Source organism: Leopardus geoffroyi, chromosome C2, assembly GCF_018350155.1.
Source record: "Leopardus geoffroyi isolate Oge1 chromosome C2, O.geoffroyi_Oge1_pat1.0, whole genome shotgun sequence".
Taxonomy (NCBI): Eukaryota; Metazoa; Chordata; class Mammalia; order Carnivora; family Felidae; genus Leopardus; species Leopardus geoffroyi.
This window is the reverse complement of record NC_059333.1, coordinates 2,963,554-3,031,779: the sequence shown is the minus strand read 5'-3', so window position 1 is coordinate 3,031,779 and position 68,226 is coordinate 2,963,554. Positions and strand designations below refer to the sequence as shown.

The 68,226-nt window shown below is 60.6% G+C and overlaps 1 protein-coding gene and 4 long non-coding RNA genes across 13 annotated transcripts in view; 3 read left to right on the top strand and 2 right to left on the bottom strand.

The window, feature by feature from the left end:
• Positions 1-10,362, top strand: part of LOC123610512 — a 22,837-nt gene extending 12,475 nt beyond the window's left edge. For 2 of the 4 annotated variants that reach the window (XR_006718166.1, XR_006718168.1), the window contains exons 2-4: positions 4,553-4,673; positions 5,268-5,336; positions 5,684-10,362. This is a non-coding gene — a long non-coding RNA (uncharacterized LOC123610512). Of the gene's footprint in view, positions 1-1,342; positions 2,586-4,552; positions 4,674-5,267; positions 5,337-5,683 lie in introns of those variants that run through there. The other 2 variants (XR_006718169.1, XR_006718167.1) reach the window with 2 other exon arrangements.
• An 8,698-nt stretch (positions 10,363-19,060) lies between these two features.
• On the top strand, positions 19,061-21,249 carry LOC123610513. Its single transcript, XR_006718170.1, has 2 exons — positions 19,061-19,176; positions 20,893-21,249. It is a non-coding gene; the product is annotated as an uncharacterized LOC123610513 (long non-coding RNA).
• A 9,557-nt stretch (positions 21,250-30,806) lies between these two features.
• On the bottom strand, positions 30,807-32,122 carry LOC123575984. The gene is made up of 2 exons (XM_045437036.1): positions 31,711-32,122; positions 30,807-31,525 (listed from the first exon to the last, which is right to left on the bottom strand). The coding sequence occupies exons 1-2, from the start codon at positions 31,743-31,745 to the stop codon at positions 30,916-30,918; spliced, it is 645 nt and encodes a 214-aa protein (XP_045292992.1). The 5' UTR covers positions 31,746-32,122; the 3' UTR covers positions 30,807-30,915.
• Positions 32,123-33,350: 1,228 nt separating this feature from the next.
• On the bottom strand, positions 33,351-40,824 carry LOC123610511. Of its 4 annotated transcripts, none has more exons than XR_006718164.1 (4): positions 38,410-39,845; positions 36,769-38,244; positions 34,160-34,964; positions 33,351-33,972 (listed from the first exon to the last, which is right to left on the bottom strand). It is a non-coding gene; the product is annotated as an uncharacterized LOC123610511 (long non-coding RNA). The 4 variants fall into 4 exon arrangements; XR_006718165.1 differs by lacking the exon at positions 33,351-33,972 and adding an exon at positions 40,578-40,824 and having other exon boundaries at positions 34,147-34,964; positions 38,410-39,532; XR_006718163.1 differs by lacking the exon at positions 33,351-33,972 and having other exon boundaries at positions 34,147-34,964; positions 36,769-36,954; positions 37,348-38,244; positions 38,410-39,871.
• Positions 40,825-47,759: 6,935 nt separating this feature from the next.
• LOC123610510 lies at positions 47,760-54,004 on the top strand. 3 transcript variants are annotated; one of them, XR_006718160.1, is made up of 5 exons: positions 47,760-48,165; positions 49,138-49,230; positions 49,611-49,745; positions 49,852-50,187; positions 53,304-54,004. It is a non-coding gene; the product is annotated as an uncharacterized LOC123610510 (long non-coding RNA). The 3 variants fall into 3 exon arrangements; XR_006718159.1 differs by lacking the exon at positions 49,852-50,187 and having other exon boundaries at positions 47,768-48,165; XR_006718161.1 differs by lacking the exons at positions 47,760-48,165; positions 49,852-50,187 and adding an exon at positions 48,324-48,536.
• The last annotated feature ends 14,222 nt before the right edge of the window (positions 54,005-68,226 follow it).

Genomic DNA, 68,226 nt, shown 5'->3' with positions numbered 1-68,226 from the left:
ATTGGCAGGAAGAACCTTCCAGCCGGTGCCTGCTTTGGGGGCGTTCCTCACCCAGTTCTGGTTCCATCTCTGAACGATTGATGAGGTGAGTCACTTATTTGCGTGATGGATTTGGGGATTTGACCACACCCAGACTTCTCATTCCACCAGAAATGCCTGTGCCCCGGCAGCCCACGCCTCCTGGAGCCTTTCCCGCGCAAACACGGGTCGGCCCCGGCCCCGGGGGCTGGCGAGGGCGGTGCATCTCTGGCTGCTTCTGCGGGTTGGTGGAAGTGAATGCCCCTTGACGTTGTCCCTTTTCCCCCTCAGGCCAGCTGCCGAGGCCTGCTCACACCTGCAGCCTCTGCAGACCTACCCCGTGTAGCGGCTGGACTGCGATCTCTGCCCGAGCATGCCTGCCAGCCCGCCAGGGCCACCGGCCCCCCGGGTCCCTCCCCTGAGCCCACCCAGCACCGCTCTGGCAGCTGGGAGCCTCTCCTCACAGACGCACGACAGCCTGCCTGGGTCTTAGTGCCTTTAGCTTGCTGGTCGTGGCCTCGCCCCAAACCTACCATCTCGCAGTGGTGACGGGACCTGCCCGACCTCTGTGGCCCACGCTCAAACCAGGCATTGGAGGAGCTGGGTAACCTGTGTGTGTGTGTGTGTGTGTATGCACGCGCGTGCATATATGTGCTGTGTGCAGTCACATATATGTGCTTGTGTTTCTCTCTTATTGACCCCCAAATGTACATTACTGTATCTGACCTAATTTTGATCATTTTTTTGCAGCAATATTTTGTTGAGACCATTGTTTCCAGCAGTCAATTATAATTTGCACGGGTGTGACATTTCCCGAACCTGGTGTTCCCTGGCTGGTCAGTTTGGGAAACTGGCCAACCTTTGAGGAGTCAAATTATGATTTTGACAGGCTACCTATCATTCCTGACCCTCACACTCCCCCCAAAACAGGGGAGCATTTTATCTGGAGAATTCTTTTCTTTTTTTTTATTAAAAACTTTTTTTTAAATGTTTATTTATTTTTGAGAGAGAGTGAGAGAGACATAGTGCGAGCGGGGGGAGGGGCAGAGAGAGACGGAGACCCAGAATCCGAGCTGTCAGCACAGAGCCTGATGTGGGGCTTGAACCCATGAACTGAGAGATCATGCCCTGAGCCGAAGCTGGATGCTTAACGGACGGAGCCCCTGGAGAATCCTTTTCTTTTTAAATGTTTATGTATTTATTTTGAGGGAGAGAGAACACGTGTCCACGCAGGTGCATGTGTGCATGAGCCAGAGGGGGAGGGGCAGAGAGGGAGAGAGACTCAATCCCAAGCAGGCTCCACACCCAGCACAGGACCCGACACAGGACTCCATCCCACGAACCGGGAGATCGTGACCTGAGCCGAAATCAAGAGGCGGACGCTCAGCCGGCTGAGGCACCCAGGTGCCCCCGGAGCATTCTGAAACTCTTCTTGAGGTTTCTATCAACACTGTTGGGGTGGGGGTCCCAGAAACCAGGCTGGAAGGCCTGGGGCTGCGTGAGCGACGCAGGAGTGAAACACAGAGCAGCCCGTCTGGGGCACTCCTGCACACGCCTTTGGCTCCTGCTTCTGTGTGTTGGGATCAGATGCACGGGGCAGGCCCGGCTCATGGTTTGCAATCGTTAGTCCTTCCCCTGGCTCACCAGGAGTGAGCCCCAGCACTCACAGTCAGTGTCTCACGGGCAGTCTGTTTGGAACAGCGTTGCAGAGATGTGTCAGTTATTCGCGTCATGGGCAAAATCGTTATTGAACAGACGGCAGCAACCCGACCTTCGGCTGGAAAAGCTGACTCAATACCCACCGCTTCAGTGTCTCCCTCTGTAAATGGGGATTCGGAGATTTCCCACCCCAAAGGGCATGTGAGGATCGCACAGACTGAAGTGTGCTAAGCTTTGACACGATAGAGCCAAGAAGGGTCCGTAGGCTGAGTTGTGCCTCCTCCAAATCGTACGGTCAAGCCCTGACCTCCAGCCTCCGAATGTGGCAGTATGGCCTTTACAGAGGTGATAAAGGTACAACGAGGTCATCGGTCGAAGGTACAATCCGACCTGGTTGGTGTTCTTACAAGAATTCGGGACAGACATACACAGAGAGAGACCATGTGAGGACACGGGTAAAGCCAACATCCACCCACCCGAGAGAGAGGTCTCAGGAGGAAGCAGCCCTGCTCACGCCAGGATCTCGGACCTCCAGCCTCTAGCACTGGGAGGCAACGAGTTGCTCTCGTTTAAGACACCCGGCCTGCGCGGCTCCGTTCTGGCAGCCTCGGGGCACTGATACTCAGGTGCTCAGAAAGAATGTGTTGCTACCAGTGGGTTTTCTCAGGGGGCTTTCTGGCGTTTTAAAGTGTGGCACTCCATTTCTTAAGGGCACCTGAGATGCTTAGAACTTTTCCTATGTGTTTTTAAAAATGTATTTTAGGAAAGTAAGTATTAGCACATTTTGCCGCTATTGAGAAATGCAACGGTATCTGTTTTAAAAATACACGTGTGGTTCTGTTCCATGGAGCCCCGGATATCACCGGTCCACACCATCGCCCCAGAGCTGCGGGGTCAGCAGACTCCTGGTGAGTCTCAGTGGTCAGAGATCCAGGGTCAGGGGATGTCCCAGGGTCCTGCTTCCAGTTGCCCCGTGTGTCACTGGTTGGCTTGTTTCGGGGACAGAATTAATCTGGTGCCTCTGTCAGTGGATTTTACTTGGATTTGTGTAGAAGTCAGTTACTAAGTGCTACCATGGATGACATGTTTCGGGGCCTTAACGGCGAGGGCAGACAAAGGGGCGTGTTCTTTCCCACCAGTGTGTGTGGTCAGTGGCTGCTGTCTTTGTGAGTCTGCGATGTCCACATGGCCTGGTCACTTAAGTCCCCTGGCCCAGGAGCCCCTAGAGAAACCGTGTGCCTTTTCCATCAGCTGCTGAGTGGAAAGAGGGGGTGTCCCTGCTCTTGGGAGCAGTGAAGGGGATGCCCTGGCCATGCGGTTGCTTGAGAAGAGTCTGCAAAAGGCATCAGAGTACTCATGAGCCCTGCCACCCTCTGTACAGTGCCCTGGCCTCTGTGTGGGGCCCTGGCCGCTCCGCAGAGCCCTACCCTCCGTCTCCCCGACTCTGCAGAGCCCCGCCCCCCCGTGGAGCCCCGCCCCCTCCGCCAAGCCGTGGCCCCTGTGCTGAGCCCCGCCCCCCGCACGGAGCCCCGCCCCCTCCGCCGAGCCACGCCTTTTGCGCGGAGCCACGCCTCCTCATCAGCCCCGCCCCGCCCACTGCGCAGAGCCTGGCCCTCTGCACGGAGCCCTGCCTCCCTCGGTGGAGTCCCGCCCCCTCCCTGGAGCCCCCTCCCTGCACCTGGCCCCACCCCTTTCGCGGAGCCCCGCCCCCTCCGCCCCAGCAGGAGAGGGGGGTCTCGGGCTGCAGGGCCGGCTACTCCCAGGGCCTTGCCAGTCTCCTGCGGGCACGCAGCGTGGCCACGTGAGGGGTGGGCCCGGACCAAGGAGGGGCCCCGTAGCTAAGAGGGGGAAGAGAAGGGGCAGTGGGAGTAATGGCCTAGCCCACACCTCTACTGGGACTCGGAAGCTGGGGCAGCACTCCCTTTGGCAAATAAAAAGCCAGAGGATGCCGCAAAAGTGTCTGAGAACAACTCTCCTCGCATTGCATTGCTGCTGGCAGGCTTTGCGAAGAATCAGGAAAGATAAGCCACGAACAATGAAGCGATGACGTAAAACAGGGTCATTTGTACAAATTCTGGCAAAGGGCCCGTTGGTGAGGTGCATGTGCCCAGATGAGTGCACGCCGCTGATTCTGGCTAAGCGGAGGACAAGGCCGGTCGCATTAGTAAAAGTCTGAATTATGGAAAGTTAATGTCGGGCTTCCCGGGTGTCTGCTACGCCACCGTGAGCAGCGGCTTTCTTCCGAGCAGCAGGTCCCCGGGTTTGCGTCTGGCGCCTCAGCCGCCATCGAGTACCTGTTCCCAAGGAGCTGTAGAAAACATGTTCTCAGGAATGTTGTCTCTTCTGGTTGTCTGTGCCCCTAGCTTGGCAGATGGGTGTGAAGGGGAGGAGTTACAGGTGTGTGGCCCTTGGAGCCTCACAGGGCATCTCCCCCGTGGGCCCTGTGGCTGCCACCGGCATATGTTCTGTCGTCTAGGCTCTTCCGTGAGGGATCCTCTCTCTGCCGTCCACACGGCCCGTGGCCAGCACTGACCACGAGCCGCCACGTCCTTGCCAAGGGTGCTGCCTGTGGCCTTAGGGCTGTATGGTATGGGCGGTGTGGGTCACCTGTGGGCCCCTCTGGCCTCACCCCTGCTACTGGATGCAGTCCTCACAGAACAAAGCTGTGGGTGTTCTGGGCACTCTGAAGTTGGGCGAAAGCTGTCGGCCTCCCACCCCTTTCTAGGCGCAGAGGGGCCCCCCGAGTGACAGAGACAGTTCTGTGCTGGGCCGACAGGGAGCGGGGCTGGCAGGGACCGGGGATGGACTTCCCAGGCCTGCAAGGACTTCAGCGGAGGCTCATTCGTTCATCCGCTCACTCACTTGTCCCTTCAAGAAACTGTCTCGAGGCCCGCCATGTGCCTGGTACCGGGGCTGTGCCAGGGACTGCCACCGTCTCCGACCTCATGGGACCCAGGTCCCAGCAAGGGAGACCGCCAGCCAGCACACACAGTCAGGTAGGAACGGCGGGCCAGCGGAGGGCGGAGGACGGCGACGGACGAGGGTGGGGTGTGGCACTTCTGGGTCGGGGGACAGGGGACCCAGGGACGGGGGACACTTCTGGGTCTGAGAGAGACAGAGCGATGTGGTGCTCTGGGACTCCCTCTGAGCGGAGGGCCGAACGGGTGTCCAGTGGGACGTGAGCTGGGTCAGCGGGGCTGCAGGCCGGTGAGTGAGGGCGAGGCCAGGTGGCGGGGCAGACCCCATGTGGCCCAGAAGCCTCACGGAGCAGGTCTGGCCTCTGCTGGGGGGGGGGGCGCTCAGCTCCACTGAGCAGACTGGACTCCCGTTTGCAAGCATGAAATGTGGGTGGGGGTCCCGGTGCGTGTGTGGGGAAGGACCCGCGGGGACACGAGGCTCCGCCGGGTCCTGGGGCATCTTCCACCCCTCCCTCCAGCCCCAAGGACACCCTGTGCCTGCTGGTGGCAGCTCTCTCCAGGCAAGAGGAAGAGAGTGTCCCCCCCCACCCCCGCCGGGCTCTCCCTCCCACCTCCTGAGTGGATATTCTTACTCTCCTCCCTCCATCCGCCTGCTCTCGATGACGCACACAGACTCCAGCAGCCGTCATGACTCTCCACTCACATCCGTTGTCATTGTCGCGCTATGGAGCTCCTGCCGAGGTCCTGGGCTCCTCGCGTTATCCCTCCTTTCCCTCCCAGGGAGTCCTGTCCCCTTTCTGGACCACGGCGGCGGTGGGGGTGTGGGTGTGGAGGGGGCAGGAGATGCTGAAAAAGCCCAGCCCCCACCGCCCTTCAGAAGAAAAGAAACTCAGTGTCCATTTGGGCAGGAATCCCGCAGCCCCAGCGGGAGAGCTAGGGGGCTTTGCTGTGCTGGGAGGGTTCTGGTGCTCAGGGGACTGGACACGTCTGCCCTTCCTGCCCCCTCCCCTCACCCAGAGTCCCGCAGCCCGTCCTTGCTAAGAATCCGGGCGTCTCCTCTGGTCCTGACGTGCACAATTTTACCCCAGGTCCCCAGTGACAAGTGCCAGGGTCAACGGCTGTGACTTCTGCTGGGATCCCAGAGCTGGCAGGGAAGGAAGGCAGCTCATCACAAACACGGGTACACAAGCGATGTCTCCCCGACTCCTTTAAGTACAGGGAACGCTGAGGCCCAGGTTTGGTGGCGCCCCCGGTAGGAGTGGGGGGGGAGAGAGGGGGAGGGGCAGGCGAGCCTCCCGCCGTGTCTATAAGGTGGCCGCCTCCTCCGGCTGCCCACCTGGCCCACTACACAGCACATGCAGACCTGTGCCTGAGAGTCACTCCTGGCCCCATGGACGCCCCAGGGCACCTGGTCGGGGTGAGGGAGAAGTCCCAGGGTGGGTTGGTGTCTCACAGAGAGGAGGGAGGGTCACCAGGGTAGGAAGGGTCAGAGAAGGCCCCCCTGGGCAGTGAGTCTTAAAAGGATGTCTGGGGTGGATTCTCATGGCCGACCGGCAGGAAGAGGGAGAACTCGTCGTTTAGGACAGAGCTGCCCCAGCCCCAGGCGAGGGGGGCCTGGGGTCCAGCCCCAGGGTGGTGCGGGCTCGGTCAGGTCTCCATGTGTGAGCGGATGGGTGCTCCAAGCTCTCTACCTGTCAGGGGGTTTTGGAGAGTCTATCGGGGAGGGAAGAACAGGGGTTCCAGTCCTTCCCGGGGCTGCCTCCCAGAGCCATAAATTACGTCCATTATGTGCTGGACGTAAATTATGGTTTATTAGTTTCCTAGGGTGTCTGTGACAAAGTCCCGCAGATTGTGCGGCTTAAAGCACGGAAATTTATTCTCTCGCGGTTCTGGGGGCCAGAAGCTCTAAATCAAGATGTCAGCAGGGTGTGCTTCCTCTGAAAGATCTGGGGGACAATGTGTCCCTTGTCTCTCTCCCAGCTTCTGGCGTGGCTGGCCACCCTTGGAGTTCCTGGGTTTGAGGACGGGTCCCTCTGACCTCAGCCTCTGCCACCCACGGCTGATTGTCCCTGTGTCTCTGCGTGTCCTCTCCTCTTCTTAGGGGGACACCAAGCATTGGATTTAGGGCCCTCCCTATTCCGGTCTGACCTCATCTAAACTAATTATATCTGCAGTGACCCTATTGCCAAATAAGTCACAGCCGCAGGTCCCAGGGGTTAGGACGTGGACGTGTCTTCCCGTGGGGAACGCACGATTTAACCTACAATGGATGGTAAAGTGTCTCCCTCCCTTTAGGAACCACGGGGTGTGGGCTGCGGGATGTGGCCCGTGGTTCAGTCCCCACCGACGGTCGCCCAGGTGTGGCCTGTGCTGGCTGTATTTCACCCGCATTCCAGGGGACTGTCACACCCCGGGAGTCACCAGGGCTGCCCGTGTCGGTGGCTTTCTGAGGACGAGCTGAAGCTGTTGGCATTAAGTGGGGGCTCCGGAAACGTCTGCCCTACAGGCTGCTCTAGCCTCCGAGGGGGACCCGAGAGATAAGTGGGTGGACCCGAGGCTCAGTCGTGGGCAGCCGCGACGAGCAGAGACACTGAGGCTCAGCCCCGGCCGGGGTGTCCGGGGGCCTGTCTGCTCCAGGTGGGGGCTGGGTGGAGGCTCCAGCGAAGCCGCCTGAATGAAGTGGCAGACGCTGGGCCCCGGACCAGCTCCTCTGGAGAAGAATGCCAGCCGAAACTCCTACGGCCGGTGGCCTGGCCTGGTCGAACAGAATTAGGGCTTTTCTTGCAGAAGTGGAGGAGGCAAATCTGGAAGGGGTGTTGGGGGCAGGCACACATGCTCACTGTCACCTCTCCACCGACTGACGGGCAAGTACCATCCGCACGAGCGTGGACAGGGCCAGGCACTGTCTTCTGTCGGGGACACGCTGAGCCCATCGACGATCCACCGAGGGACCCCACCCTGGCCTCCAACCAGGTGGGCACCCGAGGAGAAGCCTGGATGCCGTACGTCCAGCAGCAGTAGCTCGGTCTTCCAGGAGGATCTCTGGGCTCCAAGAGGCCCCGACAGAGCAGGGTCCTGGGTCTCCACCTTCCCGTCTTGCCTGGATGCTCACGAAGCCTGGGCGAGCACCTGAAACGTGCGTACTGTTGTGATCCGTAACAGCGCGGTGGCCGTTGGGCCTGCAGGGGCTGCTGTCACATCCGAGTTGACCTTGAGTCGTGGCTCCATAGGAGACTAACTGTCTGCTGTCCCCTCTCTCAGCCGGGAGTGGAGACGGGTGTTCGCTGAGCCCTGGAGGGGGGGTAGACTGGCATCACCATGTGCCCGGGGGGCCCCCCTGCGCCCTGATGCCCTCCTAAGTGGGCGACTCCCCGGGGCCCACGGGCCAGAGCCACACCCTCCGGAACTGGTTCTCCTGAGTACAGGGCCGGGCGGGACGGAAACTGAACAGGCTGTACCCAGGAATGCAAATGACTCTGCCTGAGAAAAGGGAAGGGCATCCAGCCACGGCCCGGAGCTGGCGGCCCCTGAGCCTCAACACAGCTGGCATGGAAAATCCCCTGCCCCAGACGCGGCCTCGTCTTGTCTCCGTTCTGGAGGGCGGGGGTAGGAGAGGTGACCCCGATGGGGAAGGCCTGGGTCTCACAGGCGCGTGCAGCTGAGCCCCGTGGACCTGTCTGGTCCATCCAGCCGTGGCAAACTGGGGAGCCCTGCCACGGTGAGCCTGTTTCCACCCCCTAAATTTGGAGCCCAGAGTTGGAAAAGTCAGACTGCAGGGAGGGGGGGGGCAATGCCAGCCAAGCCACCAGGGCCCACGTGGGTGCAGGGGGTGGAAATCCTGTCATCCGCAGCCTGTGGCGGCTGGGGGCGGGCAGTGAGGACGGCGGGAGGGAGGGGCTTCTCGAAGGAGAAGCCCTGCTGGGGCACCCCCCAGCCCCAGGACAGGGGAGCCTCTTCCAGAGGAAGCAGCCGGCAGCTGGCCCCGGGGGAGGGGCCTTGCTCAACGCAGGAGGGCAAGGCCTGTGCTGTTTCCGGGCCGGGAGGGGTCGTCAGCCCAACTGAGAGGGACAAGCCCTGGGATGAGCCCCGTGTTGCCCAACTCCTGCCCCCAGGCCTGGAAACCCAGAGGCCCCTGCCCTGTGTGAGTCTCTCGGTGGCCATCAGCCACTGGGTAACTGTGGGAGCGGCCCTGGCAGGAAGCCGCCCTTGGATGGCGCAGCTGCGGCTGGAGCCTGCCAAGCCTGACACCCACCTCCCGGGGGCCGAAACCGGCGTGGGGGCTGGGCCTCTCCCGCGGGGGCTGGTGAGCCAATAGTGCCGATGACGCACCGCGGTGACTGACATAAGGCCCGGGGGCCGCGAGCATCCTTCCATTGGCCAATAAGTATATCTTGACCCGAGGGAGGCAGGCGGCCGCGAAACAGTTAAGTGTTCAGAATTTGCCTCAAAGTCTCCAGCAGTCACCTGAGAGTTCGCTTCTTTAGCAGCGCTCTCCTCCCCGTGTCCCCAGCCCGCCAACAGTCCACACGGGTCCCCTCGCCTCCGGGATGCTCGTCACGTGATCACGCACGTTTGAATCGGATGCGATGGAAATGTTCCAGGTTTTGAAATGCCCACGTACCTTTATTTCCACCGCCGGCGTATTGTTCGCAGTATTGCGATGAGACTGGTAAGATGGGCCTTAGAATTAAGCCCACTGAAGTAGGAAGCCATCAGGGGTGTGACGCCCCAAAGTCCCCACCCATCATCCCTCTTACCTGCCGGGTGAAAGACGGCTCCGGAGAGGAAATACCGCCCTCGAGTTTCCCCATGTCACGTGCTGGATTTTTTCACGCTGCGTCCACGCCGTGGAGTGACCTTACAGCCCCTAGAAATGTTTGCGTCTGCCCCCCCCCCCCCCCACCGCCCCGTCCCTTCTGTCCCCATCTCTGAGCTGCTGTTTCAGGGAGTCAGCTCTGTTCATGACACGAGAAAAAAAGTCAAGCAGGAAACGGAAGGACTGTTGTTTCTGGAGCATGTGAACTCTTCGGACAGCTGTGTGACCACCCTGTCACCGCACGGAGACAGTCCATCTCACTCCCGGGGGCGGGAGAGGACACGGCAGACGAGCGCCGGGACCCTGTGAGCTGTGCGTGGGCCTGTGCTGACCTCCCGCCCGCCCGCCCGGGGGTGAGGGCCCCTCCTGGGAAACGAGGCAGACTTCTTCCTGCTCCCCTGTGGGTCTTTCCAGGGACTGTCCAGGAGTGACGCCCCCGCTAGGGAGGACATTCCCTAGAAGGGCCACGCCTCTTCCCGAAGAGGGTCCTTACACCCCGAGCTGAAAGTACCCCATTTCTCAGAGCTTCTCAGAGTGACCCTGGAGATCCGGGAATTAAACTCATGAGTTTATGAAATAAGAAACAAAGACGAAGCTTCTGGTAAGATTGTGTTGGTGGAAATGTCTGGAAAGAGGAGGTCAGCTTAGCGGCAATGGGCGTAAAACCAGCTTGCTGGGAAATCCCACGCGTAACCACAGGCTTAGAGCTTTAGGGCTCCTCCGAACTTTCTAGGGTTGGACCCCGATGGAGGGCGTGTGCAGGAGGGGGGCCTCGGGCACAGCGCCCCCGACGGGACATGCTCCCGGCAGACCCAGCAGCCAGGGCTTGTGCCTTGGTTTTTTCTTCTCTCCTTAAAATTTTCTTTTTCTAACAATAACTCTTTTGTTTAACAAGTTAAAGACCTTGTTTCATTTATTTGTTTGATTGTGGTAAAACACACATAATGCAAAGTTTCCCATCTTCACCTTTTTTTAAAAATGTGTATTTATTTTGAGAGAGAGAGAAAGAGAGAGAGAATCCCAAGCAGGGTCTACACTGTCAGTGCAGAACCCAGCGCGGGGCTCGAACCCACGAACGGCGAGATTGTGACCTGAGCTGAAATCAAGAGTCAGACACTCACCCGACTGAGCCCGCCAGGCGCCCTATCGTGGTCACTATGGTTAAGGGGGCGTCCATACTGCTGTGCAGCCCCGCTTCCCCCCATTTCCAGGACTCCGCTCATCTTGTAAAGCTGAAACTCTGTCCCCGTTAAACCCCGAGACCTGGTTCCCCCTCCCCCAGCTCCCAGCGGCCTTCATCCCATTTTCTGTCCCCCCCCCCCAACTCCCCCAGCAGGGCAACCACACACTGTCCACCCCTGTGTCTCTGGCACATGCATGACGTCCTCAGGGCTCATCCACACTGCAGCAGGTGTCTGATGTCCTTCCCTTTTAGGGCTGAAAGTTAGTCCGCTGTGTGGACAGACCACATTCTGTTTACCCATTCATCCATGGAGGGGCACGTGTGTTGTTTCCGCCCTTTGGCTATTGTGAACGATGCTGCTATGAGCACGGGTGTTCAGATATCTGTGTGTCTAAACCCCTGCTTTCAATTCTTTTGGGTCTATGCCCAGAGTGGAGTTGCTATAGATCATACTGTAATTCTATGTTGAATTTTTTGAGGAATTTCTATGCCTGATTTTTGGAAGATTTAGAGTTTCAACATTTCCTTAAATTTTTTTTAATGTTCATTTATTTTTGAGAGAGAGTGAGAGCGTGTGCGAGAGAGAATGGGGGAGGGCCAGAGAGAGAGGGAGACAGAGAACTCAAAGCAGGCTCCAGGCTCCAAGCTGTCAGTGCAAAGCTCGACAAGGGGCTCAAACCCACGAACTGCAAGAGTGTGACCTGAGCCAAAGTCAGATGCTTAACCAACTGAGCCACCTGGGTGCCTCACAAAGTTTCCTTAATATTTTTATAATAATGTCTCACAACTAATATGACAAAAAATTCTTGTTCTCTATTTTCTCATTCCGGACGAATAAATTAGTATGATTCAATAGGATGTAAATGCCCACCAAACCAGCTGTCAGACCAGGCTCCAGGCAGTGGCAGAGGCTCAGGGTTTGTGTTGGCTTGCTGAGGACAGTGTGCTCTTGTGAAATTCCGGTGAAGCTGTACCCAGGGGGTGTCCTCTCAAGAGGGAGTGTATTCTTTCTCTGACCACTTAGAATTGACAGTGCATGGTAATAATAGTTGGCTTTACTATCACTTAATTTTTCATTTTATTGATCGATTGGTTTTTGAGAGAGAGAAACATGAGTGGGCAAGGTGCAGAGAGAGAGGGAGAGAGCGTGTGGAGCCCAGAGTGGGGCTCGAGCTCACGAACCATAAGATCACGACCTAAGCTGAAGTCAGATGCTTAGCTGACTGAGCCACCCAGGCACCCCACTATCGTTCAAAAATTCTTCATGGGGTGTGCTCCGACCAAGTTTCCCACCCACTATTCTACTGATCTTAGCAGTGGACCCCTAGGACCGTAATGCTGGAACACTAACAAAGCTACAAATGGCTCCAGGCCCAGACGGCTTCACGGGTGACTCCACCACACCCTTAAGCAACACACAGCCATCGGTGCCACTTCCATGGTTGCACAGTATTGACAAGGAAGCAAATTTCCAAATTCTTTTTATGAAGCCAGCACAGGAGTAACACCAAAACCCAGCGAGATGGGCACAGAGAGGAAACCACACCCCCATTTCGTGAATGAACATCAACACAAAAATGTGTAAAACCTAATCAGCCATGACCTGGGGATGTAAACATGGTCTGATATTAGGAAACCTCTTAAAATAGATCTCCATGTTCATAAAGCAACAGAGAAAAAGCATGAGGTGACCTCCACAAATCAAGCTGATTTGATAGAATCAGCATCTATACTTTTTTTTTTTTAAAGCCTGAGTAATAAGGATATGGAAAAAGCATATTTAACAGGTCTCAACCAAAGTGCCCGAGTTATGCCGAATGAACAAAGCCTGGGAGCACTCAGTTGAAAGCCAGAATCTTCCCTGCTATTTAACACGGTTCTGGGGGACTGGCCGCACTCTTGTACGCAAGGAACAAGGGCTGAGTGCAGGCGGCGGAGGCAGATCTGTGCCCCAGAGAACCTTCTGGGAGACTGCCACGCAGAGTAGGGACTCAGCCTAGAGACCTGTGTCAAACTGACGAGGACCAAGAACCTTCTTCTGATGCAAGCGGCAATGAGGGACATTGCGTAATGGGAAAATACCCCGTCCACAATGCCGCAACACCGTAAGTGCTCCGTAATGAACGAAAGAGAAGTGGACAGCTGTGGGTAGCAAGCTCTCCAACACGCTTTCTCCAACGGACGAATGAATAGAAATGAAATGGAGACCTGGTCTGGGCTCGAAAGACCCAGTAGGATGAAGGGGTCAAGTTTTCTGAAACTAGACTATGAATTTACGGCAATGCCGAGGGTTTTTTCCCTTAGAACTAGCCAAGCTGATCTTAAAGTTCACATGGAAAAACAAACAGGCAAGAGTAGCTAGGGGAAACTCTGGAAGAGAAGGGTATGTCAGGTGTCAAAAAGAAGACAGCAGTCTCCAGAATGGAGTCACTTCTGCTAAGCCCCACGTCACCAAACCGACACTTCACCTGATTCCGGCTCTCACCTCTCCCAGAAATGGGATCTCAGAGTCCGTGAGGAGTCACCCGGTCAGCACGAGCGAGGTCATCGGTGGCAGATCCCCACGGTCCCCTGGAGGAGAGTGACCTCGCCCAACTAAGATGTTTTGCCCGGGGCAGCCTCCTCGCCCTGCTCCCTTCTGCACAGGACAGTCTGTCGTGCGTGCAGCGAGCTGGAGCTTTCTGTCTGTCTGCTGCGCCGCGTGCTGCCTGGTTCGGGATCCCTGGAGAACATGCTGCCTGGTTCGGGATCCCTGGAGAAAGCCAACCAGACCTCCAAAACTCACTCAGCTGGCTTTTGTTTTTTAACACAGGCCAGTAGCTTTACCAGCTATCTGACAGGCTTATACGGTTACAATACTGGAAGCCTGGGCCAACTCGATAGATGGGGCCATGGGACCAAGCCCGGGAGCCAGAAACAGACTCAGACCCAGATTTAAACACTTGGAACAAGGGAGGTGCCACATTGATTACCGAAGCCGTCTGAAGTCTGATTTTCGGCAGGTCCTGCTGAGACAACTCCATAGTTCTCTGGAAACAATTAAATTACATCCCTACCTCACTCCCTAAACCCCCATAGGTTACACATACAGCAAAGGTTTAGTTGTAAAATTCGAAACCATCAACGTACTGGGAGAACACTGTAGTTTCTTTGAATAGCTTTGGGTTGGGGAAGGTCTTCTAACGGATAACCCAAACTCAGAAGCCACATAAAAAAATCAATAAAGATCAACGATAATAAAATCCTGGCCCAAATGAAAACACCATAAACAAAGACAGGAGACTGGTGAGAAATGAAACCCAGAATCTGCAGCATAAATCTCAGGAAAAGCTCTAACTGTATTCCTATATAAAGAGGTTCTATAAATCAGTGTGATAAAGACCGACAAAGTAATGGAAAAGGAACAGCTCACCAAAAAAAGTTATACAAGGGCTCTTACACGTATGAAGGATACCCAGGAGCACCGAACAACAAAATGAGACAGGGGGAGAGAAAGAGAGAGAGAGGAGGGGAGGGGAGGGGGAGACGGAGAGGGAGGGAGAGAGAAGGAATACGGGTTGGAAACGGAGAGGAAAGCCATGGAAACCTGTGAGGTTGGCAAGGACAGACGTGTGTGGAGCGCACTGTGAGAGATGCCGTAGGAGAAAGGGGCTCATACAGGTTGCGGGCGGGGGGCGACTTGGCACGGCTTTTGGGGGGGCACTGTGGCAACATTTGTGCTACCTACACACACTCCACGGCTCCATTCGAGGGATTTCCCTGCAGATATATGCGCAGGCGTCCTAAGTAACATTTCCGCGAGGATATCGATTGCCGAGGTGTGTGCGCTAGTCAGAGCCTGGAAATAGCCTCGATGTCCGCCGGGAGGAGCCGGTCAAATAAATGTCACACGTGCCGACAGTGGAGGTGGCATGAGGCAGCTGTTAAAAAGCACAAGGCAAATTTCCCCGCAACCATCACCCCAAGTAATTGCCAATCCCAAAGCGGGGTGCACGACAGGCCTGCGGTGTGCTGCCTGGAGACACAGGGGACCTGCAGCGGTAACACTTCTGGAGATAGTCAGCGTGTTAGTTTCCTGGGGGGGCCATAACTAAACGCCACCAACTGGGGGGCTTCAAACGACAACTCTTCAAACCTCAGAACTCAACAACCACGGTATTGTCTCACGGTTCTGGGGGCTGGAAGGGCACAAAGTGTCAGCAGGACCACGCTCCTTCTGGGGCTCTACAGGAGGATCCTTTTTTGCCTCGCCCGGCTCCCGGGGCTCCAGACGGTCCCGGGCTTGCGCTGCCTGGCTCCCCTCTCTGCCTCCGTCTGCCCACGGCATCCCCCTGCGTCCGTGCTCTCCCCTCTCTTTTGTAAGGACGCCTTCGTGGGGTTTACGGCCCACCCTAATCCAGGACAACCTCATCGAGACATCTGCAAAGACCCTTTTTCTAAATGAGGTCACATTTCTAGGTCCTGAGTGGTCATATCTTTTGGGGGCCACCGTTCAACCCACTGCAGTTGGGAACCGAGGTAAGGAAGATTCCGTGGCGGTCTTCAGGATTTCAGACCGCGTCTTAGAATCACCCAGGACCAAAATGGGTAGTGAGAATTAGTTCCTGGTGCTGCGGAGGCCTGCGCATCGTCCTCCAGGCAGGCCGCCGCTGGCTGTTCCCCATGGAGCGGGGGCATGAGGTTTCCCTGCCAGGCTCAGGACAGACTGGCACCGGGAAGGGACAGCCATGTGTCCTGGAGCAGCAGTCCCCGGCCTGGTCACCCTCTCCCATCACCCCGCGAACCCCTGGCCTGGTCACCCTCTCCCGTTACCCGGCAGGGAGGTATGTCTTTCCAAGTCGATCTCTATGTGAATTACATCTTCCGTTTTTAACAATGCAAATATTCTTCGCTAATTCAAATACTTCTCCCATTTTATTTTTTTTTTATTTTTTATTTAAAAAAAAATTTTTTTTTCAACGTTTATTTATTTTTGGGACAGAGAGAGACAGAGCATGAACGGGGGAGGGGCAGAGAGAGAGGGAGACACAGAATCGGAAACAGGCTCCAGGCTCTGAGCCATCAGCCCAGAGCCCGACGCGGGGCTCGAACTCACGGACCACGAGATCATGACCTGGCTGAAGTCGGACGCTTAACCGACTGCGCCACCCAGGCGCCCCTACTTCTCCCATTTTAGGTTAACTCAGTCACCTCTGATTTTAGCTGACCTCCAGCTCTGCACACACACGCACACACACACTCACACGCAGGCCGATGCCGCCAGGTAGGAAGCGGCCGGTGGGAATCTGGGGTGAGCAGGTGGGACAGGCACCCTCTTCCTTCCCAGGTGGCTCTAGGCACAGCCTAGTCCTGTTCTGGCCCTGGACCCAACTCCCCCGGCTCCAGCTTCGCCCCACAAAGCATTTCTTTTACCCATAAGACCCCGCGAGTTTGCATGTTCCGAAAGGTTGGGTCAGTCAAATGCAAACTGTCCCATGCAAATGTTTCGAGGGTCATTCAGACCACTTCCCCGTGGAGGGGGTTTCTGGTGTGGCCTTCGGTTCTGACGCTCTTCCAGGGCTCCCCGTTTGCCCCAGGGCAAACCCACACTCCTGTGACCCTGCCCCTCCCCCGGGCTTCTCCCTAAGTTGCTCTTATGCACAAGCCCCTCCGGAGTCCCATCCCAGAGCCGGCAGACTTCGGGTCTCCTCAGCCAGGACGCCGTGTGGTGTGGACACGGGGGACGCTTAGCCATGTCTGGGGACATTTTGGCTGTCACAGCTTCGGGGGGCTGCATCTAACGGCAGAGGTCGGGAGGGCTCAGCATGGGCCCCCGACAAAGAATTCTCTGGCCCCAGATGTTCACGGTGTTGGACGGAAAACTGTGATCTAATCTGACCAGGGGGGCATCAGGACTGGTGACAAAGACCTCGGGGGAGAGGGTGCGAAGCCTGTCAAAAGACAGGCCCTTCCGGAGGAATCCGCCAGGCTCCTTTGACTTTGCGAGGAATGTGTGTCCCTCCTGGGTGAGCCTTCCCGCCAGAGGGAACTTGGGCCCTTGTCACTTGTGTGTGTGGGGGGGGTGTTGCAAGGCCAGAGCAGCGGGTCTCCCCGAGGCCCGCCTCAGCGCAGCCCGGAGGACGGCGGCTGCAGGTGGGAGGTCGGGCCCCTCCCCCAAAGACACGTGGCCCCACGGTGGTCCCTCTCTCCCCCTTTCCTTCATCCTCCTCTGACACAGAGGCCCATTTCTGAGATGTCCCTTCCATCAGCTGTGATTCCGCGTTCCTCTCTTTCCTGCAAAAGACGGAAGGTGGAGGGGATCTTACCCGCGGGGGCGGGCTGACACTAAGGAGGTGACAGGTCACCGTGCCCCCAGTTCTCCTGCTGACCCCAGCCCTGCTTGGCAACGAGCAGGCACCCTTTCCTGCCCAGGGATTGACAGAACAGCCAGCGGTGCCACACTGAGCAATAGGGCCCCGTCCTGATATTAACAGGACAGAGGTGGTCCTGATGCTGGCCGTGTGCTAACGGTGATGGGACGTCCTAAGGGGGTCAGGTACTCCTAGGAACAGGACAGGGCCGGTCCTGATGGGGACCCAGCGCTAACAGAATCGGGCAATCCTACGGGGCACGCTGTTTTGGGCGAAGGCAGGCCGCACTGAGCTAATCTGTGCTGGACTCTTGCCCTCGGGGAGACCTGGGAGCCTGGCTGGCGGGTGACGGGGAGGGGCCGCATAGGCCCCATCAGGGAACCTGACTCCCGTGGTAGCGCCCCGGTGAGGGAGGTCAGGGTGGGGCAGGGACCGTCAGAGGACACGGCACCTCCCAGAGAGGACGGGGGTGGGAGCCGCAGCCCACGGCCTGGGGTCTGCCTCGGCCTGGGGGGCTGCTCTGCTCCAGGCCCTGGCTGAGGCTGAGCCTGTCCCCGCCCTGGACACGGTGCTCACGGGTGAGGGGCTACAAAGGACCCCATTACTCTGCCCTCTGGTTGTGTGTGACCTCGTGGATGAGGGCGGCTTCCTCCCGTCCTGGTCTTTCTCTGAGGGAAACTGGGCGGGACTTTTGGTTTTTCTTCATTCCACCTGCTGTATGTCTTCCCAGGGGTCATTCTCAGACCCCGTCACTCAGGCCCCCTCGCAGGGCGGTTCCTCGAGGGGCGACCTGCCCGAGGTCCGGGTGTGGGGGGAAGGCTGTCACGGCAATGGTCCCCAGGGTCCCTGGGCCTGAGTCCCTGTGACCCCAGCGTGGTGTCTCTTCCTGCAGCCGTGGCCTCTGGGGGTTCCCCTTACGGCTCCCGAGTTGGACCATCTGGGTGGAAATCTCCTTGCTGAGGGGACGCAGTGCAGGTGGGGAGGGGGCGGCCCTGCAGGGTGGAGGGTCACGCCCTGGGAGCCTGGGGGCAGAGGGGCAGGAAATCGGGGCGTGCAGGGTGCATCGGGGAGAGGCTTCTGGGAGGAGGAGAGTCTTGAGCAGAGTTGTTTTAAAAATGTGTCCAAATTCTCTTTGCTCTTTATAAGATCGGCTGAGATCTTGTCACGTAAAGAGGGCGCCGTGCGACCAGGGCAGGCTGTGTGTCGCGCACAGGGCCGGAGAATACCCACCCGAGGGGCTGGACTTCATTGGGGCTCCCACGTGGTGCTGCCCCCAACCTCGGGCAGAAGGCACCTTGAGCTGGGGGGGGAGGGGGAGGAGGGAGCCCAGGGCTGGCCAGACTCAGCTCATCTGGCCCAGGAGAGGGAGGAGCTAGCTTGTGCCCGCGGCCGAGGGAGAGGGAACTGAGCAGTACCAGATTCCCCTGAGCACGGAGGGGACCCCGGCAGAGGGGCGCAGGGCCCCAGATGTGGGGAGGGAGCCTCAGAGGTCCTTCCCGAGCAACGGGGAGCTGAGGATGCGGGGCCAGCGGGAGTGCAGCAAAGCCACCAGGAAAGTCCACGAGGTCGCACACTTTGGCCCAGGCAGGAAGCACAGGCCAGCGGCTGACCCCACGCCGCCAGGCTGACAGGTCCCAGGCGTGTGGCCCGGGTGATGCCCGGGCCCCACCAGGCCAAGAGGCTTCAAAGCCGAGGCGAGGAGCCTGGGGACGCTCCCGGGGCTGCCATAGGCCGGCTGACACTTTGCAAGCACGGTCATGTTCTGTTTGCGACCCGCCGTGGTGGCAGGCCGGGAAGCGGTCCCTGGAGGGCATGTGCGCACCAAGTCCCCGGAATCTTCCGGTGGGGTCTTGTGTGGGCAAAAGGTCTTTGCAGGTGTGAGTAACGAAAGGGTCTTGACACAAGAGCATCCTGGATTATCTGGCGAGCGTCCTCCGGAGACACGGGAAGGGACGCAGAGAAGGGGCGGAGGCCGTGTGACGACGCAGAGGCAGAGAGATGTCTCCACCAGACGCCACACAGGGCAGGAAGCCTCCTCCCTGGGAGTCTGCGGAGGGAGCAAGGCGTGTGGACACCTTTGCCTCAGGAAACACCCACCTGATCTGGGAAGGTGAGAACACAGAAGGTGTTTATCAGCCTGTGGAGTGAGAATTCTCAAAATTATTACTCAGGTTTTTCGGTTTTGGTTTTTTTCATTAGAAAACCAGAGCAAAGGCCGTATCAACGTTCAGGGTTCGTATGTATGTTCTGTCTCAGGATACATCGCAAATCCGAGATAATCGTAGGGGGCGATCTGGCCCAGGCAGAACAGCATCTGGTTCCTTAACGGCTCCATGGGCAGTGCGCTCCCTCACGGGCCAGCCGCTTGGGCGTCCCAGCCGGCGGAGGGATGAACTGAGCCTCGGTCAGACAGCGTGCCTGAAACAACGGATGTTTATTTTTCACGCTTCTGGAGGCGGCAGGGCCACGATCAGGGTGCCGCACGGTGGGGTTCTGGTGAGGCCTCCCTCCCGGACTTGCAGACGGCCGCCTGCTCACTGTGTCCTCACGCCGCACAGAGAGAACCAGTCCCTTCCTCCTATATGGACAATGATCCCATCCCGGGTCTCGCGCTCATGACCTCATCTAAACCCAGATACTTCCCCAAGCCCCCACCTCCAAATCCCATCACGCGGGGGTCAGGGCTCCAACATGTGAATTTCAGGAGGGGGACACAGTTCAGGTCGTAGCAGAGGGCATGGCCCTGCTGTGTAAGGATGCTTTCTGAAAGCTGCATATATAAGGCAGCAGCTTAAGATTTGTTGGCCAAACTTTAGGCACATGGCCACAAGACAGGATGGGGAGCATATCCAGCTAGGTTGAGGGCTTTCTATTACAACGTGCTCAGATAAGAGTTGGGAGTCAGACTTTTTCCGCACGGCTGCTCCTTTGTCCTGATCGTGACACCTCGTGGTCCAAAATGGCTGTTGGGGGACATCCATCACCTCCGCATTCCAGCCAAGAAGACATTCCTTACTTAGTCACTATGTTATGTGGGGCTGTAGCCTTTTATCCGCGTGCAATGAATCTAGCTAAAAGCTGGGGTTCTTGTCACCGAGGCAGAAGGATGTAAAGGATGTTGGGGTGATTCTACACCCCACCCTCGTGGTTGCCTCAAGGATCTCAGAGCCTGACGTTTAATGGCACTGTCCCGTTCTGACATAACCAGCTCAGATTCCACCTCTGCTAAGTCTACACTGCAGGCTCCCCAAGTGCACGGGCCACAGCTTTCCTTCCCTTCATCCCTCCTAGAATTTGGCAGCCAGCAAGTACTAGGCAATCATTAGCTTAGCGTTTGTTTGCTGAGCTGAGGTCGAGTTGTACCAGGCGCGGAATCGGGAAGCAGAGGCGGGGGGTTGTTTTCTGACCCCGAGTTAGCCTGCCCACCCACGCTAACGCCTGCCCCCAGCCTCCGGCCCTGCGTCTCCTCCAGTGTCAGAGTTCCCGAGGCCGGCTCCCCTTGGGACAGACTCTCCCCCCCCCGTACCCCTCTGTAAAGTTTCAGACCTCTTTCTAATAAACCCCAGATGGAGGGAGCGTTCTGCCCGGGAGCAAGATTATTCCCTGGCATTCTTGAGACATTTAACGGCCAAGGACTGTCCAGAGCTGGGAGAGGGCCATAAAGGACAGACATCGGGCCTCAAGAGGTGACAAAAAGAATGGGGAGCAGGGAGGGACCATTGCCCTCAGCCATTTGTCTGCAGCCAGGGGTTTCCAGATGGCTCGGCCTGCTCCATGGGCTCTCCCCTCCCTGTACCCCTGGGATCATCTCTCTGCATGCGGACGGGGCGGGGCGGGGGGGGGGGTCACGCCTTTCTCTGCTCTGTGCTGGGCAGTGTGACTCACTGGGGCGATGACGCGACTGTCCTGACCGTGGCAAAGTGGTACGATCGTCCTCGCTCTCCACAGCCTTCAACCACTAGAGGTGCTTCAACGATGCAGATCCAGACGGACATCGCTAGTGACACATCACCTCTGAGCCTGCAGGGCCCATCCCTGCAAGGAGCCGTGAACACCATCGTCGCCCTCGGCGCGGCAGCGGCCAAATCCTGGGGGGAATGCCCGCGGTTATAATAAGCTTTCTCACGATGGGCCTTGGGAGGAATTAGAAATATAATTTTTCAGGCGCTTACAAAATATCAAGTAATTGGAGCTTCTGCACATAAAAGGGGCACACCATGAGATTTGTGGCTCCCTTTTTAAAAGAACCTATTTATATATTAAAACGATAAAATACGTCCAAGGGAGCGCTGGCCCCACAATGTTTTCAGTGTCTCCCCTCTCCGGTTCTAGAAAACTCTATACCACCAGAGGAAACCGAGAATATGCCCCCTGGCTCATCATCAGAACGTTCGAGGCTGTGTTGGGCCAGATGGAGAAGATATAAAATTATTATGCATATTCCCAAGGCGGGGAAAGAGCCTCACGGTTAATGTTCACCCTGGCAACGTGCCCACTTGAATCAACTCAGCATAAAACGGCGGTGGAGGGAGTGGGGGGGGTGGTGGAGAGAGTGGGGGGGGGGTGGAGGAGGGGAAAATGCTCACACTCCCAGGTCCTAATGTAGAAATTTAAGTAGCAGGAGGGTTTGCTATTAGATTTCCAGCTCGTAAAACGAGATGCAGGTTTACGTTTGCGCGTGGCTGTGGGGAGGGGCCGGCCACAGCCCAGGGGACCTCCCTCCCCATCCGCAGGTGGGCTCGCAGCCTCCCCCACCTCCCCCAGCTGATGGGCTGAATTGTGTGCCCCCCAGGATGCAGGAGTGCTAACCCCCAGTACCCGTGAACGGGACCTTAGTTGGAAATAAGATCTTTGCAGATGGCCAGGTCAAGATGAAGCCATTAGGGTGGCCCTAATCCAATCTGATGTCCCTATAAAATGGGGACATTCGGACACTGAGACACACACAGAGGGAAGATGTTGTGAAGACAGGGAGAACACGGCCGCCTGCAAAGAACCTGTGGGGCTTCCAGCAGCCGGAGGGCCTGGAGCAGGGCCCTCGGAAGGGACCAGCCCTGCCCTCACCCCGATCTCCACTTCCTGCCTCCGGCCCGGGAGACAGAAACTTGCGTTGTTCAAGCCGCCCAGCCTGTGGGGCTTTGTCAGGGCAGACCCAGGACCCTCACCGACCCCGGCTGATGGAACACAGAGTTACCAGTTCCATTCTGGCCCCAAGAGAGCCCACTCTGGGGTCCTGCTCACGCCCAAGGCTCCTGGGCCACCCTGGGGCAGGGGCACAATTCGGTGTTCCTTAGGGCCACCCCACCTGCCCCTGGCACCCTGCTAGAGTGGCAGTGACATTGTCTGCCGATGTTACCATATTCGGAGACCACCCTGGTGAGGACGGGGCGCCTTGGGTCCTCCGGGGCTCCCAGCACCCCAGTCCCAGCCAAGGCCCCCTTCCTCTTCCGCCCTGCTCCCAGCTGTGCCCATCTAGGGCTCGTCTGAGTGTGTGGACGCTGGGAGTGGGTTCGGGGATACAGGCCGGGAGCCCGTGGCTTGTTTCTGGGGAGGCCGGGGGTGGGGGCGTTCTCAGACACACCCCCGGGCCCCCCGGTCCCTCAACAGCAGGTTATGGACCCCGGGGTCCAAGTGCATGTTTACTGCCTTGCCCAGTGGGACCGTCCTGAACTCTCCATTCAGATCGTCCTTCCCAGTGACTTCCCCTAACACAGGACAGGGACTCCCAGGCCTCCGTGTCCCCAAGAGCTGTCACAGCCGCCCCTCCCTTCTAGAATTGGAGGGTGGGGCCCTGGCTGGGTCCATGCATGGAGGTCCCTGCCCCCTACAGGCCAGGTGGGTTCCCAAGTAGGGCCCTGGCCCCTCTTTCCAACCCTCTGCCCTGACCACATTCTGGTCTCTACTTGGGGCACTCTGGGGTCTGTCCCCCCACCCTTTCCACAGGCAGGTGGCTGGGGCAGGCAGATATGGCAGCAGATATAAGCTCCCTGGGGTGGGAGCTGGGGGGCAGAGACAGGGAGCCTGTGGGGGGCCTGTCTCTTGCCTCTAACTCCTAAGTCCCCACAAAGAAGCCCAGGGTGGTTTGGGGTTCTCACGCTTAGGGACAATCCAACGCCTGGCTGACAAGGTCAGAGACCGTCTCAAAGCTGCAGCTGTCAGTGTGGGCCGGCTGTCTCCAGGCCCTCCTGCCCTGGGCAGAGCCCCTGGGCCTGGCCTCCCAACTCGGGACGTTCGGGGGCACCGGGGGGAGGCGCTGGGCTTTCTGCAGGCCGTGCACAGGCCAGCCGGCCTCCAAGACCGTACCTTCGCAGGCCCAAACAGAAAGAGCAATCTCTGAGCCAACGGGATAATCAGCGGCCTTGGAGGGCCAGCCTGGGGCCAGATGGCGACATGCGGCGTGTGAGTCCGTGAGCTACGGCCAGTGGGCCAAGTGACCAACGGATCGCACGGTCCTGGAGACTCTCTAGGGTGAGGACACATGCCGTACCAGGGCGTGGAGGCCGGCTGCGGCCAGACACCGGAGAGCACCAGATGGGAAGGAGGAGGCGGGGGCGTGGGCATCGGCTCCGGGAGGCCGGGGCCGTCTGCGTGTCCTCTGGCCAGCTGGGTCAGGCACAGCTCTCAGGGTGACCGTGGCCCCAGACTTCCAGGCGGCTAAAGCTTAGAGTCCCGCACAACCTCACGGTCTGACCAGAGGTGTTTAGGAAATCAGCCTGTGTCGATGAGCAGACAGGAGACAGCCGTGGCCTGTCGGTGGCCCCGGGGATCCTAGCAGTGTGCCCCGTGGGTGCTCCGGCCAGCACGGGGCTTCCGGAGGCAGGGGCACCAGCCACCAGGACCCCTGACGGTGCGGGATGCAGACCCGGGGGGGGGGGCCGGGCCTTGCTGGACGCCCTCCTCGGCTCTGTGCCCAGCGCAGGGCGGGCACCAGCTCCAGAATGTAGCCCACCCACGTGTCTTCAACACCATCAGTTCAGCCAAGAGAGTCCTTTCTGGTGTTCCTTACGCCAACTGGAGAGCTGCCGATTGCCCCGGAGATCTCCGCAGATAGCCCCGCGCTCGTTAGCAGTTAGCGGGCCGCGGGGCTGAAGGCGGCGAGGCCCTCCACGGAGGGTTCTGTGCTGTTCGGCCCCCAGAGCTGATGCCGGGAGCCCCTCTTCTCCCCCAGGCTGGGTGCTCTTCCTGGGCAGCGGGCAGTCTCGGTGCCGGAGAAGCACACATTGAAAGCAGATTCCAGTCCGTGTGGAACAGCAGGGAGATTCCAGAAACGCCGGCGACGTTTTGGCGGTCATTATCGCTGGTCTCCGTTTCCGGAGTGGAGGGTGTGGGCCTCTCCCCGGCTCTGTCTGTCGCCCCATCCTTGGCCCCTCTCCGCCTAGGTGGCCAGGAAACGCTCTCTGGGACACGGCCTCGGGGCTGTCCGTCCTCGGGGGCAGTGCCGGCCCCTCGGCCAGCAGGGCGTCTGCTCCCGTGGCTTCAAGCCTCCGGGTAGACTTCAAGGGGAGCCTCTGCCCCTACAGCCACTCCTGCCCTTTGGTCGGGCTGCACGGCTTTCTATTTGCCACGGGGGGGACGGCCTGTTACAAAGGGGCAGGTGTACGGGTCCGGGGCCCCGCAAGGACCCCGGTCTCTTGCCGTGACATGCTTCCCTGCAAGGACAGGGGTGAGGGCTCAACGGCTGCCGTGGGGGGAGCCCTGGGCACTACCCCTGGGGCGAGGGCTGCTGTGTCACAGCTGGTGTGGCTGTGGTGGGGTCCAGCCCAGGTGGCTGCGCGGGGTCCCACACCCCGGCCCTTGCGGACCCCTGTGTGCCCCGGGCGCTCCCTCAGGTGAAATCTGCTGTGACTGGCCTGTTCTCACCTTGGATTCCGCATACTTTTCACATTCTAAATTTTTTTTTTTTAACGTTTATTTTTGAGAGAGAGACAGAGTGTGAGCCGGCGAGGGGCAGAGAGAGAGGGAGGCGCAGAATCCGAAGCAGGCTCCAGGCTCCGAGCTGTCGGCACAGAGCCCGACGTGGGGCTCGAACCCACGAACCGCGAGATCGTGACCTGAGCTGAAGTCGGACGCTCAGCCGACTGAGTCCCCCAGGCGCCCCCACATTCTAACCTCACCGAAGCTGGGGAGCTTCTTACAACAGACACGCCGTCTTGCCTCCTCCGCCCCCACCCCCACCCAGTAGCTGGTTTTAACACTGACGGCTCATGTCGCCCTGCTGGTGTCTTGGGACCGTGGGGGCAGAGCACCATTGTTCGTAGGCGTGGTTACCGCACAGACCCTTTCCCCCATTTCCGCCCTCCACACCAGCTCTCCAGAGAGCGGTCACCAGAGAGCAGGATGGGATGGCTGGTGCCACAGCAGCCATCTTGCATCAGCGAGGCGAAGCTCTAGAAAACTGCAGAGACTTTGGTGATGAGGGCATTGACCTGTTAAACCCCAGACAGCGACTGTCTATCTCCGGATTCTCACGATGCGACTTTTTATAAAAACTCTATTTGTTTAAGCACCTCCAGGTTGCTCCCCACCGCTAACTTGCAGCGGAGCACATTTCTTTCTGATACTTGTGGAAACCAGATAGGAGGTGGCTCGATTTCATCGGCTCCTCTGGAGGAGATCATTGCACATTTCAGAGCCGGTCTTATTTTCACGACTTCGCATGAGTCCCAAACTGCAAACACGTTTTCTAAGACAAGGGCAGCCTGGCCGGGTCCTAGAGTCCCAGGGCACAGAGACTCAACCCCGACAGGTGCCAATGCCCTCCAGACATTGGAGATGGTGCAGTGTGGCCAGGACCGCACAAGCTGGGTGCGAGGGGGAAGTGAGGAGCGGCCACGGACTCTGGCGGGAGTCCCTCCTGGCCTTGGTTCCATGCGTCCCTCAGTGCTGCAGGCACGGCCCGGGCCCCAGGCCAGGAACCAGCACGGAGGTCTTGTATTGTTGACAGCTGGCGGGCTCTTGGAGAACATCTGGTCCAGCGTCTCCCTTTTCTCTAGAAAGTGAGACCCTGAGAGGTCCAGGACACAAAGCTGGCGAATGGAAAGGCTGTGACCTTTTCAACACCTCCCCCTCTGGCCCCTCAGGGAGCCAGCAGACTCTGGGCTGAGACATTCTGTGCCATTCCAGAAGCCACCGGAGCCGGGATCCTGTTGGGGGAAACGCCTGTGACAGCAGGGATGGGGTGGGAGCGGGGGGAAGCCGGGAGAGCCGTGCGGTGCCCCTGCAGGCCTGATTCCAGGTGAAGGGGTTGGGGACAGCAAGGGGAAGCTTCGGCCAGACCCCAGGAAGGCCCCCAGGCATGCTTGGCTGGCTTAAGAATGCTGGGTCTCTCAGGGATGTGCCTGCCTTCGTATCCCCTCCATGCTCCTGCGGGGGGCCCTGGGGAGCCCACAGGAAGTGCGTGTGTTCTTGGCACAGGGTCTCGGCGAGGCCGTCGCGGCCGGTGGCCCCTCGGCTCCCGGAGACAGAGGCTGCCATGACAGCCGCAGGCAGCGCCTTACAACCCCCGGTGCCAGCCCTGCCCCCGGGGTTCGTGGCTCGGTGGCCTTGCTCGCACAGCGTGTGAACACAGCTCTGTCCGCAGAGTAGACGTGTGCACTCGTGTGCTTTCTCTCCACAAGCTCCCTGTCCTTTCACTGCCTTGCCGGGTCCAGGAGCCAAGCCCTTGAGGGGACTGCATGTCCCCATCACCTGTCTTGCACCAGCTGCTGGTTTTTTCATGTGCTGCGCCCGCGCTGGCTTGCGTCACCGCCCGGCTCCTGCGGCTGTCTCTGCAGTCCCCGCTCTGACTGCAAGGTGTGTGGGGGCGGGGACTTGGCTGGTTCTCTGCTGTGTCCCTGGAACTTTGGACAGCGCCTGGCACACAGAAAGTGCGCGCGGAACGCATGCGGACGAATGAATGAGTGAATACATGAACGAAGGAATGGACAACGGAGGAAGGGAAAGCAGCCGAGGGCGGGAGGGGTTCTCAGAAACTTCCACCAAGAGGAAGGGACCCTGGAGACAATACGGGTCACCCGCTTTCTCCTCGGACCGTGACCTGTCTTCCGCTGTGACTCAGGCCCCTCTGCTCCCGGCCCTGCAGGCGCTAAACGTCCAGTCCTGTGCCGCGGCTCGCTAACAAGGACACGAGACCGGGGTGTCCTGCCAGGGATCGTGCGTCCTGCCTCGCCTCCCGTCTGGCCCTCCCGCCCCGGGCTGCGGGCAAATGCCTCCATACCGCTTTTTAATGGCCTGCTTTGTTCGCCTGGCTTTGCCCTTGCGGCCAGCCAGCCAGGCCGCTAAGCGGCCACATGTCGGTCATTAAGGCAGCAGGTCACCCGTGGAGCTGGACGGCCTCCGGCCACCCTGGGGGAGGCCCGCCTGACACCGGCGCGGGCCCGTTTCCGGGAGGAGGCGGTGCTGGGGGCACAGGAGCGTCCCGTCGCTGCATTTCCCGCTGCAAGTTCACTCAACTGTGGCACCGCCCAGGAGTGCCACGAGGAGCCCCACGGGTGCTGTTGTGCTTGTGAGGCAGAGCCCGGACGGAGCTGGAGGGAAGGGAGGGTCTGAGGGGTGCCTGCTCCCCCTCTGCAGCCGTCCTGACCGTCACTCCGGGCAGCGTCACTGGGAGGCGCAGGCAGGTGCCCGCACGGCCACGGGCCAGGCCTGCCCCTGGGTCCACTGGCATTGTGCGGGGATGGTGACCCTGGAATGCTGACCTACTGGGGGCAGGAGGTGGGTCCGCCTACACACCAGAGTCAGGCAGGAGCTGCCCAGCGCCCAGATTCCGGGGCCACATCCCATGACCCTGCAGAAGCCCGGGGGGCGGGGGGGGGGGAGTTGCACCTTCCCCGTTATTTTCTGTAACTTCCCGGGACTGACCTGTAGTGGGGCTGGGAGAGGGGCAGCTCCAGGCAGGGGTGCGGCGGTACTCGGGCCTCACTCTGGGCCACGGTCCCTGCTGCTGGTGCCCTTCTGAGCTCCTCAGCTATCTAAGCCGCTTTGAGGAGCGGGGAACCACTGCAATCCAGAGGCACAGGGAAGTTAGGCAACTTTTCCAAGGTCACACAGGAGCTGGATTAGAGGCCCAGAGCCCTGGCCCCAGAGTGCATCCCTCGTCACTACACGCACTGCCTATGCGGCGAGCGCGGCGATATGACGGGCAGTGACAGGTGCAGCTCAAGATGGGAAGGTCAGGGAGGACGGCTCGGAGGGGGCGACAGAGCACAGAAGCCTCCAGCCCCTAAGCCCCTCTCTAGCCAGAGAACCTGGGTGCCCGCTACTCAACAGCGGACAGGCCCACGGAGAGCCCCCACGGCGACAGCACCACGGGGAAAGGAGGAGCTTCGGGGAGGGGGGGTCCCGGGAGGCTGCCCTGGGATGAACCCTGGGCCGTGAGCTCAGCCTGGGGCTCGATCCTGGACATCGTCTTCCCGAGGACAAGTTGGCCACATCCGTTGTCGGCACTGGCTGGGCCATGCGTGCTGTCCCAGGCTGCCCCCCCCCCCCAAAAGATCTGCACACTGTGGGGGAGGGACAGGGGGCCCTGCTAAGCCACCCAAACAAACAGAATAAAACAAACTCTGATCGTCCCCTTCTCCCACCTGGAGTGACCACTGTCCGTGCCCCTTGTGCCTGCACACAAATCTTTCAAGCGACGGAGCCTCCAGCCCCTAGTTCGTGTGAATGTACTGATTTGGCCACGGCCAAGTGCCACCCACTAGGGGCTTAAACTGGAATCTATTTGGTGACAGTCTGGAGGCCGGAAGTCAGATCAAAGCTTCAGGCCTGCTCTCCCCGCTGAGGGTCAGACAGACGGTCCTCTCTGCCTCTGTTGGAGCCTGGTGGCTGTCAGCGTTCCTGGCCGGGGGCCTCACGGACCACGCGGCCCCTCCCTCTGTCTCCGTATGAGGGCACGTGGGAGGGGCAGTGCCAGGAGCCCCAGCCGTCATGGAGCTGAGACCCCGACCCCCTGTGTCCCCCCGGCCCCTGCTGCCTCCCGGGGAAGGGCAGACCCCTCCCCCACCCAGTGAGCTGGGCCTGAGACAGAGTGTTCGATCCCCAGCAACGTCCCCGGATGTCCCCGCCTGGCTCCAGGCTCCAGGGCACTCAGTCAGCGGTCAGGGTCCCTCCCGACTCAGGGACACGGCACGCTGCCTCTGGTCGGGCCATGAATTCAACGGGAAGCAAGCGGAGGGGTCACAGGTCCCCGTTCCCACAGCTCGGCGGGCCTCAGGGCACTCCCACCTGTGTCCCCATGGCCGCTGTGCTCCAAGCCTGTGAGCCGGGCCCCGTCTCACTTGGGTGCCTCTCCTCCCTCTCGGCACGACCGTGTGTGCACGTGTATGCGTGTTTCTGCACGTGTGTGTGTGCAGGTGCCCAAGGCCCAAATCCCCTCCTCCACGGGTGGACCTGCCCTCTCTCCCAGGCGGGCCTCTGAGGTTCCAGATACTTCCTTGTACACCCTGGGAGGGAGGGTGCACCCACGGTCACACAGGCATGCACACACGTGGACACACACACACACACACAAACACTTGGCCGGGCGATCGGAGCCACCGGCTCTCCTTGACCGCAGTCCCAGGCTCAGACAGGGGTCCGGCCGGCCGTGCCGCGTGCTCCTCTGGACAGGCACCTGGGACGCGAAGGTGCGGGACTCTGCAAAGTGTTAGGAGGTCTCTGCACCCCCTCGAGTCTTCCCCGCCCCGTGCCTGAACCTCGCGGACGGTGCTGAGTATCGCCGCGGTCTCCGAGTCCGGGGGGCCCGGGAGGGGCCCTCAGAGCCCCTCTCAGCCCCTTCACCCAGGGCTTCTGTACCAAAGGGGCCTCGTTCTGGACTCGCCGCTGCCTCTGCGTGGGCCGGGAGAGGGTGAGTCCCCACGCACGCTGACGTCAGCCTGGCTTTCCGGACAGGAAGCCTGGAGCCGGCATCGGGAGAGTGTGTCACAGGCCCGGCCACTGCTGGTACCTGGAGCCCACAGCACTGAGCGGGGGGGCGGCCGGAGTTGCCCCTTTGCCCGACGGAACTCTCGGGGCCGCCGCCCTGTCCTTCCCTGGCGGCGACCTGGGGTGACCGGCCCCTCCCTCTCCCCAGGGACCAAGGTGGGGTCAGCATCGGGCCACGCAGGGCAGGAAGCTACCCTGTCCACCCCCCGATGGCGAGTCTGGCTTCGAGTAGGTGCTCAACTAAGATCCTGGGCCCCGAGGAACCTTCTGGAACCACCACCTGGGTGTGTGGCCTGTCTCCTATACACTGCTCCATTATTCTTGGGAACTCACAGGACGTTGCTGTGGACAGACCTGTGTTCAGATCCCACCCTGTTCTCTTGGGAAGTCCCCACTTTGAGGGCCCAGAAGTCGGTGGGGTGAACGTCCTCTCCAGGGCAGTTTCTAAGCCCAGATACCAAGGAGAGGGAGCAGGCACTTATTGGAGTGAGTCTGGCGTGGTGGGGGAGTTTCAGGCCCTGGGCGTTCTAGCTCCCAGGGGCCGTCTCCCTGCAACCACAGGCTCTGACCTTGAGGTTAGCTGGAAGCCCGTCGCCCAGGGGCTGGTCCATGCGGATTCCTGGGCTCTGCCCAGGCAGATCTGGGGGCAGGGCCCAGCCAGCTGCATTTTTAATGAGATGCCGGGTTTTGCAGGGCCTCTGGGGCCTGTGTCACGGTCTCCGGCTTGGACCCCGGCCGCTGCGCACCAGCTCGTCAGCCCAATGTTGCTGAGCTCGTTTCCTTTCTGCAAAGTGTCGTTTATGTCCACACTCACGCATAGAGCTCTAGCTAGAATGCTGGGGATGTGGCGGGTGGCAAATACCACTAACAGCCACGCAGCCAATGTGGGAAACCATGCAGAGCAGAAGTAGAAATTACCCTCAGTTCTACCCTCCAGAGTGTTTTCTTCCAGCTAACATGATATAATAGAACATCGCATCACATAATTACAAATTGGGATCACACTAACGTCCTTTGTAACCGTCCTTTAGGAAATTTGGATCATTCTCAATTTTCTCCCATCCCACATTTAGAACCATGGTAGTTATTACGGTGTGAAAGAGTCTGTGCATTTGCAAGATAATTTCCTAAGGCTAAATTTCCAGTCGAGCTCGGCGGATGTCTTCGGGTCCCTCTGCTGCTCTCCAGCACTGTCTGTCCCCTCTCCCAGGCCCGCCGTGTGGCGTCCCAGTCACCGTAGAGCGGGACACTGAGCCAGGAAGGGTCAAGCTCCGGGAATTCTTTTGGAGCGGCTGTCCGCCTCCAAAGCCGGTTCGCGGAGTCACCGAGCCGCCTGCCTGCTGTGCCGTCCTTGCTGGGAGAAGCCGCATGGGACCCGGCGGGAACCGCACAGAACACAGGAGCCAGCGGGCAGTGACAGAGGGGGCTGGGAGTGCGGAGTCCGCTGGTCCTGGGCACAGGCTGGTCCTTGGCCTGCGCGGCTCGAGTCGGGATAAAAGGAGGGTGTTTGGGGCCCAGGCATCCGGAAGCCCCGGCCACTGCTCCTCCGGGCCGCACCGTCTCTGTGTGAAGTCTCCACCTCGTGACCTCTGCCCCGGGTTTACCCGGGTCCTTCTGGGTCAGGAAGTCGTCCCCGGAGCTGTAAGCAGCTGGCGGCCTGCGGAGCAGGGATGCAAACGGGGCCAGTGGCTTCGTGTGCACAAACCGAGGAGAGAGCCCCGGGGACCAGGCCCTCCTTCTGCGCTCACCAAAACCACCCAGGACCACCAGCCGCCGGAGAGGCAGCGCCCTCCCCGCGCCCAGCGCTCCCCGTCGTTTCACCGTGAGAATGTTCGCACGTACAGAAAGTAGGAGAACGTAAAACTCCTCGTCTCCATCAAGAGATGAACAATTCCTGCTCTTTGGCTGGGTTTGCTTTATTGTTTGAGTTGTATGTGAAATACGTTCCAGGCATTGTACCCATCACCGCATCTCTGCACGGATGTTTCGGACACACCTGACGGGAGCACGCGGCCTCTTCCGCGGCCTCTGCCCGGTCAGTGGGCACACCAGCCACACGGGAGTTTTCCGGACGCCGTCCAGACCAGCTCCTCCATGGTTTGTCAGAGCAGCGATACAATTCCCCACTCGGCATTTGCTTGTTGGGTCTTTTCCATTTCTTTCTTTCTTTTTTAAATTATTTTTTTTAATGCTTGTTTATTTTGAGAGAGAGAGAGACAGAGACAGAGACAGAGCACGAATGGGGCAGGGGCAGAGAGAGAGACACACACACACAGGCAGAATCCGAAGCGGGCTCCAGGCTCCGAGCTGTCAGCACAGAGCCCGACGCGGGGTTCGAACTCATGAACCAGGACATCATGACCCGAGCCGAAGTCGCATGTTTAACTGAGCCACCCAGGCGCCCCAGGTCTGTTCCATTTCTTGTAATCTGGAGCGGCCCTCCCTCTGCTTCTCCCGGGCCGAGGCCTATTCGAGAAAGTCCATCCCAGAGTCTCTTGCCCAGATGTCTCTTCTTGTCCTTGATGACATTTCACTGTCCTCCGCCTCCCTTTCCCTGTGATTCCCCGTAAATGAGGACTTAGCTCTGAAGGCTCCGTTGCATCCAGGCTCACCTGGCTTGGGCCAAAACTTCCCCAGCAGGGCTGTGTGGCCCGGAGGCTGCGGGACGCCCTGCCCCAAGCAGGGGTGGAGCCGGGTCCCTCCCCGGCAGAGCTGCAGCCCGCAGCATTCACGTAATTACTTGTTGGCATTATCTTAGAAAAATACAAAAAAATCTCAAATAACGATGTCAGAGTTAGTACTAACAGTAAGACTTACCGAATGATATTTATAATTTCTTTATCATCTTTTGTCCTTAAAAAAATCCCATTGAAAACAATCTAAATACTGTAATACAATCTAAAGAACATAAATTTATATAAATTGGTTGTTTTCTTTTTGTAAGGATACTTTCTTTTTCAGTTTAAGCTTTTGAATACGAAAACATTTACATAGTTCCCTTCCTTTCTTTCTTTCTTTGCTTCTTTCTTTCTTTCTTTCTTTCTTTCTTTCTTTCTCTATTTATTTTTGAGAGAGAGCGAGAGAGAGAGAGAGAGAGAGAGAGCATAATAAGCCAGGCAGGGGCAGAGAGAGACACACGGAATCTGAAGTAGGTTCCAGGCTCCCAGCTGTCAGCACAGAGCCCGAGGCGGGGCTCAAACTCATGAACCGTGAGATCATGACCTGAGCTCAAGTCAGACACTTAACTGACTGAGCCACCCAGGAGCCCACAACATTTACATAGTTCTGAAGTCAAACACTGTGAGATCATGGGAAACATTTGTACCGGTCTCTGCCCCCATCCCCGGCACAGAGCTCCCAAAGGCCCTGTAATTTTCTAGGTGACAAGGGTACTGGGAGCATCTTCTGGGCTAATGAGGTGACTCAGTGGGCTCCTGGATGGCTCCTGGGTCTTTCTGGGGACCTGAAGCTCGGGACTGGAAGCTTGGAACTTTCAGCCCCGACCCCCAATTCTCCGGGGAGGGGGAGGGGCCGGGTATGGAGGTGATGAGCCACCTCACTCCTGCGTGAGGAAGCCCCGCAAATCCCAGCAGGTGGGGCCCAGAGAGCTGCCGGGCGGGTGCACACGTCCCCGCCGAGAGGGTGACGCACCCCAAGTCTGCGGGACAGAAGGTCCTGTGCTCAGGACCCTCCGGGACCCGCCGTACCCACCCCTCCATCCGACTGCTCATCTGCAACTTTGTCCCCTCCTTTATCACACGATGACCCGGTGACCGTGTTTCCTGGAGATCTGGGAGCCGCTCTAGCAAACTGATGGAAGCCCAGGAGGGTCGTGGGAACCCTGGTTGCAGCCCGTGGTCAGGAGCGGTGGGTCCGCTGGGCCCTGCTGGTCGTGATTGGCACCTGAAGGGAGGGTGTCGGGGGTGACAAGGGTAGGGTGTCGTGGGACTCAGCCCCTAACCTGCGGGATCCGACGCTGTCTCTGGGTGGATGGTGCCAGAATTGAGTTAAATTGTAGGACGCCCAGCTGGTGTTGCGGAGAATTGCTTGCGGTGGGGACCAAAGCCCCCACGTGTGGTGACAGAAGCATCAGGGCCAAGTGTTCTGAGCGGTAAGGGAGACAGGAGAAGGGCTGGGTGGGTTTTCTAACGCACACCCTATCGCAAAGTTTCACTGCCCTGCTTCACTCCGCTTACCCCGCAATCACCATTTTTATTAGGTTCTGATTGATCACTCCAGTGCTCGTATCTTTTGCAAATATAAATAAACACGCACATATTCCTATTTTTACCTTTTATTCCACCAAAGACAGCACACTGCCTACTGCATCCAGCTTTATCCACTTGACAGTGTGTCTGGAGACGGCTCCTTACCGCTCCCTGGAGGGGGGAGGATGGGCCCAGGACGGGGGAGCCCAGCCGGCTGGAAGGGGGCCAAGCGCTGAAGGCCCAGAGCTTCTAGGGGAGCTGGTCGTTGGAAGGCAGGGCCGGGAAGGATACAGGCTGTGCTCCAAGGTCGATCCCAGCCGGCCTGAAAAATCTCACGGTTCAGATGCGGTTTCCTCATCTGTGTGGGACTGTGGGGACGATGGAGTGGGTTGAATAGGGTTCCCCCAAACTCACATCCGCCTGCAACATCACAATGTGACCTTATAGGGAAATAAGGTCTTTGCAGACGTAATCAAGCTGAGGTGAGGTCCTAGCGGTGAGTGTGGGCCCTAAATCCGACGGCTGGTGTCTTTATAAGAGGAGGACTCACAGACACACAGGGAAGAGGCCAGGTGGCGATGGAGGCAGGGACTGGGGTGATGTGACCCAAGCCTGAGGACATCACGGCTGACGTGTGGGGCCCACACTCCAGCCTCCAGAACGCTGAGTGAGGGTGTCCCTTGTTGGCTCACTTAGGTCCTGCGGCCCAGCCCCGTGACAGAGACGGGCTCGTCTCTGAGGTCACTTTCTGCTCTGGACCCAGAGGACTATTCCAAATTAAGTGGCACTTGAATCCCAGAAACAGGCATCCGGAGCCCTGCGCCCACGGAGGCCGCCCGGCACAATCCTTTCCCTCAACGCTGCTAATCAGTCAGGCAAGAACAGCGGCTGTAAACAGACATTAAAATATTCCCAATTACGTATGCATCTCCCGGGCAAAATTACATTTCCATAAACGCTGCAGCAACGGCTCAGAGAATGTGACCAGCGGGGCCAGCCTGGGAAGCAGGGTGGGGGCACCCAGCAGACCCAGACCCGCCCGGCCAGCCCCAGCCCCTCCCAGACCCTCGGTACCTCTGTGCTGGTGGGATGGACATTCCGTCCCGGGGTCCCCGTCACCCCAGACTCAGCCGTTCAAGGCCGGACTCACCTTGTCTCCCCGGAGCCTCACGCCCTCTTCCCAATGGTGGGCCAAAGTCCCCTCTGGGTCAGCCCCGAGGCCGCCTCGGACACCCGCCTTCGGCTCGTCGAGCCACCAACACCACTACTGCCGTGGGAAGGTTGCTCACCGCCCCGCCCTCGCCCTGCTTGATCGCACACCTGCCCCCTGCGTCCACTGGCTCCGGACACCCTGGGGATTCAGCCCCGGGCCTGCAGGCGTGTGCTGTCACCCAGGCACGCGTGGCCCTCTGTCCACGGGAGTCACGGAACTAGCCTGGACAGAGTCCGTGTCAGGAGCCGGCCCGGCGTGTCTGGTCGCTGCCAATGGAGGAGCTGGAGAGAGGAAAGGCCCTTCTCCCGCGCTGGACGCTGCCTGGTGCATCACGGTCCCTGAGTGGAGCCGGAGGAGGCGGGCTGCCGGGGGAGTTCTGCGCCCCACCCCTAGGCGCAGAAACCTAGGAGCGCTATCTCCCGCCAGCAGGATGGGCCCCGGCTGGCGAGGGGCACCGGCCACCTACTCCATTTGCCCACACACGTTCGGTCTGCTCGCCTGTGGCTGGCTCCCTCCTAGATATCCCCAGAGGCGCGTGGCTGGGGGAGTTGGGGGAGGGGAGACATGTGGGGGTGTGCATCTGGAGGACGAGCGGTCCCCTTCCCTGCAGGGGCTCGCAGACCTGCCCAGGTCGTCACCACTCTCACGGGAATTCTTGGGACTCGTGGTTTGGACATATTTTATGCTGCTCTTGATTCTAGTTATCGATTCTTTGATAGCGGTCCGTTCTGGTTGCTTGCAAGGATTCTCTGGGAACCCGCTCAGCGGGGCCAGGGGAAGTGGCAGTCTGTCCACGCTCAGGGCCCCGCGCGGCCGCAGCGAAGGAGGGAGCAGAAAGACTCTGGGTGTAGAGAAGGCGCCAGCAAAGCCCACTTCTCCCCCAGGACGGCCAGACTTTGGGAGCCTGCCCTGCCCCTTCTCAGAGCCCACCCCCCACCCAGTTCACCCCGCGCTGGGCTCAGTTGACAGCTTCTTCCCCCGATGCAGCTTCTGCAAATCAGTCCGTGAGGTCTTTTCCAGGCCCTAGAGATCTCCCCAGAGAGTTCCAGAGAGTTCCAGGGCCCCAGCATTCCCCACATGGTCTGGTTCAAGGTGAAAACTCAGGGCACAGCAGACAGTCCCCTTGGGTTTTTGCTTGAACGCTTTCTCCTTTCAGAATCCCTGTTCTCTGGGCCATGAACCCAGACCTTTCTTTTCAGAGCGAGTGTTTTTGCCCTCTACGATCTGGGCCTGGATTTGCCTTTGCCACATGCCTCCCCCAGGCCACTTTGCCCCCCAGGCCATGCTGCCCCCCCAGACCACACTGCCCCCCCAGGCCACGCTGCCCCCCCCCCCAGGCCATGCTGCCCTCCAAGGCCACGCTGCCCCCCCCCCCCCCCCACCACGCTGCCTCCCCCAGGTGACCACAGGCTGGGTCCGGCCTCTCCCATCTCACACCATGTGTGGGCAGGCATGAGGCTCCGGGGCTCATGTGTTTACCTCTAGTAGGGTAAGGGCGTGATGAGATGGGTGGTGGTTCATCTCTCTGCAGCCGAAGCCCGACTTCTTTGTTGCTCTCTGACGTCACCAGGACCCGCCCCTGTGCTGCCTGCTGTATGCGCTGCGGGCCCTCCCCGGACCCATTGCTGGCTCACCGGCCTGACCCTCGGGGAGATGTGGCAGGTGCTGGGGATGGGGAGAGGGAAGCCGGGAGGCTCAGACTGAGACTGCCCTGACGACACGGCGATCCGTCTACCAAGCTCTGTGATGGGCAGCGGCGGGGGGTGGGGAGACAGCTGCGGAGGAAAGACAACTCATCCTCTGCCTCTGCCGGGGTCCCATCTAGCAGGGAGGTGAGATGATCACTCAGGGGGACGATGAGGCCAGTGCCATAAACACAGCTGCCCCAGTGGTGGAGCCTGTCAGCAGCAGGGTTCGGATTTCTGGAGGCCAGGCCAGTGTGGGCAGTTCCAGAAGGAGCCCAGGGAGGAGGTGAGTTTGCACATGTATCTGCCCAAAGCCGAGATCCCCTTCCCCGCTTTCAAGAGCCAGGAAGGCTCTATCTTCCCGGTACCTTACCGTTGCTTTGCTCCCCGTACGCGTCTAGAGAACCCCGTTTCAATACATTGAGAATTACACTTCAGTTGTGCAGAGGATTCCTTTGGTTACAAGGGACGGGCCCCAAGTGAAGCTCGTTTCAGGAACGAAGAGTTTTCTGGTTCACTCGACAGGAGAGTGTAGAAGGCAGCCAACTTTTAGGCACGGCCGCAGCTCAAAGACGCCACCGGGCAGCATCTTACTCAGACTCTAACCTTGATTTCACTTGGCTTTGCTCTCGGGCGAAGGTGGCCCCAGAGCTCTAGGCCTAAGGGGTCCTCAGGACTCCCCACTTGGAGGACCAGGGTCATTCTGCCTTCACCATTCCAGCAAAACCCTGAGCGTCGTTTTGATTGTTTGGACTTGGGTCACCACGGGTGTCCCTTAACTGGTTTCTGGGGGTGGGGGCGTGCAGTTCTCTCTTTGGCTGGCCTTGGGTTGCGTGACTGCGGCCAGCCCATGTGACTACCCTGGGGATGGCGAGGCTGTAAGCCAGCAACAGAAGCCATCATGAAGGTAAAGCTTGGGCAAGGAAGTTTCGCTAAAGGGAAGCAAAGGGATTTTGTTCCCAAGACGAAGAGGAAATTGTATCTGGGAAGTTGAAAGCACCAGTGCCTGGCAGTCCGGGGAGAGATTTCCTGCCTCCACTCCCAGCTGACAGTGCCCCTCGGGGCCCTTACACCTCATGTCGGGAGCACCCCGACTTTCTCATGCCTGGCGGGGCGAGGGTCACCCAGAGGTCACAGTGCTAGGGACACAGTAGGTGCTCCACAAACGTGTGGGGCTCAGAAGCATCCAGTAGGCACTTGCAACCAGGCAAATCACGAATCCTCCTGTCTCGTAGCATCCGGGTCACGTCCCTCACTTTGCGGAGGGTCCCTGTGTGGGCGTGAGACAGGTGGACGGAGGCAGAGGGGCGTGAGCAGGTCAGCCCTTAAAGGGCCATTCCCGCCCCTCCTGCGGGGGTGCGGTGCCCTCTGGGGGCCTAGCCCCGGAGACCCCCAGGACGCGAGTTATCTAAAACACTTCCCCCTCCCCGCTCACATCAGTTGCAGGTCAGGATCCGTTTGACGCTAATGGAAAATCTGCCGTGTGACTTGTGGAGCGGCCCGGGCCATCGGGCGTGTGACAGTGAACAGGCCAGGCTGAGCGGCGACTCCCCAGAGAGGGCTGGGAGGGGGCACACTCGGGCCAGTCACTCCCACGAGGTTGGCCTTCGGGCTCCGGGACGAGGCCCACGGCTCTCTCGGGAGAACACAGAAGGCGGTGGCAGGCAGGCCCTCCTGGCTTGGAGGGGGTCAGCCCTCGGCTGCCCCGGGCTTGGCCTGGCCGGTGGGAATGATCCCAGAATTCCAGGCATTTGCCCCGGGAACAGCTGCAGGGACAGCCTGGGGCCTCAGTGCTCCGCCCCCACCTCCCCTCCCCTCCCCCAGCCTGTCCGCTCAGCTGCTGGGGGGGGGGGGGGAAACCTGGCAGCAGGAGGTGCTGGGAGATCTGAGATCCGAGGAGGGAAAAACCTGTTTCTCAGCCAGCCCTTCAAACGGAAGCCGTCCTCAAACCCTGAGAGCTGGGGCTTTCTTCTTTGCAGAGCTGTCTGCTTTCTGGGTTGCCAGGGGCCTGGCTGGGGCTGGAAATAGAAATGCATTCCGTGCATTCATTCACTTAGCAAATATTTACTAAGCACCTCCCATGGGCCGGGCCTGGGCCAGGCGCTGCGTCCTCTCCTCCCCCTCATCGTATGTCGGCGAGCAAAACAGACAGACCTGGGCCTGTATGGAATTAGTGCCCGCGTGTGGGACGACAGGAAAAAAGCAAAAAAGAGAACACAGGCCTAAAGTCGTAGATTAAAAGGCGCTAAGTGCTGCGGAAAAAGCAGGGCAGGCAGAGTGGGGCGGCCTGGGGCCCGTGGTCGCACTTCCGCTCAGGCTGGTGCAGCGAGGCCGCGCGGGGGCTGTGAGCGGAGGGGAGACCCCTCGGCGCGTGTTCTCAGGCTCCGTCGGCTGCCGCGTGGAAGACAGATGGTGGCGGGGGCGGCAGGGAACCCAGTGGGAGGGTGTTGCGTGATCCAGAGGTGATCCGGCGAGGCGGTCGAGTGGGCAGACCCCGGTGCGGGGTTTCCCGGGAACGAGAACTTGGATCGGGTCCGCAACAACGTCCGTGGGGGATGCTGTAGGGGTGGGAGGCGGGAAGGGCCATTGCTCAGCCTACCAGAGGCTGGAGAAGCAGGTCCACCCGTCTGGGGTGTTGGGGGCAGGCATCGGGAGTCCCGGGGACGCTTCGCGGTTGGGACGGACACGTGTAGGTCTGAGACCTCCGCCACAGTCATGCAGCGCCACACTCTGTCCCTAGAGAGCCGGCCCCCAGGCGTGGGACAGGGCGCGACACCTTCTCTGGGCTGGGCCTGGCCCCTCTAAGCCCCTTCAAGAGCCCCCCACTGCCACGTGGGGACAGGGTCTGAGAGCGACGTTGCTTCTGTGGTCTGTGCGTGCGGGCGCGTGTTTGGATTGGTTTAAAAAGTGACCGAGGGAGCTCATGTGGAAAGAACCCAAGGTCAGGAAGGGCTCTGCCATGTGGACTTGGAGTGTGAGAGCGCCCGGGGCCTCAGGGGGAGGGGAGTAGCGTGCTGCAGCAGGGGGAAGGCATGGACGCCCAGCCGGTGGCTGGCACGCTCTTCCCCGCGACTCACAGACCCACGTCCCTGCCGTGGGCGGAGAAGCTACTCATTGACCAGGAGGAGGGTGGAGGAGGTGAGGCCGGAGGGGGTGGAGGGCGCGAAGAGGAAGTCAACATTGTCCAAGTGGGTGGGCATCTGGGGCGGGAGGAACCCTGTGGGGAGGGCGGCATCCCCACCCTGGGAGGCCGCTTCCTGCGAACGGCCTGTGGGAACCTTGGGAAGTAAGTAACCCGAATAAGAGGCCACAGGGGCCTCCACAGGTGTGACCGGTGCTCAGTGGCTCAGGGAGGATCAAGGATGCGTCGATGGCCACCGTGAACGGGGGCTAGGTGGTGGGTTCACAGCTAACAGGACTATCCTGGCTGGGTGGTCGGGTCGGGCGGCCCTCACTCTGCCCGGGCAACCCGCCTGGACGGCCGCGGACGGGACGCGAGGTGACCGGTGTGGGGCTTCGAAAGGAAGTCGACGCCGGACTCGTGGCCTGACCGCAGCTAGCAACGTGCCGTGAGATGGCCCCGGACTCTAGAGGGGGGCTTACCTCGTCTCCAGCGCTGGGAACATCATCGTCACCGCCGTCGGCACAACCTCCGCGTCCTCCATCGTCACCTTCGCCACCACCATCGTTAACGCTGTCAAATGTCTCCCGTCTGGGGGGTAATGACCGGCTATTTGCTCCCCCCAGGTACCCTCTTATCCGAGACAGGAACCTCCCGTTCTCTCCACCCCACGCTCTGCCCCAGGGAGCTGTCCAGCGGGTGGGTGACTTTGCCCACCTGACTCCCTCACCCTCTAGCTTCCGGCCGGGACTTTCGGCCAAGCAGGAAGAGTAGAGGACGTCATATGGAGGAAAGCGTGTGGGGAGGGCTACGTTTTCTCGTCCACCCCCTGTTAGGAGAGTAGCTGCCATCAGGCCTGAGGCCCTGGCCCTCGCTCGGTAACAAGCATCCTTCCCAGACCCCTTCGGCCTGGGGGTGGTCACAGCTCCCGCCCTCACAGGTCCACTGATGCTGCGGCGGCTCTGGTGGTTTCCCTCAACCCTGGCAGCACCTCCGAAAATGCTCTTTTCATGAACAAGCCTCTTTTCTCCCATAAGCGGGCCATCTGTCTCCTGCCTATTCTGAGAGACGCCAGCCTCGTGGTGTGCCAGGCGCCTCACATGCGGTCCCAGCGGCACCTGTACAAAGCCCCCATCAAAGCATCTGGCAGCACCTGTGCCTGGGGCATCTGGGTTGAGTTCAGGGACACGGCCTGCCCCAGGGGGCCCCGGGGGCCTAGGAGACAGGCAGGGCCTCAGCCAGACGGAGCAGAGTCCAATTCCAGAAGCTGAGGTGGCGAGCAGGTGGGAGGGAGCCTGTTGGAATCAGGCCTGGGTGCAATGGGGATTTGCCCACGCCTGGGGGAGATCCAGAGTGGCCCCTGGAGCCTGCCCCGGATGCCCCGGGGTGCTGGGAGGCCCTGCTGGGCGGCGGGGGGGGGGGGGGCTGGTGGCGGGAAAGACAGACCCCTCTCGGTGGGGATACCGCGCCTCCCGCAACAGCGCTGGGTGGGGAAGTGCCAAGCCGCTCCTCTCTCCTCCGGGCTAAGGCCTCTCTCTCCGCTGACTTCCCTTCCTGCCCCTCTTCCCCTTTGCTCCCCCTGCCCCACCCAGGTCTGTGCTCCCTGAGGAGCTCCTGTTTTGCCCTCTCCTGCCACCAGGCCTCTGGCTCTGCCGTCAGCGGTCATGACCCTCGAAGGAGAGCCAGCCCTTGGCACAGGGCCACCAAGCCCAGTCCTCAGCCTCTCCTGTCCCCTGGACTCTGGATGGCGGCCTAGAGGGGGCCGTCCAGCCCAGCCCATCTGGGGGTCTGCAGGAGTGGGACACGCTCTTTGCACATGTGGGACTTTGTCATTTATCTGGGCCTGGCTCTTTCCCGGAGTGTCCTCATTCCTGAGCCTCGGGGACAACGGACTTATCAGAGCAGGGCCTCTGGCTCCCGGAGGAGGTGCGGTCTCAGGAGAGGCTGAAAACTGGCCTCACCAAACAGGTGAGGCCGTGGAGCCCATGCAGGCGGGAGAGGGGCTGACCCGGGGTCAGGACTCTGTTCCCCTTCCTCTGGGCTCCAGGCCTCTTCCCCGGCCACCAGGCCCTGTTGGTTTCCTTCCAGGTCTGACCCTCGATGTAATTGTTACCCTCCCCCAAGGCCCCTGCCGCCAAGCCTCCCCTCCCCCTCCTTCCTCTTTCCTTGGTGACGATAGTGACAGCACTGACCGAGAGCCCCGGCACCTGCTGGCCACCAGACCCGTGTAGCATTTGGGGGTGGCTCCCTTTCCTTGAGCACACCCCCCACCGTGGAGGTCATGAATTAATGCCACAGAGGGAGAGGTCCCAAGTACCCACGACAAAGTCACCATGTCCCCAGAATCTCATGTTTTTACTTAAAGCAAAATTCATTCCCATATGGTTTTCTCCTCGGTACGGATTGACGCTTTACGGTAAGTGCTCCCAGAAGGCTTTGCTCACCCCGCCCCAGAACCTCCTGAGCTGAGCTTCCTGCTCTCAGAAGCTGCTGATGGCTCAAGGCATCGATGTCAGGGTGACCGAGTGACAGCGTGTCACCCGGCGGGCAGGCAGGGGAGCCAGACTCCGAGTCTGGTCTTGGCCAGCACAGGGCAGGGTGGGGACCCGGCTGCCCGAACAAAGGCCTGTTTACCAGGGCAGGAGGATGCCGGCCTCGGGCCTGCCAGGCCCTGCGGGATCCACCCACGGACTCACAATGGGCAGCTTGTGTCCCAGCCATCCGATCCTCCCGGGGCTACCCTGGGCCTGGCGCCGTGGACAAGGCAAGCGGGGGGTCGGGACGCGCAAGGAGGAACCTCTGTGTCCTTGGCCAGGCCGGATGCACGCGTGTGCCTGCGGGTCAGCTGAGACAGCATGGGCAGAGTAGTGGCCCCAAAGCTGTCCATGTCCTGATTCTGGAAACTGGGAATGTGTTACCTTCTGTGGCCAAGGAGGGTCTGTGTCAGAGAGAGGCTGGCTGTGAATGGAGCGGGGGGGCCACAGGCCAAGGGGTGCGGAGACCTCTAGAAGCTGGAAAAGACCAGGAAACTGATTCTCTCCTGCAGCCTCCAGAAGGAACCAGTGCCACCCGCACCTTGCCTTTAGCTCAGTGAGACCCTGTAGGACCTCGGGCCCAGGAGACTGTATGGGACTAAATCCGTGTGGGTGATCTTTGTTACAGCAGTGACAGGAGCCCCGTGCGCATCGGGACCCGCTCCCCACCGTGAGTCACCGGAGGCCGTTACACCTGGCAGAGCCTGGAACTCCCCACCTGAATCTCAGGGAGAACCCCTTCCATGAGGGGCTGGGGGATCAGGTGAGATGGGGCACACAGGGCCCAGCACAGCGGGATGGCGTCCGTGTGGCCAGGGCCAGCTCCTTCCTCCCCGCGGCGTGGGCCCCAGACGCTGGTTCACCCGCTTGTGTGGGTCAGGGCCTGTCACTGGGGCAAGGGGGCGTGGGGAGCCTGTGAGGTGGGCCGTGGGTATGCGGGGAGGCTGAGGGGGGAGGCTGAGGAGCCTGGAAAAGGGAGCCGTGTCCCTCCAAGATGTCCCCAGCTGTGCAGTATGCTCCCTGCACTTACGGCTCCAATGGTTCCGATGGGCTGCGGGTGAGCAGAGACATTGATCCTCCCGGGCCCAGAGCTGCGCGTGGGCAAGACTCCGGGCTCTGCGGGGAGCCCGGAAGCAGCCAGCCTCTCTCTGTCGCCAGGGAACCCAGCAAAGATGAGGGTTTTCTGCAAGATCAGGATGTGGAAGCAGGGACAGCAGGGAGGGTGACAGGGTGCTGGGCGGGGGTCACGGTGGACAGCTGGACTGGAGGGGCTGGACTGGAGGGGCTGCACGGCGCTGAGGGAAGGAAACCCGCGGAGGGCCCGTCTGGCGCAGAGGAGGGGCGGAGGGACGGTGCCAGGAGGCGGTCAGGGGTAACGGGCCGGGCCGGTGGTTGGTACGCAGCTGGACCCCACAAGGGGCCCTCCTAAGCCCCACGAGGCGCCCCCTGACCAGGAAGGGGGCGATGTCCAGGTGGAGACAGTCGCTTCCTGGAATCTTCCCATCTCTACCAGCGTCCTGGACCACCGCTCAAAGCAGCATACAACACTCATCTGGAACAGTCTGGAACAAGGTGTCGGCCGGGCCCTGCCCCCTCTGGAGGCTCTGGAACACGAGCTGTCCCCGCCTCTCTCCCAGCTCCGGAGTTGCTGGCAACTCTTGGGGTTCCCTGCTCTCTGGCCTACATCCTCACATGGCTTCTGTCTGTGTCTGTGTGTCCTTTTCTGTCTCTGTTAAGGACACTCTCACGGGATCGAGGGCCCACCCCAATCCAGCCTGGCCTCCTCGTAACTTGATTAGACCCACAAAGACCCGGTTTCCGAATAAGGTCCCTGTTACAGGAACGGGGGTTAGGAGTGGACATCTCTCTTCGGGGGACAAAATTCAGCCCACAACACCATCCACACCACGGAACGGAGAAGAGACAGCCGAGGGCCGCCCTGGGGCGCACGCACGGGGGCACCGGGAGGGTCTGCGTCCGTGAGCCCATGCCCCCTCTATGGACCAAGGTGACTCTGAAAGTCTTCTCTGTTTTCCCACTGGTGGTGCTGGGCCAGCTCCCAGCCTGAGGCTCTCCCACTCCAATCAGGAGGGTGGGACCAGACCCGCAAGCGGGGCCCCCGCTGCCCCTCCCGGGCCTGGGTCTCCTCCCCTGTGGCACAGGATGGTGGACACAAGCACACACGTCCAGGACAGAATCACAGGTAGAGTGCAGAGCCCATAGTAGGGGCGGGACACGCATGTGTCCTTGTGGACAGGTGCACAGCCCTGTGACACGTGCTGGGGACACCTTCAAGGACAGTCCCCCACCCCCTCTCAAAGTGCAAAGGTCAGCCACTGGACAGAAGCCTGGTCACGGGGTGCGGCAGCCACTGTGGGAGCAGCGACCGGCTCCGTGGAGCTTGACCGAGCGTCCGCAGGCTGAGTGAGGCCAGAGGAGTTTCCGGAGCGAAGGGTGGCGTCTGAGGGAGCTGTGGAGGCCATGCGACCCTCCCATACAGAGCCGCGTCCCGTGCAGCTGGCCTGCCACTCGCTCCCTGGCCGGTGATTTTGGACATGCGTGATGGCCGTGGCAGGCCGGAGCCTGTACCCGGTGGCCCTCACCGCCTGTCCAGCCAACCCCACGGGGCGAGGCTTCTCCTGCTCCTTTCCACCGAAGCAACACGACCCTGCCAGCTGGAGCTTCATAAGGAGCTGTCCCTGGAGACAGGGTCCTGAGCGGGGGGATCTGGGAGTAGTTCCGGATGAGGCCCGTGGCCGTGGCAGAGCCCCCATGGACGGGTTTAACCTCCCGCCGGAGTTAAAGGCCTGGTGGGTCTGTCTCTGGCCCGGGGGTTCTCTGGGAAAGTCGTCTCAGAACTCAGCCAGCAGCAGCCAGAAGGCAGAGAACAACTCCCCACAGAGACCGCCCGGGCCCCTCAGCCCCCGGTGTCCCACAGGTACCCCTGAGTATGAGCAGTCACAGAGCGTGCTGGGTGCCCCAGGGGCCACCAGGCGCTCCCCTACACGACAAACTGGTGAGCCCGAGACCGCTGCCCCAGAGGCGCCCCCCCACCCCTGCTCACCAGCAACTAGAAACGTGGCCTTTGGGGAAGGAAGGGCTACCCCTCCCCGAGCCAGAAACTCAGATACTGTCCACCTGGGAATCTGGGGTGTCTGCTCCGGTTTCCCTCTGCTCTCCTGGGGGTGCCTGGGGGCTCCTGTTGCTGAGATCTGCTCCCCGGACTCCCCAGAGGCCTGGGGAGAGCGTGTGTCCATCTGTCCCCAGGGACAGCCCTGCCTGTCCTGCCAATGGCACCAAGACCGGGGCGGGAGGCCTCCTTCTCACACCGGGAGGGAGAGAGGACCACATCCGGGCCCCTCCTGGGTGGCGGGCGTCCCGGTCTGCTCTTTCACAGACAGCCCGGCACCCCCTGCCGAGCCAGGCGCCCCCACTGGTTCCAGGGCGTGGGCACCGACCCCAAGGCCTTCCCCACCCACTCCATTGTAGGGCTGCAAGCTTAGCACGTGTGCAAGTATTTGTGGCCAGATGCCTCCCGTCAGCCCTCCCGGGAGGCCTCCACCATGAGTCACCGGCTCTGGTCTGGGGTCAGGCAGCAGCGGCCTCGCCCGTTCAGACTTTAGAGGCCTCACCCTGGAGAAGCGGGGCACCGACCCAGCTAGCAGCCTAGAGGGGCTTGGGGGGAAGGGCAATCGGTCCTGCTCCTGGGCCCTGCCCCTGCTCTGAGTCGCCCGGACTGTGGCCCTCCGCGTGGCGGACGAGCTCACGGGCTCTCCACCCGCAGTTCCTGCCCGCCGTAGATGAGTCACGGTGACAGAGGATGGTCCCGCCAGGCCTCATGATGTGTGGTTCTGTCCTGAGTGGCTCAGCTGTCAGTTTCCATGCCCGGGGTGGCCAGTCCCATGGCCAGGAAGAGCCAGGGAGGCTGCTGTCCTTTACCAGGGCAGGCCTTCGTGATGTACAGCTACCCACGGGTCACAGGGCAAGTGGGGGGAGGGCAGCAGGGAGAGGAAAGGACTCTTAGGGTCTGAGGTGCTTGATGGGGCCAGGACAGCCCCCCCCCCCATCACACATGAGCCCCCAGGAGTGGGGGGAACAGCCGCCCAGGTTCTTGTCCTGGCCCTGCCCCAACCGAGCTTGCCCTGGGCCAGCCACCATCCCCTGGCCTCGGTGTCTTGATCTGGTCCCGAGACACCAGCTTGGGCCAGTTAGGTGAGCTCATAATCAGGACAGGGGACTTGTTCCTTCTGCTCACCTGGCCTCGTGGGCTGAACCGTGGCCCCAGGAGAGATGTCCACCCAGCCCTGTGAATGTGACCTTCGTGCGACCAGAGCCTTGGCGGGCATGATTAGGGTCAAGATGAGACCATCCTGGCCGGTGGGGAGGGGACATAACCCAGCGACAGAAAAAAGCACACACAGACTCACCGGGAAAAGGCGGAGGTCGGAGGGATGTGTGGGAGCACCGAGGGCTGTCAGCAAGGCCCCGAGGCTGGGAGAGGACCCCCCTCCCCGGAACCCTCAGAAGGAACCGGCCCTGCCCATGCGTGATTTTAGCCTCCCAGTGTGTTGATCTATTAGGGCTGCCCCGGAAACAGGTACAAACACAGAGCCCGCCTACAGTGGCAGGACCGGCTGGGGTGCGGGGCGGACACGGAAAGCCCTCAGACACAGTCCCGGGGCCCACAGGATGGCACGGCAGGAAAGGGGCTGGGCGTGGCCCCAACCATTCCCCAAACCAATAACGCCCGGCCCCTGGCAAACCCTGCCTGGGAGGAACCCACCAACGTGGAGGGCTCTTCGGCAACAGGCACCTTCCCCTTCCTCCTGTCTCAGAGTGTGAGCCTCTGGCCGGTGGGCAGAGCCCAAGAAACCCCGGAGCCCCGTGTCAGCCTCTGGCGCTGGGCCCTGAGATCGATGGGCCCTGAGTAAGGGGTCTGAATGTTCTTTTCAGGTGGGGCCCCCCTAAACTGTTTCCCTGCAAGGGTGGGTCCCCCAAGAACCCCTCCGACTGGATTCTTGGATTTTTTTTTTTAAGTTTATTTTGAGAGAGAGAGAGAGAGAGAGAGAGTGGTGGAGGGGCAGAGAGAGAATCCCAAGCAGGCTCCACGCTGCCAGCACCGAGCCCGACACGGGGCTCAAACTCACAAAACCAAGAGATCATGACCTGAGTTGAAACCAAGAGTTGGACGCTTAACCGACTGAGCCGCCCAGATTCTTGGATTTTCAGAGGAGAGCAGACTGTGACCAGTGCTCCTTGTTAGCAAGGACAAGGCCGCGGGGACCCACGTGAGAAGGAAGACTCGTGTCCTTGTGCTCGGGACCCAGCCCCGCCGTCTGTGTCACGGACAGTGCACGGGGTCTGGCCTCCAGGCAGCCACGGCATGGCGGGGGGGACAAGATCTCCCACCTGGGCCGAGGGCAGCACAGGACAGCATGCGCTGGAGAAAGTGGTGGCCCTGAGGCCAGTGGGTGAGCTCTGGGTGAACATGGGTCCTTCCTGGCCTGGTGCTTGGAGGAGGAAGCTTTCCGAGCAGGTAAACGGAGGCACATGCCCAGGGCGTTGGGCTGAGGCAAAGAGAGTGTGGGCAGGCCAGAGCTGTGGGAAGGGGGATTCGAGCTGCCGCGGGTGGTCCCTCGTGGGAGGCTTGTGCCCTGGAAGGTGACAGGAGGCCACAGGGTTTTAGCTCTGAGGGGGACGTCGGGGGACACCTTTGCAGCAGGCCCTTTGCAAGGATACAGTGTCGGATCTCTGAGGTGACTCACACTTTCCTGCCCCAGAGCGGCAGGGGTGGTGATAAGGAAGGGCTGGGAAGGTCACACGGGGGAGGCGCGAGAGGCAGTGGGGTCACATAGCTCAATCCGAACCCGGCTCGGGCTGGAGCCTCCACGGGACGCCAAAGAGAAGGTATCGGGACGCGGACGTTTCCTCCACGAGCTTTGGTCTCTGTGTTTTTCAGGGGGGTCCTCGGGGGAGGCTTTCATCTCCGTGAAATTGCAGGTTCGCCTTGGCGGCCGGGGCTCCTGCCAAGTCCCTCAATTAGCCAGAGGCCTCTGGTGGCTGTGGGGAGCCCGCTGCAGGAGAGAATGCACTTCTGCTCCCTCCTCCTGGGGCCCGACCCCGGGATGCTTGCATCATGGAAACTGCTTCTAGAAACCCCATGGCCTGAGCCGCCCCGCTCCTGGGGAGACCGGAATGCCAGCTCAGCGGGCAGCACCCGGGTGAGCGTGCCTCCTGCCTCTCCCCCGGGACTCCCTTGGCTCCGCAGGGCTGGTGACCAAGAGCTGTGATGTCACCGTCACCCTATGAGGCTGCCAGGCGCCCGGCGTGAAGGCTCCTCCTGGCCAGCTCGGCACTGACGCAAATCAAAAGCTTCCAGCTCTCTGAGCGGCGGCCACCGTCCTCAGCCGGCAGCTCTGTGGTCCAGCACGGGGGTGGCAGGGGGGAGGGTGGTGGGCAGAGGGCTCCGGCGGGCCTGGCATCTGAGATAATCAGCTGCTTTTTAAAGGGCGGCCAGCGTGGCATGTGGGGCTCCCCGGAGGTCAAGAGGGGCCAGCCCCGCCCCCCCCCCCCCCCCCCCCGCACCGCAGGCCCTGGCAAGGTCAGCCGTGCGCCGCGGGGCCTCAGGCGTCGCCTGCCAGGCCACCTCCTGCCCCACGTCCCCAGCCAGAGGGTGCCTGGGGTCCTTGGGCTCCGGGCAGGGCTATTTGCCTGGAGTGGCGCTGGCAGCGTGGGAGGAAGTCAGGCCAGATGGACCCATCCCAGGGCGAATGGGGGCAGGGGCCGGGGCAGCCTCCGCAAGGCATCCCGCAGGGCTGGGGCGGGACACCCCCGCGCACTGGCCTCCGCCTGGAGCTGTGCCGCCTGGCCCTCCTTGGCTTCCCGGGGCGGTTCGCGGACACGGGACGCGTGTCCAGGGCTCCTCCCGGGAGTGTGGGGAGCTGGGCTCGGAGGTCACGGGGACCCGGGGTGCCCTTCCAGACCCCTGTGGATGAGAGCCACCATGGGACCCCGACTGCCCTGGAAGAGGCCAGCCTGCCGGGATATTCTGTTCTTCCTTAAAGACACACGCACGTGAACACGCTCCCACACCCACACGTGCACGCACAAATGCAGGTGAGTGTGAGCACGTGCGCACATGCTTACACTCACACGTGGGCACACACGCACCGTGGGTGTGGTTGCTTTCCACGTTCGGATCAGCACTGGCTTCAATCGACAGGGCACTTGGCGGGATTTGACCGCTTCTAGCACAGCACGAGGACCCTCTCCTCTCTTCCTGCCCCCCCGACCCCGTGCAGTCCTAACCGCAGCCCTCTGGCCTGGACTTGATGACCACGGAAGAACAGAATATCCAGGGGCCACGAGTAGCCACCCGGGAGGGTGACAGTGAGACAGCAGTGGGGGGTCCGGGTGGAAGGACGCGTCAGGAGCTGAGGACAACGATGCCAGGGCCTCCCTCCCGGCCACATTTGCCCTCAACCGGCACCCGGGCCGGGAAGTGCCCAGTCCCGACGCTTTGGACCGGCCACTGGCAAACAACCCCGGGGCGCGGCAGGTGCGGGCTGGGGGGGCGGAGGCAGGCTGGGGGGCATATGGAGAAAAACCCTGTCGCACGGCCCGAGCTCACCCTGGGGGGGTCACACTGTGGGGTGTGGGACACAGCAGCCCGTCTCCTCTTGGCCACTGCGATGTCACCCTTGTGGGCGGCCCTTGGAGCGGGGAGCCCTCCTCGTGGAAGGGCCTGTGGGGCGTTCTGCCTTGCAGCAGGACGACCTGGGTGGCTGGGAGGCCGGCTCTCTCCCTTCCCGCCCAAGGGAGAGACATCTGCTGCTGCGCTGTGGGGACACGGGTCCGGGGTCCCTGCAGCCTGGGGACACCCTCCGGCACCGTCTCGGAATCACGGCCTCAGGAAACAGGGTCACTCACGAGGTCAAGGGCTGGTGAGGACTGACTCTGAACACTAAATCTGTCTGTCGCTGCCGTCGCTCTCCTCCCTGACCTGCACTACAATCCTGCCGCGCTGTTCTGGATGTTTCCAGCAGCCGTCCCACGCAGCTCTGGGCCTTTCTCCACGCAGACGGTTGAGAGGCAGGCACAGAGCTGATGGGGACTGCCGGCAGAAGCGTCCAGAACAGTGCAGCGGGATTGCAGCGGGCTCGGAATGGAAGACAGCCTGAGCTCTGGGCAGACAGACGTACAGGGCAGGTTGGGCCTTGCGGGAGACCTCCAGGCTAGCCGGTGCTCCTGGAGTTCGGCCCCTGAACCGGATCCTCCGCTCGGGAGTGGGCCGACCCGCCGATCCACACACTCGCCTGTGTGGCCTGTGTCCTCAGGCCAGCAGGGCAGAGCCTCCCGGGCCCGGCAGCCCACCCGGCCCCCGGCGCCCCGGGCTCGTCGGGAGGGAGCCGTTCTCTGCAGGCAGGGCGTCCCCGCCCACGGCCTCCCCTCCGCTGCCCTCTTTCTGCTCTCCGGGCTGAAGTCGGCCTTTGTGTTGTTTTGTTCTAGTAACCAGTCCGCATCGGCCGGCGGGCAGTCGGCCGATGGTCATGCTGTCCACGTGGCCGGGCTGTCGGCTGTCATGTGCAAGTGGGGACGGGGTTGGGGGGGAGAGAGGAGCCTAGCAGGGGCTCCCCCAGGCCCAGCAAAGGCACCCCAGGAATGGGAGGATGCCCCTCCCCACCCCACTTCTGGTTTTCCAGACGGAAAAGCCGGCAGGAGGGGCTGAGCGGACCAGCCGCCCGCCCCTCCCCTCCCCTCCCTTTGGAGACCCGGGCGCCCAGCCCTGCGCCCCCAACCGAGGGGGCATTTCTTCCGGTCCTTCTGGCCCAGCGGCCAAGCCGCCAGTGTCTGTTTTCCCGCCGGCTCCCCACGGAGCCGCAGTGGCAGTGCCCCAAAGTCGGTATCCGCATACACTCCAACCTGCCCTTCAGTTTATAAGACGTCAATATTTGCTCTTCCATTGAGAAAATAGTCAGAGGTTTTCCTTTAAGTGCTCTGTACACATCAGTGCCCTTCAAAGCACATGCTGTGCTCTTTCTACACCGTGGAAGGAGGAAGCCTGGCCTGTGGCTCCCGGCACAAAGCAGCCCTCCCATGTTGTCCCCGCCGGCCTGAATGTTCTAGAAGCCAGGGCACCTGGGGAAAGGAGGACAGCAGGAGCCCCTGGCCCGACACCAACGCCAGGAGGAGGCAGGCGTGGTCATTCTGAGCCACAGGCATCCCAGCCGGGCCCCAGTTCTGGCCCGCAGGCTGACCACCAGCCCACATGGGAGGTTTGGTCTGAAAGGGAGGGTTTCTGGGCTCCAGGTTCTGACAGGGCCTTTGCCGGAGAAGCGGTCATCAGTGAGACAGAGAGACAGAGAGAGAGAGAGAGGCCCCGCCTGGGCGCGGAAGGTCTGCATTTTACACTCAGCCTCTCACTAGACGCCTGACCCCCTGCTTACCCTCTCCGGGCCCCGGTTCTCTTACATGTGGAAGGGGGGGTGGCGCGTGGAGCCCACGGTATGCGCCTCTCCACAGCGAGGCGTGGCCACAGCAGGGGTAGTTTTGCCGTGAGGATTGGCAGGGGTTCCACACCTGGTAACTGGTACCGGCTCATCGTTGGCTCTGGGCTCCGGAACTTCTCTCGAGCCTGAGCCGAATCGAGGCCTAGAAGGACCTCATGTGACATGCCAGCGCACAGTAGGCCCTCTCTAACAGCTTTGCCTGAATCCACACGACAAACAGATGAACGGTGACACAAATCGCTCTGGCCGTGCTCTCTGGCTGCCCCCCCGGCCCCCTTGCCCTGAGCGCAGGCACCTGCGAGAAGGCCACGCGGGCACCGGCAGGCTGGCGTCCCTTCTGGTGACATTTACCCCACAGCCTCCCTCACGTGTGGGCCCCCGGCGGTCCTGAAAGTGGCTACACGGGCACGGACAGCTTGCTTCCTAATTGCTGGACGCCCGGGGTCCCTCAGACCTGGACGGACACGCTCCTGGGCCCCAGCCCCCACCAGAGCCTCCCCTGCTTGTGAGCCCTCGTCCTCTTCAAAGTCGCTCCTGCAGTGATCAGGCCACCTTCTGGCTGGGGGGCTGCGGGATGTGGGACTGAACCCACGAGGACCCCCGTAGATCCCAGGTCCAGCGGCAGGGGAAGGTGCTGGGCCGCCCGGGCCCCTGGGACCTCATTCAGGCCATTGGCTCACCCTGCTGGCCCACGTCCCCTGTTTCTGGGAGACGATTCTGCGAGTTGCCTAGGATGACGTCGGTAAAAAAGCTTGCTTCCTGCCTGGGGCTCTGAGGACCAGGTCTGCCTATGTCACGCCTATGACAGAGTTCTGCGGGCCCTCTGGAGTTGACATGAGCTGTCCTGGGGCTGGCTGGGGGAGGGCGGTTCCTTGTTCCTTTTTCCACAGCAGGAGCAGAGGTTTAAGTACCAGATGGCTTGAGTGGTGGTTGGGGGGGGGGGGGGGTGGGGCACAGGTGGTCAACCCCGTGGGCCCGTGGGAACCAAGTGGTGGCCATGCGGGTAACTGGGGCATTTAAATAAGGAAACACTCAGGTCTGATCACAAGCCTGTGAGTGTGGGGGGGGGCTTTCCCTTTCCTTCTCCTGCTAGAAAGCTCTCCTCCGCCTGGAGCCCCTCCAGGCCAGGCTCTCCCTTCTTATATCTGCCCCCTTCCTCCTTCAGGAAGCAGCCCTGACCCTCACCCTCCTGCTTGCTCCCCTTGAGTCTCCAGCCTCCAGGGGACCCCTCTCGAGGGTCTGCTGCCATCCTGCCATCCCAGTCTGCCCGGACTCCTCTCCACCTGTCTGGAAGACAGGTGCCGCTTCCTGACAGGCGTTCCTCTGCCTTCCACATCCTGGAAGCTTCCCCAGGGCTGAAAATGCCTGGTGAGTGGCGGGCCAGCCTCAGGTGGACTATGTGGGGCCTCCACGGTCCAGAGGTTTCCAGCTGGTGTCCCGCTCAGTCGTCCGATGGCCGGTCGCCCGTGTCCACCTTGGAGCTGAGTTGGGCCGGGAGATAGCAGAGTGGGAAGCCCAGAGAACGTTCTAGGCGGGCCTGCCAGGGACAGGGAGTGAGCGCCTCTGTCTGGGAGGCCCGTGGGAGGCTACTGGTCCAACGGCACTGCCAGAGGACGTGTGTGAATCCCAACTCCCGAGGCAGACGGCCTCGGAGGTGTGGGCCACCGCCTGCCTCTGACGCGGCTCGTTCTGTTCGCCTCTGCTTCCTGGCCCGCTGTGGGTGGAGTCCCCTGCCAGGAACGATGGTGCCACCTGGCTCCGTCCTCGACGCTCTGACGTCTGCACTCCGCCGTTTGGGCCAAGATGGAAACCAAGCGGAACGTTCCTGACGTGGGATCTCCTCGTCCCACGGTCCCGTGGCACCCACCCCAGCCATCTCCCACCAAAGTACTTCCGGCACCCCCCCCCCGCCCCCCACCGGCTCTATGGCTGGGACCACGGGCCTCCCCCTGCCCCCAGGACCCAGCTGGGAAGTTGGAAAAGTCTGGCCCCACACCAACCGAAACATGACCCCAGAAGCCCAGGCTCGGCCCCACTGATTCATCGGCGGAGCAAACTTCCTGCCCCCACCTGCCCCCACGCGGCTCACGCTCCCGTCAGCCAGAGCTCGGGGAAGAGGGTGAGGCCCTCCTGCTTGCACAGCGTCCCGGCTCCGACCCCACGAGGCTGGACATCTGCTAGGCCGATGACGGATGTGACCACAGGCAGACAGTGGGCATCAGGGCCACAGAAGCCCAGGATCCGGCGGAAGAGGCCTTAAGATGAGCGGGCCACGGGGCGCCGTGTGGGGCGGCAGGGATCGGACGCAGCGTCAGCTTTTCAAGTCCTGTGTGGACCTTCCTGCACATTAGCAAAAAGCGTAGAGCATCAAAACCCCGACGGAAGGATGTCATCTCTTGGGGCCGAGACTGGTGAGGAGGGCCGTTAGCCCCGGGCTGGCTGGACGGAAAGCGCCAGGTGCGTCGTGGACCGGCCTGGCTGAAATTCTGCCGTGGCCGGTGGGTGACGGAGGCGTGGGGAGCATCGATCTGGCCAAGGGCTCTGCGAACTGTTTCTGGAAAGGGCCAGAGAGTAAATATTTAGGCTCTGTGGCCGGCGGTCTCTGCTGCATCCTCTCTGTTGCAAAAGTCACAGGAGACACGACGTGGACAAGTGGGTGTGGCCGTGCCACAATGAAACTTTATTTATGGACCTGAAGTTTGACTTTGGTGCAACCTCCACAGGTCGTCTTCCCCTCCCCCCACCCCGCCACTTACGAATATTAAAACCGGGCACCCGCGTGGCTCGGTCGGTTGAGCATCTGACTTTGGCTCAGCTTACGATCTCACGGTTGGTGGGTCGGAGCCCCGCGTCGGGCTCTGTGCTGACAGCTCGGAGCCTGCTTTGGATTCCGTGTCTCCCTCCCTCTCTCTGCCCCTCTCAAAATAAATAAATAAACTCTAAAAATAACTAAATAAATAAAATGTTAAAACCCTTCTTGGCCAGGGGTCAGACACAAACAGGCCAGACTTGGGCCGTGGCAGCACAGCCTCTGGGTGGTTCTGGAGGCAGCCCGTCTCAGAACCAGCCCCCAAGGACCCCAGAGACGCGCACGGCAACCCCAGGTTGGCCAAAGTAGCACCGCCTCCCGGCAGGTGCGCTGGCCCAGGGGGCGGCTGACCAGCAGGAGCCTCGGGGCCATCCCTGGACATGGGGAGGAAGGGGCTGTAGTTCCTCTGGGGTCTTGAAGCTGGACCACCTCGCAGGCCTTGGGGGGCCGCGGCCAGGACCCCCTCCTCCAGGCAGCTGAAGGAGTCCCATCTGCAGAGGAGAGAAAGAGCCCCCACTGGGACAGGAATGTGGACCCTGCCCTAGAGTGCCTCCAGCGGAGCCCAGAACACACACTAGCCTTGCTCCCGCATGTGGCCTGCGCCTCGCAGACGCCCTGCCACTCACACCCGAGGCCCTCCCCTCGGTGCCTCTGTGACTCAAGGCCCTGATCGGCCCTCAACCCCTCCAGAGGGTCCCAGAACCACACGCGGCAACAGACGAGGCTCAGGACCTGGCAGCCGTGCCGGAATATTCCAAAGGCCCCAGAGGCTGTCAGAGGCCGAGAGTGTGATCAAAATCCCCAAATGTTCCAGGACAGGAAAGCAGTTTCACCCTCAGTGCTTCCCCCGCTGACGGCCACTTCAAACCCGGCCGCCGCACAACCACAGACTCGCCGCCGTTCCGAACACTGCCGCACGTCGTCCCGGGCACACGGCGGCTGGCAGAGGCCCGAGTAAAAGATCGGTCTTCTAGATTAAAGCATGCGTCCTCTGAGGCGGTGCCTTGCTCTGCCCCCGAGGGGAGCGGGCAAGACTGAAGAGAGAGGAGGTCCAGCCGGCACCGTGCGGACGCCGCAGCCCCTTCGACGGGCGGGGACCACAGCCTGGCAGGGGGTGGGGGCTCCCCCGAAGCCGAGCCTGCGCCCGCCGGCTCGGCACCGTGGGTCACGGGGCTGCTGTCGGGAAGGGCTGGCTGAGTCGGGAGCCGGCTGTGCAGGTGGTGTCGACGGGACCCGGTGGCCCTGATGAAAGCAGCCGTTGCCTGCGGACAAAGAGGATGAGAGGGTAGCCTCTCTCACCCTCCCTGGGGAAACTGAGGCCGCAGGGCAAGGGCCTGGGCGCCACGTGGCACTGTTGGGACCCAGCTCCGGCCTCTGGGCTGCCAGGAGGTGTTCTTCCTGTGCCCCGAGGAAGGCGGGGAACATGGTCATTTTGGAATGTGAGCCGTGGGGGCCCCCCTTTTCCTTTTAAAGTTTATTTATTTATTTAGAGAGAACCAAGGGGGGAGGGGCAGAGAGAGAGAGAAGGGGACAGAAGACCCAAAGCAGGCTCTGCGCTAACAGCACCCGGCCCGACGTGGGGCTCGAACCCACAAACTGTGAGGCCGTGACCTGTGCCGAGGTCGGAGGCTCAGCCTGCGCACCCACCCGGGCCGACGTGCACACGCGAAGGCCAGGTCCCAAGAGGCAGAGCCTGGAAGCCGATTCCGGGAGAAGTAGGAGGCGCCATCGGGAACTGTCGGGCACAGGCCCTGAAGTCTGGCTTGGCGGGCTCCTCCTTCCCACATCCCTGCTTAAGTGTGGAACGTTCCGGAGAGCACTTGGTCAGGCAGGGAGCCATCAGCCCCGCAATAGCTGAGCCTGTGTGCGGGTGACGCTGGCCTGCTCCGAGCCATCCCCGAAATGCCTCGAGGCGAAGGGGGTCGTTTAGATGTCTGGTTCTCTCAGTTCTGCGTGAAAAATTGTCTAGCCTCGTAGTTTTTATTACATGTTTGCCTATGTGTGGAGACCTTGCATAGATGCAGCGAATCAAATCGATTAGCAAAAGTGTATTCCGCCGTAATTTCTAAAGCGCCCCCGCGTAATGACTGTGGTTTAAAGTACCTGAAAAAATGTTAATAGAAGGTTTGACTCCTCTGCACATGAACTGACCTCTTGAAGGTCACAGCTGAATGGAGGCAGGGTCTGGAAACGGGAGGTACCTGGGTCACCTCGGGACATCCTCCCAGAGTGACTGACTTCACCCCCAAACTCACCTCTGTCCCTTTTCCCCTCCCCTTCTCCCCCCTTCCCTTCCCCCCCCTGCTCTCAGGGCTCGGGACCCTGAGGGGAGGGTTGGGCCCCTGGGAGTCCGTGACTAGCCATCCCTGTTTGTCCAGGACGGAGGGGACGCAGGGCTTTAATGCTGAAACCAGGACTCCCAGTCACCCAAGCTGGGGGACAGTCACACCCTGGGACCGTCAGAGGACGTGGCCACTCTGGTTGGGATTCTGACAAAGGGGCTTGGACTCTGGGGTCCTGGCTTCCCTGACTGTGCCCCGAACTCTCTGGCCAAGGGTGGTGGCCAACCCCTGGCCAGATCCTCACGCCCCAAGGGCAGGAGAGGGACGCAGGTGGCACCTGTCCCCTGTGAGCGTGGAGCGTGCTGTCCCGGGCGCTCGCTCCGCAGGGCCCGCGACGTGATATACAGAAGAGCTGATAATTAGTCACCAGCACGATCCAGGCGTGGTTCCTCCTTTCCATTTCACGGCTCACATCTCGCCCTCCACTCCTTTGCTTCCTTCCCTCCTGGGGGCTGAGATGCCAGCGCGCTGAGTCACAGCTGCTTGAGCGAGGACCGCGGGGGGGGGGGGGGGGGGGGGGGGGGGAGGAGGAGGGGGGCGGGGGAGGCCTGGTGGCCGGAGGGGAGGCTCGGGGCCCGTGCTCAGAGGCCCACTGAGGCCATGGAGGGGGCAGCCACGAAAGCGCCTTCAACCCTTTTAGCCTGACTTTAAGAACAATGCAGAGTCATTCACACGGAATTTGAAAATAAAGAAAATTATAAGAAGCAGAAGGAAGAAAATACACTCAACTCACCACACAGTGAACACTGTCAACGCTTTTGGAATGTTTCCTTCCAGTCCTACCTGTTTCTGCACATTGTAAAAACAGAATTAAGGCCTTGTGTGTGTGTGTGTGTGTGTGTGTGTGCATGTGTGGATGTGTGCATATGCGTGCGTGTATGCGTGTGAGTGTGTGCACACGTGCGTGTGTGTGCACGAGTGTGTCTTCTTTGAGTGTGGGTTTCTGCTCGCTTGGGGTTTAGCTCTGTCTCCGGGGCCGATGGTTTTAACTACACTTCTGTATTTTCTGCAATCTTGCTGTCCTGGTGTCTGTGGCCTCCCTGGCTGGGGACAGGCGGCCCTCCCCGGGTTAGCCAGCTGCCAGAGACGGCCAGGGCTCCCACACACCGGGCCCCGCCGATGCCCCCACCCGGGATCAACCCCGGGGCACGTACCGGGCAACAAGAGACCGCCTCTGCGGCTCAGAACCTGCCAGAATGGCTCAAACTGGCCCGTCCTAGGCTGGCTCCCCTGCCTTGTCTTTCCTGCAGAAAACCAGCCTTCCCCTTGCTTCTGCCTCCCGACCCGGGCCTGGTGCTTCCCCATGTGGCCCCACGTGGTGTCGTGCCCCTTTCTCTAGTACGGAATAAAACATCTTCTTCCAACAACATGGGTCCCTCTTGTTCTCACCTCTGTAAATGAAACCCTGGGTGCAATTCTGGTACAGTACGTGTGTGTGCAGCTTTGCTCCCATCACTTAACATTGTCACGTGGGTACTTCCCAAGGCCATTGATGTTCTTTTTCAATGTGATTTGTAATGAGCGTACAATACCCTCTCCCATGAGTATACCAAATCCCTTTTGCTATCTTTGGTTTGCTTCTATTTATTTTTAATTACCGAGAGGAACGTTTTTATGCATCGATATTTCCCCATGTTTTGGGATCTTTCCCTAAGTCAGGTGACCAGCAATAGACGCGCTGGATCAAAGGCACACTTTCAGGGGGGACATTCATGCCGACAAGGACCTCTGACATTGCCTGCGTGTCGGCTGGAAGCGTGGCCAGCCCTGAGGACTGTCCTCTATATGAAGCTCACCAGTTCGACAGGGAGAGCATGGTGTGGAGGTGTCGTGGTTTGTATTTAACCACTGGTCAGGTAGGGCCGTCCTCCCTGTGTTTTGTGATCACAGGTATTTGCTATCTAGAGAATTCCTTATGCCCGTTCTTGGCCTGTCTTTCACATCATGGTCACCAAACCTGTTTTTGTTTTTACTCGGAGACACTCCTTGCGTACGAAGGGGGTTGGTTGCAGTTTTTGAATTGCTTCTCCCCTAAAGCCTTCGTGTGTTGAAGACTTGGCCCTTTGCATCTCAGAATGTGACCTTGTCTGGAAACCGGGTCGTTGCAGATGTAATTAGTTAAGAGGGGTCATATTGGAGAGGGGTGGCCCTGATCCAATACGACCGCTGGGAAATTTGGACACAGACACGTACAAGAACACCACGTGAAGATTCAGGCAGAGATTGGGGTGGGGCGTCACCTACCAGCCCCAGAACGCCAAAGAAGCCAGCGAACCAGCAGGAGTCGGGGGGAGGGCCCGGGACAGATCTCCCTCCCCACCCTCGGGAAGAACCAGCTTCGCCGGCACCTTGGCTTTGGCCGTCCAGCCCCTCCAGAACTGAAACGACGACGTTCTGTTGTCCGTACTACTCTGTGGTGCCTCGGTACAGCAGCCCCAGCAAAGTAATGCAGGGATCAGCCCCGCGTCTACAGGGCCGGCCAACACGTTCTCCGACGTTCCCACGTGGAGGAAGAAAGTCACCTCCGGGGCCCTGGGGAGCTTCTCTGGGGCTGGCCCTGCGTGTCTCGTCACAGAGGTGCTGGGCTGCCCCGTCCCCTTTCCTCCCCGAGAGGAGCCCGAGATGGCCTGACACCCGATAGCCCTTCGTCCCCATTCCCTCTCCCACGGCCCCCGCTGCATTTGGCACCCTGGTGACTGCAGGGGACTTCCAGCTACAGCATTGATCCCCACCGTCCCCAGAAATGAATCTGGGGTAAAGGGCTGCATACGCCCGGTCCTAGCAAAGCGTCAAAGATCGAACTGCTTTTGCCCACCAGGATGGCCAAGTCACTGGATGTTGACTAAGGACCCCGGGACAAGGAGCAGCTGACTCAGCGCAGATGATGCCAGAGGAGCCTGGTGGGGGCAGGCGGCAGAGGAAGGCAGGGGGCGGGGGTGGCACGTTCAGGCCTGCACAGGCCCAGGCGGCCTCGGGGGATTGGAACGTGCAGGATCGGAGCCTACAGGACCATCCGCACTCATGCCAAGGTCAACAGTGTAGCAAGGATGTGGTTTCCACGCCCCGGCACATTCTCTCCCTCCCCGCTTTCGCCCACGCCGTGTTTTCTAGGGGTCAGTGGCTGCAAACTCACTTCCCAAGCGCACTGCCGGCCAGCTGCGTGGGCTCTGCCGTGGGACAGCCTGCAGGGAGGGAGAGGGGAGAGGACCAGCTCGTCCCGCTTGAGTTGAGTCAGCGGCCACTAGGAGCGCGTCCCTGTCCTGCTCAGGTGGTCCCTCCGTGGCACTTCCAGGACCAATGGCATCCCAGCCCTAATGGCCGGGCAGGGGCACAGGCTCCTTGGCCGAGAGCAGCTCCTGCTGCTGGGATCGCCTGGCCTGCCTGTCCCTCCAAGCCACCTGCCTCTGCGGCCCCAGCACCCGGGTGGCCAGTTCCCGGCACTAACGTCCCTCTGTCGGAACGCCCGCACCGGCTGCTTTTCCTGCAGGGCCCTCAGCACCGTCCCAGACCACGGGGCCAGGGACAGTCAGAGCCCGGGCCATGCCGTCACGCCCGAACCCTGCCGCCGCATCTGCCTGCAAAGGCACGTGTGAGCGGCCCCTCCCGCACCGCCCCACCCCCCCCTCCCCCGCAGGTCCACGTGCCCACGTGCATGGCCACATTGTGTTCAGTGGTGGCTCCCGGGCCCGACCTGTATACCTGTGACTGTTATGAGCCACTGTGCGATGGGGAGGGAATCTCCTGAGCTCGGTGTTGCCCGGAAAACAGAAGCGCACGAATAAAAGGGATGAGACCACAGGTGTGCCCCTTCACGCTCTTTTGTCTTTTTTCCTATTTGCTCATTAATGCCAGGGTTACACGTGCACAAGGGCCACATTGCTGGCTCTGCCGGGGGGGGGGGGGGTGGCGGATGGGGAGGGGAAGACTTCACTGAGTACGCGTCCCGTCGTGCCTTCAGAATTTTAAAGCACCGCACTAAGTATGCATAAAAGGTGCTGTTTGTTTGAAGAGTTCAATTTGAGGCGGGTCGAGGTGGGCAGGCCGGTGCCCCGGGAGGGCCCTCACCGGCCCCGGGCAGCATGGGGTGTCGGGACAAGCCCTGGCCCACGGCAGGCCCCTGTAAACATGGGGAGCCAGGCCCCAAGCACCACCCCCACCCCCAGCCTGCATCCTGGGCCCATGGCCTTGCTGCTCTTAAGGGCGCTGGCTCTCGCCACCCCCGAGGCCCCAGGAAGGTCGACCGGGGACCGGCAAGGGCACCGGCTTCTTTGGTGCAATGAGTGGCTGCTGCTGGGCGTGTGTGTCTCACGACAAGCCGGCGGGGACCCACTTCAAACCCATGCGCTGGCAGTGAGGGACCCCGGTGATGGTGGCCGTCTGCATTGCTACTCCCTGGCGGGTTCACGCCATGCCCCCAAGCCAGCCGGGGAGTCTGAGCTATGTGAAGATGTCCCCACGGGACAAGCCACACGGCACCACTGGGCCCCGAGCAGACGTTGGTGCCAGAGACCAAGGGTGGGCGGGTTCCTGGGCCCTGCGCGGGCTCCCGGCTGAGGTTCGGACCAGGCCTTAAAGAACTAGGACTTGATATTTTTCATTTCGGAAGCATTGTGCCTCTTGACAGTGGATTATCCGCTGGGAGCTGGTTTCAGTGCTTCTTGGCCGAAACCTTTGGCCGAAGCCTTGTTGGTGGCCCGGCTCTCATGCCGCTCCAGACACCTCTCCCCGTTGGTTCTGACCTCAGTGATCTGTTCCTGACGCTGGCCCCTGCCCCTGCAGCCAGCACAGCGGGCAGGAGCCCGTCTTCCCAGGCCCTCTATGACGGCTGGTCGATGGCCTCCTCCGTGGGCACAGACAGATCCTACAGTGGACTCTGGCCGCCAGAGGCCCGGCCTTGGGTGCTGACCACCCCTCCCCTGCCCCCGGGCAGATGCTTCGGAGGGCCGGCTGGAGAGGATACCGCCTTCAGGAGCCAACCAGCCACCCTCGAGCCCGGAGAGCGTCCTGCCTAGACTGCAGCTCAGTGGTGCTTGGGTCTGGGACCGAACCCGTTGGCTCTGAGCCGTGGACACAGCAAACCCAGGACCTTGAATCCTGAGATTCGTCCTCCAGAAGTTTCTTCAGCTGCACCTGTCTTTCCTGGCCTGAATAATCAAGTGGCAGGAGCAGGGCCCCTCACACAATCTCAAGTCTATCCCTAAATAAGTGAGTTGCCACACTAGCTAGTCACTGCTAAGCACATAGACAAGCTACTCATTTAAGAAAGAAGCCGCCTCAAAGGGAAGGAGCAAGGTGACGACCGCAGGCCGGCAGGCGGGGGGCTTGTCCCCGCAACACCCTCCCGCCCCCGCGAGTGAACAACTTGGGACTGATGGAAACAGCTCTGGGAGGCCCCAGGCTGCCATCAAGAAGCTGCAGAAACCCAGAGGGCACAGGAGCCCGGGACAGCCTGTAGCGGAGCAAGCTTGGCCTCCACCCCCGCGTCCCCAGCCTGGCGCACCGCAGCCCCGAGAGGGATCCCCTTGGCACGACCTCCCGTGGAAGAAGGGCAGCCCTCGTCACCCCACAGACTCCCGTGGGCTCAGCCAGTGCAGCACCCGGGCCACAGGGCTGCCGGCCCGGCCCCACCGCGGAGAGGGAATGAGCCACCCCCCGGGCCGGAGCCCCCACCCACGCCCCCACCCCTGCTCCAGAGCTACCCTTCCCTGCACACGCCCACGCCTCAGACTCGGGCCCTGTCGCCACCGCGTGCAGCCGGAGGGGTCCCCTGGCCACTGCGTCCGTCCGCGTGTAACAGGAGTACAGGGACCCCGGCGGCCTTCAGCACTGTGCGCCCGGACAGCCCCCGCCTCTACCGCGGACGCCTGCAGCCTCGGCCGACGTGGCCGCACAGAGACGCTGCCCCACGTCCGCAGCCCGCTGCGACCCGCCACCCGCCGGAGCTGGGTCCGCCACACCTCAGCGCCCTCCTGCTCACCCGGGGGCATCACTCCTCACGGGTTAGAACGCCTGTTACCGGCAAGACAACAGACAAGGTGTTGCCGAGGACCTGGAGAAAAGAGAAGCCTTTGCTGCTGGTGGGAATGTAACTTCTGGAAACCAGCATGGAGGTTCCTCAAAGAATTAAAAATACAACGACTTGATGATCCAGCCATCTCACGGCTGGGTACATATCCAGAGGAAAAGGAAACCATGGGGCACCTGGGTGGCGCAGTCGGTTAAGCGGCCGACTTCAGCCAGGTCACGATCTCGCGGTCCGTGAGTTCGAGCCCCGCGTCGGGCTCTGGGCTGACGGCTCAGAGCCTGGAGCCTGCTTCCGATTCTGTGTCTCCCTCTCTCTCTGCCCCTCCCTCGCTCATGATCTCTCTCTCTGTGTCTCTCAGAAATGAATAAACATAAAAAAAAAAAAAAAAAGACAGTGAAATCAGGACTTCAGAGAGCAATGGCAGCTTTATTCACAATAGCCGAGATCCGGAAACAACCTGAGTGCTCACTGAAGGATGAATGGATAAAGATGTGGTTTATGCATATGCTGGCGTATCATCCAGCCTGGCGAGGAAGGAAAGCCTGCCATTTCTGAGAGCGTGGATGAACCTCGAGGTCAGTGTTCTCCCTGAGATAAGCAGGTACAGACGGGCAAATATGCGTGTGGACCCTGCATGGCAAAGAGCACCACGGTGGCTCCCGGGGCTGGGCTGCGGGGAGGCAGATACGAGCAGGTGTTGGCCAAGGGTACTGAGTTTCAGTTAGGCAACACGAGTGAGTTCTGGAGACTTTTTAAAAAATGTTAACTTATATATTTTGAGGGAGGGGGGAGATATAGCTCGTGTATGCGAGCGGGAGAGGGGCAGGGAGGGGGAGAGAGAGAGGATCCCAAGCAGGCTCCGTGCCGTCAGTGTAGAGCCCAACGTGGGCCTTGATCTCATGAACTGTGAGATCATGACCTGAGCTGAAATCAAGAGTTGGGCGCTTAACCGACTGAGCCACCCCGGCGCTCTGAGTTCTGGAGACATAATGTATGACAACGTGTTTACAGAGGACATTGCTGTATACTTGAAATTTGTTAAGAAGGTAAGTTTCAAGTGTTCTCACAAGGAAGAAGAGAGGGAGAGTTATTTGAGGTGACAGATCGGTTCGTTAGCTCAACTGTGACTTTTTATTTCACAGTGTATATGACTATCAAAATAAAATCGTATGCCTTAACCATATATAGTTTTTATTTGTCAAAGATTCCTTGATTTATTTTTATTTGATGTTTATTTATTTTTGAGAGAGAGAGAGAAAGAGAAAGAGAGAGAGACAGCATGGGCAGGGGTGGGGCAGAGAGAGAGGGAGACACAGAATCCGAAGCAGGCTCCGGGCTCCAAGCTGTCAGCACAGATCCCGACGTGGGGCTCGAACCCAGAACTGAGAGATCACGACCTGAGCCGAAGTCGGATGCTTAACCTACTGAGCCACCCAGGCGCCCCCAAATATTCCTTAATTAAGAAAAATTAGCAGTGCCTTGGTCTTAGATGCGAAGCTGGATCCCACCTGAGCCCCTCCTGCCTTTGAGAAGAAGACGCCCCTAAAGAAGCAGGACAACAAGGGCGCCTGGGGGGCTCAGTCGGTTGAGCGTCCGACTTCGGCTCAGGTCACGATCTCGGGGTCCGTGAGTTCGAGCCCCGCGTCAGGCTCTGGGCTGACAGCTGGGAGCCTGGAGCCTGCTTCCGATTCTGTGTCTCCCTCTCTCTCTGCCCCTCCCCCGTCCATGCTCTGTCTCTCTCTGTCTCAAAAATAAATAAACTTAAAAAAAAAAAAAAAGAAGCAGGACAACAAACACAGCAGGACACGAGTCTAAGCCATCGCTTTGGGGATGGGGTGGCGCCCGCACAGAGTCTGTGCTCCGTGTAGGGAAGCAGCATGCGGCTCTCTAACACTCGGGCGCGTGGTTTCCATCCAGTGCGTCCTCCCACCGGGGCCGTGGCCCGAGGGACAAGGGGAGACATGCCGATTGCCCCTGCAGGTCTGAGCTGTCTCCTTTCTCGCTCAGCAGGACGGCTGAGCACTGGCATTGCCCACCCCAGGCGCGGAGAGTTTTCAAACACAGATGCACCTGTCTTCGTGGCCTCCGGTGGCGAGCGTCCTGAGCTCTGCTTCACAGATGGGAAAGCCGTGAGGTTAATGAAACCATTTGTTGCCCCACGTGTCGTCGGCTGTGGGCTGGGCGCCACCCGGAGACCCGCTCCCGTCGACCTTGGCTGAGCAGCACACAGCCGGAGAGCCCCCCACCCCCACCCCCCTGCAGAGCTGCCCCCCAGCCGGCCCGAGGAAGAGGCCGGGGTTAGAGCTGCACAGCAGTTTCTTTCCATTGTCGCATTTTATGATCACTCCGTTCCTCTGGGTCCCCAGGAATAAGAAACCGTGCCTGTCAACCAAATGTACGTGCAGACCGTGTTTCTTGTTAGATGGCCCCGATTATCCGAGAAAATCTGACGCTCCAATTAAGAAAAGGACACACAGGCATGTTGTGGACAGAAGTTATTTTTTTTAATGTTTTGTTTATTTACTTGTAGGAAATTTACTGTCAAATTGGTTTCCATAGGACAACGATCATTTTGAAATAGTCAAAAGAACGGGTCAGGCCCGTCCGGGGCCCACATGCCTGTTGCAGCTCAGCCTCCGGGGTGCCAGCGGCTTAGAGCCCGTTCCGCGTGAGGTCGCCTGTGAGCGGACGGTACACCTGTCCCACCTTCTGACTTGGAGGAGCGGGACGCTGGCTGGGCCCTGTCTCAGGCTGGGTTCCCCAGAAGCACAGCCCGAGGCGGAGTTTGTGAAGGCGATTGGCGGGGAGGCGAATCACCGAGCATTAGGAGGTGAGTTACGTTCCCCAAACTCACGTGCTGAAGTCTCAAATCCCAGGACCTCAGCATGTGACCGTATCTGGAGACAAGGTCTTGAAAGAGGTGATTAGGGCACAATGAAAACATTAGGGTGGCCCTACTCCAACCTGACCAGTGTGCTTATAGGAAGACGATTAGGACGCCCAGAGAAACGGCCGTGCGAGGACACAGCGGGAAGGGAGCCATCTGCGAGCCAAGGAGGAGGCCTTCTCAGAAGCCAACCCCATCAGCACCCGAGCTCGGACTTCAGCCTCTAGATCGTGTGGAAAAGGTGTTGTGTTGTTTAAGCCCCTGGTCTGGGTGGTTTGTGGCAACCTTACTCATTCCCATGGGAATGGGGCAGAGGGAGACGGGACAAGGGAGGTGGCTAAGCTAGGATGTTGGCTGCAGAGGAACATTAACCTGTCCCACGGGGGTCCAGACTTCGAGCTGTCCCTCAGGGAGGACCCAGCCCGCGGGACTTCGGGTGTGAGCTGTCCTGCACAGAGGACCTGTCCCGCGGGGGCTCCAGGCCTGAGCTGTACCCCAGAGCCCTGAACCCCTTCCAGAGCCGCAGCAGCCTCTGGGCCCCTGGCAGCTCACGGCCAGGGGTGGTGCCGAGGCCTGGAGAGGGGGGTTGGGTGGGGCAGCAGCAGCACCCACTGCCTCGCACGGGGAGCTCCGGCCGGCCTGAGAGCCTCAGGAACTCAACAATCGCCACCCCGAGCGGGATGAGATTAGCATTCGGACACCGGTGCCCAGAGGGACAGCCACCGGGGAGGGAAGCAAAGTGCCCTTAGCACATAGGACCTTGTGGGACCTCGGGGCACTGGGTAGCCTTTGCATGCGGCTTGGACAGAGGGCAGCCCCAGGGGATCTAGAACTGTGGCCTCCGGGAAGGGGTCCAGGGAAGCCACTCCCGGGGGCGCGGCCCAGGCCCCGCTGGCCTCACTGCGCATTGCCCGCACCTCCCGACCTTCCAATGCCCCCGGAGTGAGTTGCGTACTGGCTGTGCCCCGTCCCCCAAACCTTCCCCGTCACTCGCTGCTGGCGGGGGTCCACTCGCCCCTCCTCGTGCCCGCTGAGGCGCGTCTGGGGACCCCACAAGCGGTCGCTGTAGGCGCTGGCTGGCAGGCCGTGTGAGATCACTTGCCTTTTTCCCCACGATGGCAGGACACAGGGCCGGGTCGTGCCGCGTAACCCTTGAGTTCCCACCTAGAGGAAAGAAAAGATGCTCACGAGGGAGCCTGGCAGCAGCCCTGCTCCCTGCTCACCTGCTGCGGTGCGTGTGCACACGCACGGGCACACGCGTGTGCCGGGCTGGGGGGGGGGTCCGACCGAACGTTCCATCGGTCCCAGGCACCGTGCCCAGATGGCATTCCCTGCGTCGGGTCCCCCTCTCATCCACTCGGTATCGTGCAGATTTATTCATCGCTTTCTACCTCTGTTTGCTCATCTATTAAATGGGGACACCTGCTGCCTGCCCGGTTGCCATGACGATTAAACGGACTCTCTGCCCGACCCCGGTGGGGAGCCCCGGATGGCTGCCAGCTGACCTCCGTCTACATTCTTCACACGCAGGGGCTCGAGCACTCGGGGGACCCGCCACCTGGGCTCCCCGGACCCGCCACTCGCCGTGGCTCTCCGTCACCGGGAGTCAGCCCCGGCAGGGCGGGTGCAGAGTAGGCCCAGGTGTCAAAGGTGACGGTGAGAGCTGTGGTGTCCAGCTAGCTGTCCTCTCCCCACGTGGACAAGGCTCCTGGTCGGGCCACGACCAACAAGGAAAGCTCCCGCACTCCTGTGGCGTCTTCGGTCTCTCCCACTTGCTTGCACACCAGGCTGCGAGCCACGTGCTGTGTTGGCCAAGGCCCTGGAGCCGTGAGCGTCACCACCCTCCCCGTCTTGCAGGGACGGGGACAGAGCCCCAGACGAGAAAGTGACTCGGCCGAGGTGGCTTGGCGTCCCTTCTCCTGTTGCGGCCCTCGGGATCCTGCTCTGCACACGTCCCGCCCACGCGGCCCCCAAGCAAAACCCGAGCTCTGATGACACGAACGGCTTCCACCCTGGTTTCACACG

Bases quoted from the DNA above. Each gene is read 5' to 3' on its own strand.
- LOC123575984 (XM_045437036.1), bottom strand. From the start codon at position 31,745: ATGGAGACGAGGAGTTTTACGTTCTCCTACTTTCT. The intron at 31,526-31,710 runs GTACGTGCGAAC...CCTGCTCCGCAG, and splicing joins TTTACGTTCTCCTACTTTCT to GCCGCCAGCTGCTTACAGCT.